The 56693-nt window shown below is 41.8% G+C and overlaps 1 protein-coding gene, 1 long non-coding RNA gene and 1 pseudogene across 6 annotated transcripts; 1 reads left to right on the top strand and 2 right to left on the bottom strand.

Annotated features, from left to right (window-relative positions):
* Positions 1-12788: 12788 nt before the first annotated feature.
* Positions 12789-15712, bottom strand: LOC133736337 (uncharacterized). The gene is made up of 4 exons (XR_009859511.1): positions 15581-15712; positions 15368-15481; positions 13185-13258; positions 12789-12927 (listed from the first exon to the last, which is right to left on the bottom strand). It is a non-coding gene; the product is annotated as an uncharacterized LOC133736337 (long non-coding RNA).
* Positions 15713-25006: 9294 nt separating this feature from the next.
* LOC133735589 (pre-mRNA-splicing factor ATP-dependent RNA helicase DEAH10-like) lies at positions 25007-31109 on the top strand (annotated as a pseudogene).
* A 3227-nt stretch (positions 31110-34336) lies between these two features.
* On the bottom strand, positions 34337-40435 carry LOC133739022 (mediator of RNA polymerase II transcription subunit 19a). 5 transcript variants are annotated; one of them, XM_062166732.1, is made up of 8 exons: positions 39691-40432; positions 38217-38283; positions 37528-37814; positions 37142-37369; positions 36558-36617; positions 36303-36444; positions 35547-35616; positions 34341-35343 (listed from the first exon to the last, which is right to left on the bottom strand). In XM_062166732.1, exons 2-6 carry the CDS (start codon positions 38245-38247, stop codon positions 36394-36396), a joined length of 657 nt encoding a protein of 218 aa, XP_062022716.1. In that variant the 5' UTR covers positions 38248-38283; positions 39691-40432; the 3' UTR covers positions 34341-35343; positions 35547-35616; positions 36303-36393. The 5 variants fall into 5 exon arrangements, with proteins under 5 accessions (XP_062022719.1, XP_062022716.1, XP_062022720.1 ...); XM_062166735.1 differs by lacking the exon at positions 36303-36444 and having other exon boundaries at positions 34337-35343; positions 39691-40435; XM_062166736.1 differs by lacking the exon at positions 34341-35343 and having other exon boundaries at positions 35359-35616; positions 36563-36617; positions 39691-40434.
* Positions 40436-56693: the final 16258 nt, after the last annotated feature.

The following is a 56693-nucleotide window of genomic DNA, read 5'->3' as shown; positions in this document are numbered from 1 at the left end:
AAATTTGATGCCCAGTAACTCAAGTCCCCCGATAAGCAAGACAGATCCACCATCACCACCATCAGATCGATGCAATCCCAGACAAACCAACCTGACCAAACATTGCCGCAAGCTACATGGCCTCCAGCTCCCGGCGTGACAGCGCCTGGCAATGGAGGATTCCCGATCCGGCCTGCACCCAAGAAGACGAGAAGGAGAAGGACACCCACACTGCCGCACGTCCTGAGTACGCGAGCACCAAAACTCGCCAGAGTCACAATTCCAGATCCCAAGATCCCTAAAACCAAAAACCTTCCACCGCAAAAAACAACCGCTAGCCATGGAGAAAAATTTCTTTCGAGCAACGCAGGAAACCCAAAAGCAACCAAGAAGGAGGCACGATGAAGAAGACCATCACCGGCCCTTAAAGAGCGACCAAAAAAGATGGAAGACCCATCCGTTCCGATCGTAGGTATAACGCCGCCGCTAGGGTGAACCAGCCGCGAACGAAAATCCTCTCGTGAGAGAGTCAGAGAGAAAGGCATATTCTTTAACTGCAAGAAGAGACTTAGCTAAGAGTATCTTTAGCGAGAAAAACAAGTCTTTGTACTCTTCAAAATTTTCAAAAGAATATTACTCTATTCATATTAATAAAATTGGTCATTTTACTAATTAAGTTTACTTGAAAAAGAAAAATGATTCTTGATCCAAAGCACCAAAATGAACAACAGTTATCCCACTTACACTACCAACAGATTTTTATTCTCACTAACCTAATTTAAAATAAAATGACAATTCTGTCCTCCACCTAATTAAACAACTACTTTATGCCACTCTCTTTTCCCTTCGATCTCTCTCTGTCTCTTTGTCTCTCTCTCTCTCTGTATATTGTTTCTGCAAAGGATGAGAAGCCGGAGCCGGAGCCGATTTCGCTCACCTCTCTCTCTCTCTCTCCAAAATCAAATCCCGATTTCGCAATCCTCCGATCTCTGCCAGACATACAAACGGTGGCAACTCTCAAACCAGCAGAGGCGGGTTAGGATTACGACGATCGGAGTTCCGCCGAGGTCGAGGAGGAAGGCGACGTACGGGACGAGCGCGGCAGCAACTCTTGCTCTTCCTCCCTCGAGATCGTCTTTGCCGACACTTTCGAATTTTCTCATCTACAAACCCAACGTCCATTAGCTCCAATGGTCCAAGCCAGCTCCAGAGACGACGACTCGGTTCCCTTCGAGATGTCGGTGGAGAACGCCCTCAGGCTCGTCATAGTCTTGGTAATATCCTCGGAGTATTTGCAATAGTGAAGCATAATTTGACTGTTGTGCTTGTTATCGGAATCCATGGTTATCCAGTTGAGCGGTTATGTACAAGTATTAAGGCTTTGTTTGGCCTAATAAATTATGGGGTTTTTATAGATCGAGAGAAGAAGATTGGGGAAGATTGAGGGGTGCCCAAATCAAATTCTTTCTTCTTCTTCTTCTTTTTCCTTTTTTTTTTTCGCTGTTTTTTTTAGGAAAATTGGTTCAGAAGCTCAAAATGGAAGAAAAATGAAATAAAAAAAAGGTTCTATTGGAGCAATAGAGGCCTGTTAAAGATCTATTGGGGCCAATAGACATCTATTGGGGGGCAATAGACGTTTTGAATTGATGTAATCTTTTTCTTTTTTTTATGTAATCAAAGTTTTATTTGTCTAAATTTAGGGAGATTAGTTTCCATTCTGGCGACTGAAAGTCCTATTAGAGGGCAATAGACGTCTATTGGGGAGCAATACATTACTGATAGATGTCTATTGGGGCAATAGACGTCTATTGCCCCCTCTATTAGGGGGTAATAGATGTCTATTGGGGGCAATAAACCTTTCCGGTGAGGTTTTCAGAAAAGTCCAGTGGGCGGCGGTCGGTGACCCCCGACAAAAGTTGACCGGAATCCAGCGGCCGGTGACCGGGCTCCGGCGAAGTCTCCTATGGTTTCTCTCTCTTCCATTTTCTCTCTCTAAGTAACAAAGGGGTGAGGGTAAAATAGTATTAAAAAAAAAAATCTTAATGGGGTATTTAGAAAGACCTCCTTAGAGTGTTTTGAGTAAGAGAGAATTAAAAAAACTTAATGGGGTAAGTGGGAAAAAAATCTCTAAAAAGGGGGTAAATGGACAAAAACCCAAAGAAAAAAAATAATTCGAGAGTTGAAACTTGGAATGTTCATATGCTAATCTCTTGGGTTTCAAGTTTGCTAAGCTCATAAACCGTCTTATCAATTCATGCCGAATAACACGACTACAAATCTACACAACAATTCATAAATCATGAATAGGATTGAGTTGCTTCATAAATGAACATTAGGCAAATACTTGTTCAATACCAACAACTTGGATTCCTAAGGTTTCAACTAATTCCTATACGTGGACTTCATTTCCAATGTAGAGTTTATAAGTACTGAGAATGGAAGGAAATCCTCAGCCTATCTTTGAGTTTGACGAATTTGAAGAGTTGGAGAACTTGGTGGCTCGTTTTGAAGGAGGAAACTTAGAAAAAAAATACGATCGATTGCATGGAATCTGGCGATCGATCTTTCCCTGATGCTGGAGAACACAGAAGCCAAATGATCGGTCTCATGGAATCTGGTGATCGATCACATGAAATCTAGTGATCGATCATTCCCTGATGCCGGAGAACCTAGAAGCCAAACGATCGATCGCATGAACCTGGTGATCGATTGTTTCTTGAAATTGCAAAAAATTTGGACAATCTGAATCAGAATCAAGAAGCATCTGAAGCTAGCACACAAGACGTTTCCCCTTCTACATCACCAACTAAAGAGTTCGCTCAGAACGATCCACCTCGGGTACCCCTAAACTTAAATGAGTCTTTTGGGTTAGAAAGTGTAGAACCTAGGAAATCACAAAAGGTTACCAAGGGCATTCCTAAGAAATAGTATGAACCAGATATTAAAGTCAAAGCTAAATATCCTATAACTAGTTTATGTCTAACCATAGGCTAATTGAGTCACATGCACTTGTTGTTGATCAATTATCAACTGTATCTATTCCTAGTAATGTACAAGATGCATTGGCAGATCCGAAGTGGACAAAGGCAATGAATGAAGAATTGGAAGCCCTACGGAAGAATTTAACGTGGGAGATTGTGCCCATGCCTGTTGGGACGAAGACTGTAGGATGTCGTTGGGTGTTCACAGTAAAGCTTAAGGTTGATGAGAGTATTGATAGATATAGAGCTAGATTGGTTGCCAAGGGATATACATAACGCTATGAGATTGATTATGAAGAAACTTTTGCACTTGTATGACGATCAACATTGTCCGAGTCTTAATTTCACTTACAGCAAATAAAGATTGACCCTTACACCAGTTTGATGTGAAGAATGCTTTTCTCAATGAGAATTTGGAGGAAGAGGTGTATATGGATGTGCCACCAAGAGTCAAGTGTAAACCTTGTGATGTTGGTAAAGTGTGTAAGTTGAAGAAGTCATTGTATGGATTGAAGTAATCTCCGAGAGCTTAGTTTGGGAGATCCTCCAAATTAATGAGAGTCTTTAGATACAGACAGAGCAATTCTAATCATATCTTGTTCATCAAGTGCAATCGTGGTAAGATTGCAGCTCTGATAGTATATGTTGATGATATGATTAATTGTCACAAGGGATGATCCAAAGGAGATGGAAGATTTACAAAGAAATCTTTCGAAAGAGTTTGAGATAAAGGATCTTTGACAGTTGGAGTACTTCTTAGGCATTGACGTTACAAGATCAAGGAAGGGAATTTCTTTAACACAGAGAAAGTATTTCCTTCACTTGTTAGCTGAAACTAGGATGCTAGATTGCAGACCGATTGAAACACCAATTGAGATGAACCCCAAGCTTGCCATTTACCCTGATCAAGTCCCCACTGACAAAAACGTATCAACATCTAGTAGGGAGACTAATTTATCTCTCTCATACTATACCTGACATTGCTTATGTTGTTAGTGTGGTCAGTCAATTCATGCATTGTCCTAGCGAAGAGCACATGGATGCAGTGTATCATATTCTGAAGTATCTAAAGATGGCACCAAGTAAGGGTTTATTGTTTGTAAAAAAGGATCAGCTGGCAGTTGTAGGATACACAGATGCAGACTGGGCTGGTGATAAGACTGACCGATGTTCTACGTCTGGGTACTTCACTTTTGTTGGAGGAAACCTTGTTACTTGGCACAGTGAGAAACAAAAAGTTATTGCTAGGTCAAGTGCAAAAGAAGAATTTCGAGCTATGGCGCATGGAGTATGTGAGATGTTGTGGATTCATAACATTTTGAAAGAATTAGGTTTTGAACTCAAAAAGCCTATGGTCTTACATTGTGATAATACAGCTGCCATTGAAATTGCTCATAATCTTGTTCAGCATGACCGAACTAAACATGTGGAAGTCGATCATCACTTCATTAAGAAGAATATGGATAGGAAGATCATTTGCTTGTCTTTTGTATCCTTAGAAGAACAGTTAGCAAATGTCCTTACTAAAGGAGTATCAAGAAGAGTGTTTGACATCTCAATTAAAAAGTTGGGCATGATTGACATCTATGCTCCAACTTGAGGGGGAGTGTAGATTCGCTGTATTATAGGAATCCTTATTTAATTAGAATATCCTGTAATCATAGGAAGATCGTTTCCTATTAGAATACCACTTGTGCCTATATATATACCTCCAATAGTGAGAAGAATCATCAAAAACATTCCTGAATATTGAATTCTCTTATTCTACTCCAGAAGACCAGCTACGATGACGAGGACAGGAACATTTCGTTTGACCGCAGCATCAGTAGCTCGCGCTCTTGTCGCCTTCTTTAACTGAAGGTCTTTCAATTATGTTAACCTTAATTGAGTTTCTGTTAATGTGTGAAATCTCAATGGATTCTTGTTAATATGTGCAAATCTTAACTGGGTTTGTGTTAATATGTGAAAATTTGAATTGTGTTTCTTTTAATTGTGTGAAACCTCGATCTTGTTAATTTTATGAAAGCTCAATTGGGATTCTGTTAATTATGTGAAATTCAACATGATTATTGGTCTTTAGTGTTCAACTTAGAGTAATTCAATTGTTAAACTGATAGGAGCATAAATGCGAGGATTATATTGTCCAATCCTTTACATTTTACTTAGCTATTTTCTTAAAAAGTCTATATTAACTTTGTTATTTTCTTAGGTATTTTGTGAAGCAATTCAAGAGAAAATGGAGTTTTAATGGAGCAATAAAGCAGAAAAAATGAAGTATAGATGTAAAGCACGAGGTTTGATTATTCCTTTGGCCAAAAATCACAAGAGAAGATCATGGAAATTACCGTGCAAAATAGTGGCTGCAAAGCTGAAAACTGGAAGTTCAAAATCAGCTTCTCAGATTGGGTTTTGGAGGGTTTGTCTCGCAACCTTTCGAGGGGACCTTTGTAGTAAGGGCTGACAATACTTGAAGATGCAGACAAGATGTTGTAGCACAATAGGACGTCAGGAACATTAACAAGGTAGCAAGAATTCATGCTCAAAGTAGGCTTCCCGAGAAGCCAGAATCCGGCAGCTTTTCAGGAAGTATTTTGGGAGATCTTTTCCGTGACCTTATTGAAAGATTTTCTCAAAGGTAATTGATCATTCTAGAAGACATGATGTCGTACTTTAGAAAATGGGCAAGAATCCCGAAGCTTTATCAAGTAAGGGCAACCCATTACGAATCTGTTTTAAGCTTACTATCGTAGCGAACTTATAATACAAAGAACAACCCCGTGTCTTCTAATTAAGGAAAAATAATTAACTAACCTCCCATTATCCTGCACGTAATTGTAGTACCAACAGAAAACCATTTCCTAGCAAATAAATAAGAGCAACTCCTTATCGATAAGCCGCTTGAATTGCGCCAATCATTTAGAATAGTTACCGACTCCAATAGAAGTAATGATTCGAATAAATAGGCACTTGGAGACCATATATCAACCTAATTAAAGTCCTAAGAAGGTCCAATTCTTAGGCCAGGCCATCCCTATCCTATAGGTGATAAATGAGAGTGGCAAGACACCCTCCTTGAAAATCCATAGATTAGGCCCAGGAAACCCATATCTGAGTCCAGGCTCAAAAGCCAAGCCCAAACATGAGCAACCCTAAGAGAAGCACATGCCATCTTATGCCACGCCGCGGCTGCTGTCAAATCTCCGGCTGGAATTTCGTCGGTTGTCCTCTGCACATTAGCTTCCACCAAATTTCAGTTCTACCCACAGCTAATTATGACCTCCAACCAGTCCAAGTCGGCAGAGAAAAAAAAAAAGATATGTTGCACGCCGTGCCTTTACGACAACCCAACATTGCTGCTCTACAACTTCGATAACTTGTACAGTGGCCGAAATCAGGGAGATGAAAGCCACCCTCGACCCACTGCCTCCAAACCTGTCACTAACACCACTCGATTTCCTCTAGGATCCGACCACTCAAAACCCTAGGAACCAGCCAAACTGAAACCGGCTCTCAATTCAACCACGACTTCGACATCCACAAGATGATCCTCGCTTGCTAGATCAGACGGAGATCAAGGGAAAACCATGGAGGATTCTGCCACCGCTACTCTCTACTCTCGTAGAGCCTCTTTTTGTTATACGTATGAGACAAATTTTTTGTTAAGTTCATCTCAAATTATGTGGTAAATTTACCTCATGTATGTGCTTAGTATGCACATTAGAATTATTTGATAATTTCATCGCTGTTCAAGTATATCAGGATTATGTGTCTGACCCAAACGCTAGTGACTTGTCCAAGTTGCAATAGGGTTAGTCTTATAGATATTTTCGAAGATATCTTATTCTATGTATGATTCAGTTTCCATGTAAGACTCATATTCTCTGGTTGTCATCCTCTATATAAAGAGGCCCCTATCATCAATGAAAGGCACAGCTTATTCTTTCCCAACTTCAGTTTTCCTAAAACACGTTATCAACACGAAGCCCTAACCCTGAAACCCTAAATTCGTAAACTCAAAACTCTAGCTGCCTCCACTGCACACCTTGAAGCCCTTGATTTCAGGAGCCCAGAACCGGCGGCGGAACCACCGGAAAAGCCCTAAACTGGCCACCTGAAGCTTCTAACCAGTCGGCTTAGCCTCGCATGGATAGTGTAACGCCCCAAACTACACCTCACCAGTTTGAGCACGTCACAGTGCCGCGAGGCTCTAAAACATAAACCGGAAACTCAGTTTACATCATAGAGGATCGCTAGGCAATCTATTTGAAAACGTTTTGTATAAACATAGAGGAAGCCACAAATATTTTTGAGGTGAAAATCCTTGAGTTGCGAAAAATCATTTCATTCGTCCAGAACTTGAATGAATGTTCACACAAAGGATACGAACTTTAAGGAATGAGAACTAAAATTGACACAAGCTAACTATCAACAAATTTTGGAACACGAAGTTCGAGAAAAAGAATGTAGAAGAAAGTCCAAACAATGGTTTACCTGACTTATTTCGCACACCCAGCTCTGTCCGCTTTTGTCCCGTCACCAGTGCACAGTACCTGCATCCACTCTATTGTAGGGGTGAGCTTTCGTCCTCGCTGCTCAACAGGAACTCTACCTCGACTAGGTTTGAAAATCGATAAATAAATTATTGAGGCCTCAGTATGAAAACATGCTTAAACCAAATATTTCAATCAATGACAAACTTTTTAATAATGCTTTCTGACTCGAAAATCGATGCAGGATACTTAAATAAACACGCGCGCTGAATCTTACCCGATGGCTGGTCCCATAGACCCACTACATGACCTTACCTCAAATGATTTATCAACCAGGTAAGCGTAGCGAGAGCGTCCGCTACCTAGCTACACACACGGAGTCAGGTCGTCATTGCGATCGCTCACTGTCCGACCGGTGTAGCTAACCCTCCAGAGGTTTAGGGGATCGAACCCAGGGAAGTCAGTTCCCCCTTCGCTCTCAAGCCATCACATTTCTCACACGGTTTGGTTAGTATGCATTGCATTTTAACTTAACCAAACCATACAAACTAACATGCATCATTTAATAACAATATATAAGAAAATCACTAACCGAGGAGAGTCTTGAATCCCTACCTGGATTCCAATGCTTTCTCTCACGTACTCCGAGAGTCGTGAACCTTCTGTTCCTTGAGTAACTGGAATCCTAAATTTCGACATTTCGATAGTCAATATCTTTTGAACAATTATACGAAATCTCGACGATTAATATATCGTCCAAACCAACTTTTCCTGGTTTGACCAGGAGTTAACCATTTGACTATGTTGACCGGCACTTTTTAGTTTGACCAACATTGGCCAGTTCGACCACATTTAACCAATCGATACTTGTTCGATAATTAACCCAAATTACCGAACATTTACTTGAAATTATGATATCGACCAATTACGACTATGTCGAAGTAAATCAAGCAACGACTTAATTTCAAACATATTAGACATACCCGAAATTTACTAAGGCCACCCAATATGCTATTTTCATTTCTTTACTTATTACCCTTTCACACAAGGTGTCTCCAAACTACTAAGGACACCCAGAACCAAAACTCGAGTTCTTTTCCATCAATCACAACCATTATCACAACAAAACTTCAAGTTTACGGAACCCGATTACATACCAACAACTTCATACGAGCAACCTAATCCAATCCAATTCACCATTCTCATAAACACAGATTCACCGTAAGCACACTCAACACATGCAACTATTTTCTGCACTCATAAGCAAAACAAGAAGCATCTAGTCTAGAACCCAAGTTTACCTTTGCTAGTACAACTCGTAGATGAAACTTCGAGCTTCGATTCAACCAGCTACGATCCGTGTTCCACCTCCTAATTTCTGAGATTGAACACAACTGAGGTTCAGTTCCAAGATTCAAGTCTAACTCAACACGACAGTCTCACAAGGAGTTCTAAAACGGTCGTCACGCACAGCAACACCGGCGGTAATCGACTGAACCCAGAATGCCAAAGCTTGAAACTTTAACCAGATTGGAGAAACCACTTGCCCAGACGCGTAGAGCTCGAAGACCTGATCGTCTTTCGGGTAGCAAGCACACCCAGAAGGGCCGGAAGAGTCGCCGACGTCGAGGAACTGTAACGGACCCGAGAGCACCCAGAAACCAAAACCATCAAAACTCGATCCAATTTGAAAACCAAGTATATAACCGTGTAGAGCATGACGAGGGAGTCGATTTTCATACCACTTGCAGCTCAGACGGTGGCTGGAGTCGCCGGAATTACAGAACTCGCCGGAGAAGTCTCGGAGCTTCCAGTCGTCGAGTCTCCTTCTCCGTTCAGTGCATGGACGATCAGAGGCTACAGTGGGGTAGGCGATGCAGAGACGAAGGGAATGGAGCTCGTGCGCCGTCGTGGGGTGGTCGGACGTGAGAGTTCCGATCGGGTTCCCTTGCTGGTCGTTTCCGGGTCGGAGGACTGTGGTCCTCTCTCGAGATTTCTGGTTCATTCCTCTGATCCCAGACCCATTTATAAACTCTAGTTAATTTTCGATGGCTGTGATCAAGCGGTGGCTAATGGACGGCCACGATTGCACCGTTAATTTTCCTTTTTACTTAAAATGAATTTCTATAACTTTCCAACTTTAGAAATTCATAACAAATAGTTTCCATATCCTAAAAAGTTCCCGAAAATACTCACGGATTCATGACATTGCGTACTTTAATATCAAGCCCTTAAATCGAAGATGTAACATTGTGAAAAATTTCGAAAAATAATCCCAAGCATCTTGCTTATCATCGGGATTATAAATTAAATATCAAATAACTCTACTTTACAACCTTAAATATTTTCGGGGCTCACAGATAGCCTAGCTTCGACCCTGTGCCAGCACCAGCATGCGCGCCCTTGCGCCTCGCATCCTGACACGTTAGCCTCGCTACCCCTCTGTTAGCCTCTCTACACGACCTGCTAGCCTTGCCTCGCCCAGCACACAGCCTCGCCGACCCTCTGTGCGCCCTCTCTTGCAACCCAGTGCCCCTGCGCTGCAGATTAGCCTGGCTCAGACTTCGTTAGCCTCGCCAAGCCTCTGTTAGCCTCACTTCGCTTTGACAGTTGTTAACCTCATCTTCAGCGGCTATTAGCCTCGCCAGCTCAGCAGTTAGCCTCTCTAGCACACCTGCGCAGCACACGCCCACGCACAGCCTACACAAGCCTCGAACAACGCCCGCACAGCCCTTGCATGTGGTTAGCCTCGTTACAAGCAAGTTCCAGCCACCGCCGGCCACCACCGATTTCCGGTGACTTTTTCGGGCCATTTTCCAGCGACCCTATTTCGAGGTATTTTTTATTAAAAATTGCCTCTTTCAAGAAATTTACTTTAATTTCTTTTCTCGAGGACTTTCAACCTCCCTTCTTCTACTCCCTTTCTTCTTTCGTGGGGAGGCCTAAACCGAACTATAGGGGGTCGTGCTATCTCCAAGCTTGGAGCTTTTTGATATCTCCAAACTTAGACTTTGTTGAGAATATACGATCGACCATATACACATCATTGTTTCTATCTAATCCCAATCCCTCTTCGAATCGAATTTCTTGGGAGTAATTATGCTAAGAAATTTCTAATTTCTTGGGAGCGATTACGCTCATAAATTTCTTTTGTTTTCATGGTAGCCTTTTTGCTCCGAAACTAACCCTTTTCCTTATTCCTTTTCAGGATGAATAACCTGAATAAATTGGACTTTGATCCATTAGGGACAACTGGCTCTGGATATCCCAAGTGGGTTCGTGATGTCCGCCAGCATCTCAAGGCCCAAGGAATCTTGGAAATGATTCTTGAGCCTAGCCAGGACGTGCCAACTGTTGAGCAAGCTCAAGCTTTGGAAGAAAATATAGCAGCCTTGGAGGCAAATAAGGAGAAAGCCGTCATCCTAATAGAGCAGCCTTGGAGGCAAATAAGGCAAATATGGATGATTCACTCCAGTACAAGTATCTGAATGAAGAAAACCCCAGAAGACTGTTGACTTGATGCATAAACTCTCGCAAGCGTACGAGTCGTGTCAAGTAAGGGAAGTATTATGCCCAAAATTATCATACCATGGGGATTAGTGGCTAACCCACAATCCTTGGGTAGTCGGAACTAAAGTCACTAAGCAAATAAAGGAAAATAAAATAAATAAAAATACTACTCTAAGGCACCAAGCCTTAGCAATGCTCGGCTTTGGTTTTCACCAAACCCTAATTAAAGCTATGAGCCTAGTGATGGATAATTACAATGAGATAGAAATTGTCATCGAAAATTGTAATTGAATTTCTAATAACTAAATTGCACAAATTTAAATGAAAGGTTTAACTAACAACTAAATTAAATGAAGAAAAGAAAAGTAAGAAATGGAAATTAGGTCACTAGGATATCCTCCTAGCCAAATTTAATGCACAAATATATTCTGACAGTGGTCATTCAATTCATAATAGCATCAAAACAGTTCCCAAGTCTTTTCATGGCTCATGGGTCATTAGATTTCTTATATGGTATTCCTACTCCGGATCAAGGGTCGTAGAAACTCAAATAGGACAATCTAGAGCCTTGTTAGGGCCTCTAGTTGCACCAAAAGGCAAAGTGTCCTAGAATCTTAAGGTTCCCAAGTTAGCCAATGTGGTAATCGAAATTGGTATTGTAACTAACCATGTTCTAAACAAATGTCCTAGCCATAAATTAGAGAAGTGATTAGGTCCCCTAATTTGTTCTAGACATGCTCATCTGCACATTCAAGAGTTAATCAAGCTCCTAATCATGCATCTAAACCATATATATTATAGAACAGAACATATGCCAAACACAAAATTGAAAACCATTAAATCAAAACATATTTATTACATTAAATCCATGCTATGGTTCAAACCCTAGCTAGTTTCCCAAAGAGACTACTCACTACTCATATATAGATACATCATCAAAAATATAGAAAAATATGAAAGAGATGATAAGGAAGAGAGGGGAGAGTTGACACTACAACACAGACGGTAATTTCCGACGACGAAAAATGGTCGGAAATAGGGCATTTTTGTCGGAAATACCTCTTTCCGACGAAAAGTCGTCGGAAATGCCATGGTCGGAAATAAATTTCTTCCGACCAACCGTCGGAAATGCTTGACCATTTCTGACGAATATCACCGTCGGATTTGAGTCTCGTTTTGGTCGGAATTAATGTTTGTTTCGTCTGAAAAAAGTCGACGGAATTAAGGTTTTTCGTCGGAAATAATGGTATTTCCGACGAATTATTTCCGACCACACTTTTGGTCGTAATATCTATTTCCGACGACATAGTTTTGACCACTCGTTTCGTCAGAATAAGTCTTTTCCCACAAATTTTTTCCGAGCACAATTGTTGTCGGAAAACTTTTTCCTATGGCATATTTTCGACCAAAAACTTCGTCGGAATAAATATTTCCGACTAAAGTAGTGAATTAGTATTTGAGTATTTCCGATTACATATTTGCTTTGTGGGAATTAATAATCATTACCGTCTATACAAATGACTTTTACCGATGAATAATTGTTGTCACAAACGGCTCACCTCTTGTGGAAATAAATATAGTAAATGAAATTACATTCGATTTTAATTATTAGAATTTTTTCAAAAATTGAATATTTATTTTCTGGAACTTGAAGAACTAAATAAATATAGTGAAGATTTGAATAATTGATTGAATGCAAACTACATAGTCTTAATACATAGATAAAAAAAAAACATCATTCATGACATTAGAATAGTACGAGAGAAAATACTAACCTAAAAACAAATAATAAAAGATTACATTTGTCAAACATGTCTAAGCAAAACTAATTGCAACCTAAAAGCCCAATACCTACTGAAGTGAGTAACTACAATCTCCACTTAAGCATGATTGAATAAACAAAGACAAACCTATTGTCTTCATTTCTTCCCCTTAAACTTTGCAACTGCATTCCTCAATGTCTCGTCCTATAGCCAATCCAACATGTTGCAAATTACTATAATATCTCACAGGAGGTATGAAAAAGAAAACAAATACAGCATGTTTAACAATACATATAAAATGGGTCAGTGCTATCATATCATAAGCTAAAGTCATTAACCATATATAATGCTCTAAGTGCACATTATTAATACCGCAAGTAATAAAACCATTAATTCTAAACTACTCGCACATTATTAATATTTTGTTGCCTCATATAGATAGATAAGGTTTGTTCGAATACCTTGTAACTAGTGGCTAGCAGCTAAGGATCAAGATGCATTTGCTTCGGAATCTCCATTAGTAGATTTACGTACCCTGTCAAAATAGCAAAACAGGAAATGGAACAAAGTATAATAAGTATGAGGACCTTATAAAAAAACTCCTAATTGCTGCAAAAACGCCTTGACAACAAGGATGTTTTTTTAACGATTTTAGAAGCCATATAAATAATAATAATAGTAGCATTAAAGAAAAATATTAAAGCTTTACTTAATAGGTATGTGTGTTTTGATGAGTTATGAGAACTACAATGCAGCCAAGCTTTTTGATTGTTCAGTTTTGTACATGGAATCCTATGCCTAAACCAAAACAGAGCTTTAGATAAACAGAGCTTTCTTTATAAGTTAGAGCTGCTTTTGTCTCTTTTTTTAGCTTTATGTTACTAATCTTGTCATTACCTTTTTAAGAATTAGGATAAAGTGCATTTTTCTGCAGCTTCACGCTCCTTGGCAGAGATCATTTACATTATTTACCACTCCAGGAGGCCTCTTATTTAGTATGATCGATCTGGTGAAATCATATAAATGTAGTGCATACTAACAGTAATGATCCTAATCGCAATAAATAAAAAGACTAATATCTTACTCTTTTTCAAGAGCTTTAAATCCATCTACATAAAAGAGTCGGAAGTGATGATCCAAATGGAAGCCTCAACTAAGTGAAATAGCCTAATCCTTTGTACATATATACACAAGAGAAAACATGAATTCCCACATCCTGTTTGCAAACAAATCACATGCCGACTAGCTGAGTGAACCAGTTCAGAGTAGGTAACAAAAAGATTCATTTCCCTACCTGAAACAAAAGTCCTAGGAAGCTAAGCTGCTAGAAGGTATAGATTCTGCATGGAGTGTATTGCAGACTTCTTTAAACTTTATCAATAGAGCAGAACCATGAGATGTATATCAGACCCCAATTGAGTCTAAATTGAAAGAGAAATCTAATTCTTGTTAGTTCAAGATCATATCTTGCACTTAAGTTGATCATCTACACTGATTGTTTGAAATCCCTTAATCAAATTAAAGTCATGTGCACACATTGGTTCAAAATTGAAATACCTTAATTTTCTGCATCATTTACGTTATTTCCTAAGATAAGTCATAGTCATGTGTGAAGTTGGAATGTATTCAGCTATATGTATCAAGTAGCTATGATAAGTCATTGTCATGTACATGCAAAAATTCATATCTTAAGAAGAAAATGAAACATTCAATTCATTTACATTTGAACTAAACAATCATTCAATTCATTCTTTGGTATCATTTTCTTGGTTGAGTCTTTGGACCAATCCAGTTGCATCCATCTAAGCTCATTAAGAAGAAAATGAAACATTCTTCTTATATAGAGACTTTATCATGATGGGGATGAAAGGGATGTTGCTGACCAAATCTGGCCATCAATCGCTTTTACTTTCCTTTTCTCACCTCATATTGATAAGTGAGGCTTTTTAATTTTACCATAAGATAATTTTACCATTACTAATCAAGCAAACTGAAACCCACACCCACCACAAAGCCAGATCCTAAATCCATAGCTACCTCATTTTCACTTGGCAATATTTTGATTCTCACAAGTCCTTTTTGTTTGCTTAGCAAAAATAGGGAACTGCTTACATCTGAAGCTATCTTTTGGTTCAACATTCCGACCCTAAAAGAATTCTCTCCTGTTGGATTCAAAATATGTATTATTCTCTTTTGAAACTGGTTCAAAGAATCAAACAAAAGGTTCAGTACTCCCAGTGAAATAAAAACAAAACTAAATACTGATTTTTAAAGTAAGGGGTTTCTCCTCCTTTATGCATTCTGCCATTAACAACTGGCTCACTTGCCAATGCAGATCTGTAATGGTGAGTCTGGCCAAGTACAGGAATCTATATGGGATGAAATTCTAGTAGGTGAAGCAATTCAATTATTATTACAATTTGACCCAGATCAGAAAATTAAAGATCTACTGTCATGGTACTGTAAAGCTAGCTATCATAATGAAAAATTCCCAGAAAAAGCAAAGAGCTCAAAATCAAAACCTGGTACAACCAGTCTGGGTTTCTCATTTCTGCTATGCAAACTGGGTTTTTCCGTTGAAGTCTAAGATACAATTGCTGGTAATTGTCAAATACGTGTTGCAAAGAAAAGAGAACTCACTCACCTCAAATCCTAAACAAGACCAATCATAGAATCGAAACAAGCCTCTAGTACTATTGCCCAACTGCCAAACTTCTTTCAATTTTTGTTTCCGAGCAGATCTAGAATGGAGGCACACCTGTAAAGAAAGATCAAGAGGATTAGAGCTTAGATTAACCAGAAGATATAGAAGAATAAGACGTGCTGAGACAGAATAAGAGGGAAAAAGGAGAATTACGGGAGAGAGAGAGTGATGGGTGATGGAAGAGAAGAGAAGCTGTGAAATTTTCGATCTTTTAGGTTTATTGGAGTTTCATCGCTAGAGGTAGTAGAAGAGTAGCATGTAGAGGCTTCACAATTTTAGGGATATGGGCAATTTTAGATTTTTAGGGATATGGGTAGGATGATCAAATATTTGAGGCAGTGGGAAGAATTTTAGTGGCGGCAAAACTTAAATTTTTTATTTTATTTTTTATTTTAATACAAATTTCAAATTGTTATTTTGTATTTTTTCTTTTGGGACAATTATTGTTCTTTTTTTTTATTCTTAGGTACGTGTAGTCCAGTTATATGACTACTTATATCAAACAAGTTCAATTGCATAGATATTCCACTTATTCAGGATATCTCGTCGGGAATAAGATTATGTTGTTCAGGAGTAGATGTTATGTCGAGGAAGAAATATCGTATCAAGGAGCAGATAAGCTGTCAAGGAAGAGTTGAGAAACATATATCTTGACAAGTTGGAATAGGAACCATATATCTTGTGTAGAAGTGAATATCTCGTCTAAGAGCATATATATAATTGAGGAGCAAATATCGTATGTAGGAGGGAATATCTCGTCGAAAAGCATATATCTTGTCTAGGGGGTATCCTCTCATCTAGAAGTATATATGTTGTCAAGGAGGGGTGTCGAGGAACATACATATTGTCTATGATGGAATATTCGTCTAGAACCATGTATCTTATTTAGGAGAAAATATCTCGCCAAAGAGCATATATTTCCTGTTGAGAAATAGATATCGTGTCTAGGGGGAAATATCTCGTCCAAAAGCATATACCTTGTCTAGGATAGTACCCTTTTCGTCTAGGAACAAATATCTTGTTAAGGAACAGATATCCTGTTGAGGAAGAAATATTGTGTCTAGGGGGAACTATCTCGTCCAAAAGCATATATCTTGTCTAGGAGGGTACTTTTCTTGTCTAGGAACAAATACGTGTTAAGGAACAGATATCCTGTTGAGGAAGAAATATCGTGGAAATATCTCATCCAAAAGCATAAATCTTGTCTAGGAGGGTACCCTTCTCGTCTAGGAACAAATATCTTGTTAAGGAACAGATATCCAGTTGAGGAAGAAATAGCATGTTATGACTTCGATCCACTCGGTCAACCAAGTAATGCTTCATAACCTTATTTTTTGGCACTACAAGATTCAAAGGGCAAGGGCGTCATTGATTCGTGAAATTGAGACACCGATCATTAGATGGAACCCTTACAGACGTCGTTGAGCTCTGGTATACAGATCACAATAAAGTTGTCTTGTTTCACTGTAATTGGTTTGACACAGCTACCAAAGGCAAAGGTTATAAGGAAGATCGTTATGGCATACTAAGTGTCAACAATAAGGGTAAGTTGAATACCCAAGAGCCATTTGTACTGGGATCCCAAGCAACCCAAGTTTATTATGTTGAAGGAATAAAAAACAGTGCTTGGAGTGTCGTGGTGGAAACCAAACCTAGAAACGTTTTTGAAATGCCTACTGATGAAGAGGAACCGTATCAAGAAGAAGAATCTCAGACGAGTCACACATATGCAAACCGTAACGAGGAAGAAGATAATGAAGAATGAGGTATTGTGCTTCAAGTCCCTACTGATGATTTGTATGTGTATATTCTCTTTTTTCACATATAAGTCAACAAAATAACGAATTGCTTTGTGATTGCAGTACTGTCCATTTGGCAAGGTTGAAGTCTAGACATCTGAAAACAGTTGGCAAAATTTAGGCCTATTAATGTGCATTGTAATGTATATGTTGGTGTTCACATAAATTTGAATTGTATCTCTTTTGTATCTCGTGGTTTTGGTCTAGTCCCCCTTCCCTTTTGTATTTTTTTTTTATAAATAAAATTTCTAATAAGGGCGAAGAGTTAGCTCTTATTTCGCTTCTTAAAAAAAAAAAAAAATTACTACTTACTGTTTACTTTTTTACTATTATATGACCTTTCTAATAGTGGCTATACTTTGTTGCATTGAATGATGATGAACCTATTTCTGGTTTTTCATTATATATGTTATGACCAAATTTGCAAGAATATGAAGACAAAAAATGCAGGAATCTATATATTGGCTACTTTTAACCTTTTTTTTTTTTTTTTTTGGTATTTCCAACGGTGAATATGTGGTCAGAAATAAACCCTATAATTTCCGACGACTTTCCGATGAAACAAAATCTTATCGGAAAATGACCATTTATTTTCCGACGACATCACACTTGGTCGGAAAAACAATTAGCGGGAACTTTTGCCGCCAAATTATAATTATTTCCGACCCCACTCTAAACTTTTTCCGAGAGGTTGTTTTCTGTCAGAAATAATGGTCATCCAAAAATTGTATTTCCGATGGGGAAAACTTTTTGGTCGGAAATAATGTCACTTCCGACCAAAAAAGGATTTGGTCGGAAAATGACATATTTTTTGTAGTGTGACTTGGTCACTCCTAGCTATAGACTAGTATGAACCAAACAATTTCTTCACTCAACTACCCAAAATAGAGGTGTGGTGCTCTTGATGATGATTTCTTGAAGCTTGAGTGAGTTCTTCTTGTATTTCCAAAAGAAAGATAAAGAAAATAATCAACAATTGATGAGAGGAAGATAGAAAGGGGAGAGAGCAGCAGCCCAAAGGCTGCCCCCAAATGTGTTGTGCGGCGCTGTGTGTTCTGACGTCTCTAAGAGCAAGTTCACCTGTTGGGTCACCGGGTCAGTTACTATTCATTACTTTTTAGTGTTTATTTCTACCCTCTGGGTCACGGGCACAGTTTTCAAACTAACTTGGGTTATCGGGTTAGTTTGTAGGTCAAGAAATTGACCCAGAAAATCATCCAAAGTGACCCAGATCAGTTTAGAAACTGTACCCACGACCCAGAGGGTGGAAATAAATATAAAAAGAAGTGAATAGTAGGTGACCTGGTGACCCAGTGAGTGGACTTGCTCTAAGGGTTAGGTATGTATCTAATATATATATGTTTTGGGTGGCTGTTATGTAGGAGAGAGAAGGCTGATAATGGGTGACTGGTTATTGGTCAGTGTGGAACCAAAGAGAGAGAAAAGAAAGTCTGGGTGTGTGATCTCACATGCGACAAGAGGAAAGAAAAGCAAGAGATGTTGCTATGTGTAATTAAGGATATGGTTCAGCAATTAGTTTGTTTAATTAAACAAATCATTGTTTAATTAAATAAACTCTTGGTTAATTAAAGGCTGCATACTTTTATTCCTTAAATTATTCTATATTTTTCTTCTTCTTCTTCTTTCGCACATGAGTAATTGGGTTTTGCTTTCTTGCAAGTTGCAATGGCTTTGATGGATCGACTACCTTTGACCACTTCATCATTCTATCGGAACTCCAAATTACTCCAACTTTGTTCTATTTATCGTGATTTTAACAACTCCACTTATTTCCTACAAAATAAATAAACATGGATTAATTACATAATAATTAATTTGGAGATTAGCTTAATTCTAGTGTTTAAAAAAATGCTTGTAATCAGCTCTGGGTCTCACTCGAAGAACGCTTTGGCAACATCCATGACTCCCTGCTTCCTGACCTAGAAGAGAGATGACACAATCTCCGGTTCTGTGATTTCAAGACAATTCTTGATTACAACTCGGAAGCACTTCACATTAAATCCTTCGCATTAAATCCTTAATGGAATTCTGTGGTAAAGAGATCACAGATGCGATGTTAATTGAGAAGACTCTCTCTATTTTCCCCGTCTGCTTTTATGGTTACTAAGAACTATCAAATCTATGTTATTGCATGACGGATCATAAAGTTTCATGAGCTCATTGGAGCCATGAATGCGCTGAAAAGCATGACAACATCCTTGTGAAGAACTATAATTCGAAATCCGTGGGAACAGAGACTATTCCGGAGTCCAATTATAGTCGCGCCCCAAAGGGAGAGCGCCAAGAGCAAAAACATAATCGTAGGGATACTTCTGGATGTTCTGGTCCATATAATCGCTCTACTTAAGAAGGTAACTGCCAAAATAGTCAGACACGGAACTAAAGAGGTCAACGTGGAAAGAGAGAGGGAAGCAACACTTCTGGCCATGTTGGTAGTGCCACCAACACTAAAAGCCATCCAAATGAAGTTTTCAAAGCTCCTCAATCAAGGGAGTTTGAGCACAGAGATGCATGTTCTCGATGTGGAGCATCCAGTCATTGAGCACACATTTGTAGAGCTCATGAGAGTATTGTCACCACCTACAAAGCATATTGTGAAGCAAGAGAAGCTCACTATGTGGCACAAGAAGATCAAGAATGTGATCTACAGTTAACGGTTGAAGACTTCAAATCTAGCCGGGATCAATAGATTGCCAATTTAGTCTTTATTTTTCCAAGAGATGTAATAGGCAATTGCCATATATTTTGTACTAACTGTCATTAGTTTAGTTTTTCTTCAACTAGGCTTATCCAAAGTGAGTATGATGTCTAGGAAGGTTTTTAGATAAGTGGTACTTATTGCTCTATCGACATCTCTCTACTCACCTGGCCATATTTATTTTGGAGTTACCGAAAGAAGTCAAACGACTACCATTGTTTTGCATTAACTAGTATTTGGATTAGATTCCCTTAATGGTTAAGAAACAATGATGTACTCCTTTGGCTTATAAATAAAATTTCGAGTTCTATTCATTATGACTCCATTTTAATTCTAAGCATATTCCTTTGTGACTACAATGACTGGGCCATCAGGATTAGTTCAAGGACATGGAATGGCCTAAATTCTGCTTGCTAAATGGCACCTTGATTACCATCACAGAAACTCTCTACGCTCCTAGGGAAAATCGAACCCTATAGAGCTATTCGAGCCAATAGATTCCATGCGAAAACGCATATAGAGAACGGAAAATAGTTCATTTGCTTTGCAATACCTCTAATAATTAGGAATAATTAAAGGTGCATCTTAGAGAAACTTATATGTCTCTTTAGTGGATTTTATGTCACCACTATTCGAGCTATTAAATCCAATAGAGTTATGAGAAAAGATCTCTTGGTGTACCTACATGTACATTTGCAAGCATAATTAGCTATAATGAGCTACGCTCATTGTACCGCCAGAAGTACCAACTCCCACCAAAGTAATGTCCTACGGATAGACAGCCAGGCGGGCTACGGCCTGAGCACAGGATCGTCCCCAGATCACCGCCGACGCGCGGCCACGCGCTGCGCCAAGACAGCGTCAGAAGCTACTGAAACTAAGAACTGAAGCATATCAGTCCCACATCGAAAACAAAGAGAAGATCAGACCTCTCCTCACCTATAAATAGGTCCTCTCTTCTCTCTTCATTATTACGCATTTACTACTCATTTATTATTATGCTGCCTATGTGTATTGACTAACTTAGGCATCGGAGAAGTGAAGACCGCCCAACGCGGTCTCCCTCTGATGCCCTGTCTTTCATTTGGCAGCCAGCGAAGATCACCGAGTATACAGAGTAGCGGTCCGCCCACCGGACCTGCGTTAAACGAAGGTTTGGCTACCGCCAGACTTTGAGCATTAACACTTGGATTTAGACACATATTGACTTTGTCACGATAGGAGGTCATCCTAGTCATGATATGATGATCCCTCTACTAAAGACTTCACAAGGACATCCATTCTTTCGAGCGAAACGAAGCAAGAATCAAAGGTTGATTTCTGGACTAAGTGTGGCTGCCGCTGCTGCCTCTGGCGCTGCCGCTGTCCACCGCCAGCCTAGGGCTAGTGCAGTCAATATCCATGATACCATGGATGGCGTCCATCATGGTGATGGAGCCCCAGGTGATGCTGTAATCACCAACTTTGCTTCCAACAGAAATTTCAGACGTTCAGGCCTAACCAAAATCCTCATTAGTTGCTTCTCAGGCCTCTTGCTCATTCTACAAAGCCTGTTCCTTAGGAAAATTAGGACTCAGACCATCCTATGCGAAGGATACAAAAATTTCATTATGTTCTTACATAGAATCCGAGGGGACTCTGTGGACCGATTCAGTCAACTTGCGGAGGTTTAAATATTTCATGATGTTGGTTGACATGCAAACACGCTGGTCACATGTTGTGCCATTATCCACTTGTAATGCTGCTTACGCTACACTCCTAGCATAGATCATATGGTGACGGGCTCACTCCTCAGATCATCCTATTAATTCAATTAGACTTGACAATGCTAGAGAGTTTACATCGAAAACTTTCGATGGTTATCGCATATCACTGGGACTGATGTTGGACATCATATTCCCATGTACACACCCAAATGGTCTCACAATAATGACTATGATGGTAGCCCAAACATTGGTAATATGCACCAATCTCTCTATATCTAATTGGGGTGATGCAATATCACATGTAGCTATGCTAATTCATCTATGGCCCACCTCCACTCAATCTATCTCTGCGTTATAGCTAGTGATTGGGTTCAAGTATCTTGTACTTATGCATATTTGAGTGCGCCATTTATGTGCCTATTGTGCCGCCACAGCTCACTATGATAGGTCCTCACAGACGAATGGGCAAATACGTTGGATATGAGACTCCAACAATCGTTCGCCACTTAATGCCCTTGCTAGGCAATCTCTTTACAGCTAGATTTGCGGATTGTCACTTTGATGAGACAGTCTTCCCGTTGTTAGGGGGAGATAAGAACACGAGTGTTCAAAAGGAACGACAGAAATTGTCGTGGTCTGTCCTCACTATGTCTCATCTCGATCCCCGGTAAAGTGACGAGATCACATACATCTGCTGCAAACATGCCTGCAAGGATGAAGGTCCATACGAAAGGATATAGTGTCACCCTACATGGAGGTAGGCATGGCACCAACGCCATAGAGAGTAGCACTCTGATGTTACAGGCCATGGCCCCAGCTAGGATACGTGGGAGGCCCGTTGGTTCGAAGGATACTTTGGCACAACCCAATCATTTGACCATCGATACTCAAAATTTGTCTCATGAGAATGTTCTGGATTAAGGTTATCATTAGGGGACGCCTTAACGTCAGAACCTATTCATGAGAATATAGAGCTATCTAAAAATTACACTAGTGTACATGAGACATGGGATAAAAACTCCATCAAGATTGATGATGTATTGGCGTATTTCATTACGCATGAGTTTGTTGAGTCCGATGAAAAACGAATCACACGCTCCGTTGATGAATGATGAATGCCAACGTAGAGAAAATTGGCCTAAATAGAAAGATGTGATCCAGGTTAAGTTGGATTCTCTAACGAAGAAGAAAGTTTTTAGAGCCAGTGATGCCAACACCTCCTAACATAAAACTTATTGACTAATTCTTCGTTAGAAAGCGTGATGAGAAAAAGATATGGTAATCTCGCCTTATGGAGCAAGGCTTCTCACAAAACGCCCTGGAATCGACTACGAGGAGACATATTCTCCCGTAATGGATGTGATTGCACTCCACTACCTTGTCAGTTTGGTAGTTTCCGAATAAATGAACATGCAGCTTATGAATGTGGTCACTAAATATATCTATGGGGATCTAGATACAGAATATACATGAAGGTTCATGGTGAACTTCATTTACCCAAGTCAAATGGCTCTAGACCACGGAGCGCGTTTGCAATGAGGTTGAAATGCTCACTAAAGTGACTACTTGATTGGGAAATGATATGCCCTCTCGTTTCCATGACAAGTTTCGGATTCATGTTGGTGACATGATCTTCATTGGAATCCCTTAAAGAGTTAAGGGAAACCGTTGAACACTTGAAATCCGATTTTGAGATGAAGAATCTTGGGAAAACACAGTTTTGTCTCCGTTTGGAACTTGAGCATCGTTTTGATGCTTAAGCGTTTTGACAAGGTCAAGCCTTCAAGCACGCCCATAATCATCAGTACTCTTGATCCTAAAAAGGATCCTTTTCGTCCGAAGGATGATGACGAAGATGTGTCCTACTTAAGTACAATAGGCGCATTATTGTATTTAGCTCAATGTACAAGACCGGACATCTCATTTGCAGTGAACATATTAGCTAGACATAGCTGTACGCCAACGCGACGCCATTGGACTGGTGATATGGGCTTGTTCTATCCCTATAGAGAGATGATGGATTCAGACCCATCACACAACAGGAACACCGCCACCACTAGCCTGCCTCCCCTATCCCCATTCGAAAACGACATTAGTGTCTTGGAAGGTTTTGCTGATTCTGGGTATCTCTCTGCACCACACAAAGGTCATTCCCAAACTGGTCATATGTTCACCATAAGTAAGACCGCGATATCTTCGAGGTCTACAGAACAGACTCAGTCGCTATATCTTATAAGAACCATGCATAGATTATTGCTCTTCATGAAGTGATTTGTGAATGTATATGGATTGGATCCATAATTACGCATGTTCGAAGCAATTGTGGTTTGAAGTCTACCACAGATGAGCCTACGAGTATTTATGAGGATAATGCTGCTTGCTTTGAACAAATGAAGTAAGGCTACATCAAACGAGACAACATGAAGCATAATCAGCAACAACAGACTCTCCTCAAGATCAAAGTGAACTATGTTCGATTTGAGGATAGTGTGGCAGACTTGTTCACTAAGTCATTGCCTAATTCCACTTTCGAGAAACTTGTTGGTAGCATCGTTTGCGAAAGTTATCCGAACTCTCATGACCGTAGTCATTAGGGAGAGATGCAAACATCAGAGGGAGATGTCTACATGTATGGTTTCGAAACGTGAAGGATGTGTTGTACTCTTTTTCTCCTTCAACCGAGGTTATTTTTGTCCCACTAGATTTTTGTTACTCGGCAAGGTTTTTAACGATGCATCGAGAGGAGCACCACGTTTGGGCGACACAAGGGGAAGTGTTCAACTATATCTAGATTATGTGTCTGGTCCAAACGCTAGTGACTTGTCCAAGTTGTCTATACATTGATAGTCTTACAGATATTCTCGAAGATATCTTATTCAATGTATGATTTAGTTTCCATGTAAGACTCATATTCTGTGGTTGTAATCCTCTATATAAAGAGGTCCTTATTATCAATGAAAGACACAGCTTATTCTCTCTCAATTTCAATTTTCCTAAACAATCGCAACACGATAATTTTATGGCTTCACATCATCGAGGAAATATTTATAGTTTTAGAATGAAAATCCCCGGATATGCCGGTATTTCTCTCGACATGCCTAGAATTAAGTTGAGTTCCACAAAAAATTTGGATAGAGTCACAGAAAAAATTATGGTGAATAGACAATTGCCCGAAATAGAAAATTTAAGGTGCAATTTATCAAAATTTAAAAGTCATGGGGTAAAAAATTAAGGGGGCAATTTGTCTATTTTGCCAAAAAAGGGTCCACACTGACCTACCCTTCTCCTATTTTTCACTCTCCGCCGTTGGCAACCCCAGCCCTCCCTTCTATTGCTCTTTACTCTGACAATCAGAGACATCGTCAATTTGTCTCAGCTTCAATGGCTTCAGTAGGGTCCAATAACTCTAGCGAAAGTCTTAAACGCAACTTCTCTGAAGACAATCTCGAATCAGATGCCTTGTTTGCCAAGTAAGCACCTTTATCTTTTTACTCTCCGTTTGGCTGCTCAGAAACTAAAAAGATCATTGCGACTTAAACGTGTGATGTTTGTTTTAGGAAGCAAAAGCTTGCTTTGCACAGAAAGTCTCTCCCAATCGCTACAGGTATTAACTGGGACTTTAGGGACATAAGTCACATTCTGTTCATCTTTATTTCAAAGAAGTGATTTTTATGCTCTTTGATTATTAGTTGAAAACCGGCTCGTCCAGGAGGTTTGGAAACATGATACCCTGATTATTGTTGGCGAAACTGGAAGCGGAAAAACAACGCGTATGTTTCTTTTATATCTATTTAATTAACATCCTAATTTACAGTATTATGTCTTTGTATCTATTTATATGCAAGGTTTATTTCTTTAGTGAAGAGCTTTCAATTTAAGGGTGTTTTCCTGTGATGTTTTTCAGAACTACCACAGTATTTGTACAATGCTGGATTTTGTGGAAATGGGAGAGTCATTGGGGTAACTCAACCTAGCTGTGTGGCGGCTGTGAATGTGGCGAAGCGGGTTGCTGAGGAATGTGGTGTTAGATTGGGTGACACGGTTGGTTATTCCATCAGATTTCAGAATGTGACCTCTAGTTCAACAAGGATTAAGTACATCACAGATGGATCTCTACTGAGGTAATATCTAAGTAGGAATATGTATACTCTCTAATACCTCCCTCTAAGAGCTCCGTAAACACTTCATAATCAATGGTGGGTATATTTGTAGACAGAGTTTTTAATTGACAAGTGATGTATCCATTTTGGAGTCTGTCTAGATTTTTTCAAATTCATATACTATTTGTTACATGGTTGTAGGAAGCTGAATATGATAGTCTTTATCATAATTCACTAGTGTTCTTTGAGTGTTTTCGGGGGATCTGAATTGATATAATGTTGGGTTTCACTTTCAGGGAAGCGGTATCAGATCCATCTCTCTCTAGGTATTCAGCTATCATTGTGGATGAAGCTCATGAGAGAACTCTTGACACTGATGTATTGCTGGGTGTGCTGAAAAATGTACAAAATGCTAGGTCTGAATCTGTTGAATTGAAGTTAATTATTATGTCCGCCAGCTTAGATGCTCGAATTTTCTCCGAATACTTTGGTGGTGCAAGAGCTGTTCACATCCAAGGGAGACAGTTTCCTGTTGCTATATTTTATACTTATCATCTTCCACCATCTTATTTACATGCTTCGTTCATTACCATATTTCAGGTATTCAGTTCTCAAAGTAATTGTTGGCAAATAGCTTTTCTCTATAACTTAAATTGACTTTGGAAGTATAAAACCATTTTTAACTTCAGACTAATCAATAGATCATCTGCTTAAAGGCTTAAATAGTGTTCGTACTCTTATATATGATCTGTATCATTAGATTCACCTGGAGGAAGAAGCTGGTGACATACTTGTCTTCTTGACGGGTAAAGACGAAATTGAATTCGTAGAAAGACTTATTGAAGGAAAACTTAAACAGTTACTGGAGAATAGTCAAAAACTAGTAGCGGTTCCTTTATTTTCATCTCTCCCGTCAGAACAGCAAATGCGAGCTTTTGCACCAGCCTGTCCTGGGTTTCGTAAGGTAATTTAGCAATAGGGTAACATTCACATGTATTCTGATTGTTAGCATAATAAATTGTCAAGAGTGGGGATATTGCTATTCCCAATAAGGTCACTTGGCCCTAAATGTTTGAGTTGTTTTTGATTGTTTGCAAACCATAAGCATAATAATTTTCATTGCTTCAGTTAAGATTCTACTAGTTCTCTACATTTTTGGTTTGTATATCTCACAGTGCGTTTCTAATGGTTCTTTTTATCAACTTCTCCATTTTCGTCTTCATACTGTCTGAGTTCTGTTACATTTTTCTGTTAGCTAGTTTTGGCAACCAATATTGCTGAGACGTCAGTGACAATACCTGGAATCAAGTATGTTATAGACACTGGGGTTGTAAAAGCACACTTCTATAATCCAAACAAAGGGCTGGAACCTTTGATTGTTGTTCCAATTTCTAAAGCACAGGCTCTACAAAGGAGGTAGGCATAGCTGGTCATATTTCAGCACATTTTATGAACTTGATCGAACTGATGCTTAAGAGCAAATAGTTTCTGTATGATAATAGTTCCATTCTGCAGTTGGCGTGCAGGGAGAGAAAGACCAGGGAAATGCTTCTGTCTCTACCCAGAGAATGAATTTTGGAAACTTGAGGATTTGACAAAGCCAGATATCAAGTGATGCGACCTCTCTAATGCCATTTTGCAACTCAAGGCTTTGGGTGTTCATGATATCACTGGTTTCGACTTCATAGAAAAACCTTCAGGGTAAGATATTGGAACGGTTTTGTTTCGTGGAAAGCAATTTAGTTCAAAGAAGTTTATCACACAACTATCTTTTACACCTCTGAACAGGGAATCTATTATAAAATCACTGGAGCAATTGACCCTGCTAGGTGCTTTGGCCGATGACCGTAAACTGTCAGATCCAGTTGGATGGCAAATGGCTGCCCTTCCCCTACCCCCTATCTATTCAAAAGCTCTAATTAAAGCAAGTGAACTCAACTGCCTGGAAGAGATGTTGATAACTGTTGCAATGCTCTCAGTAGAATCTACGTTTTTTGCTCCCCGTGAGAAGTTAGAAGAGGTCATTTCTGCATGATGTTTACCTATACCTCTCCTGTTAGTTTGTCATAGATTGTATAGATGGAAAATGAAATGGAAGCAACTCGGTAAGATATTTGTCAAAATATTAATTCAGTGCGTGCTATCTATATTATCTTGTTGCAGGCGAGAACTGCAAGGAAACGCTTTGAAAGTCCAGAGGGAGATCATCTCACTTTGATTAATCTATATCGAGCATCTGATCAGTTTCTCAAGAGTAGATCAGGTCTTAGCACAGGGAACCATGAACAAAATTTCCAGAAATGGTGCAAGGAATATTTCATTGATAGTTGCTCCCTGAGGCGTGCTCGTGAGATTCATAGGTTGGCTATTATCTTCCTTGGGTCATAGACATGTTTCTGCTAATCTCACATAAGATTTGTTGCTGCCGACCTTAGGAAGGTCTTTATGTCCATACAGAATTAGCTCAGTTACATTCAATGAATTAAAAAACGCGCCTTGAGGCGCGCCTAAGGCCTAAAAAGCGAAAATCAGCACCTAAATTGAGTCAGCTTCGATGAGAAGGCGACGAGGCTCCTGAGGCGACGAGCAAGGCGCAAAAGGCGTAAAAAACGACGCCTGAGGCGTCCTAGGCGCACGCGCAGCGTTTTTTTCTTTTTGGGGTCTTTTCTGAAACGACGTCGTTTTGGTTAGATAGGTTTAAAGACCTCTAGGTCGCGACATTGAGCAGCCCAAATCATTCGCCTCCCCTTTTCAGCTTTCGCACCTGATGCAAATCTCATTTCACCCATTATCTTTCTCAACGATTTGGCTGTAAAGGAGACCAAGGAGTTCGAGTTGCAGACTTGGAGTTCGATTATTGGAGTTTGAAGAGGTGCCTTCGAGTTCGATTTGGATTTTGGAGTTCGATTGGCAGACTTGGAGTTCGATTTGTAGACTTGGAGTTCGATTTGCAGACTTGGAGTTCGATTTGGAGTTCGATTTGCAGACTTGAAGAGGTGCTTGCAGATTTGGAGTTCAACTTGCAGACAAGATTTGGATTTTGGATTCGATTTGCAGCCTAGTCGTTCGAACTGCAGACTTGAAGAGGTGCTTGCAGAGACACTATTAGCATTTTAAGGTAAGATATTTCCGAGTTAAATTCTTTACTTGGCTCATTAATGTGATCCTCTAGTTTGATTGCATGTTTGGAGTTTATATTTTCTGATACATTATGTGCACAGTTGCAGTAGCTTGACATCGTGATCTATACGGGTCAGTAGATTAATAGATTTAGTTGAAGTTAGCAGTTTGAGTGGGTTAGGTTAGGTTGAGATGATCAAGAAAAAGTAGTCTGATGTGGATGAGCCTCACTCTTGATCAACATCCCATTTTTTTCTGAAAGGCTTAATGAAAATCCCAGACGTAATGTCACAAGTTTCTCTATATTATCTTAACCTCTTTATGTATGAGATTTTCCACTTTTATATGTATTGCTTATGTACAAGAATAGTTGCAGTTTAATATTAATCGAGCAGCTGCATAACTGTTGCTTATGTGACTGTGGAGGACTGGATAGTTTTTGTTTTTGTAAGTTTGACTATGGGTCGGCACGATCTGGTTTGCCTGGTTGCCCTTTTTCTTTCTTCTTGGTGACTGCATAACTGTTGCTTATGTGACTGTGGAGGACTGGTTGAATTTACTTTCTTGCATTATTCAAACAAATTTCATTCTTTTCATGTAATCAACTACCCAGATTGTTATTTTATATGTAATTGATAAGATGTTATGTACTGCAGCAACAATGAGTTCTAGTACTACTACTAGTGGGACAACAAAGAAAGATCATGCTTGGAAATGGACTAAACCAATTCCGGGGGAGTTGAAGTACTTTTTGTGTGTGTTTTGTGATCAAAAAAATACTGGTGGCATTTTCAGATTCAAGCAGCATCTAGTTGGCACCCATAAAGGAATCAAAGCTTGTCCAAAAGTCCCACCAAATGTGAAGGATTGGTGCATTTTAGCACTTAAAAGAAATGAGGAAGAGAAACAATCAAGGATTGCAGTGCGTAGGGAGATAGGGGGTTTGGAGCCACTAGAAGAAGAAGATGCACAGGTTCAAGAGGTGGAAAATGTGGCTGCAAGTGAGAGTGGTAGTGCTCAAACTCCACTTGGTGGTGGTTCTACGAGTCAACCGAAGTCAAGAGGGCCGATGGACAAGTTTGTATCCTCAAAAGCTCGGCAAACTACCTTGAATTCTTCATTCAAGAAAGAAGAAAGACGTAATGTGTGTAGGGCGATTGGGCGGTTATTCTATACTTACATTTGATATCTGTTCTTTTTCTTTTTCTTCTTTCTTTTTCAGCCAAATTCGAGAAAGTGTTGAACAAATGGGCCTTTGTGTTGCATCTTGTGGGGAAAACATGCTTCAGTTTCGTAGATGTCTTGCTGCTTCTTTCTTCCTCAAAGTAGCTTTAAAGCAATCTGATGGAGAATACAGGTCTTGAACTTACCTTTACTTTTTGCTTAGATTCTGGACTATTGCTTATGAGGTTCCACAGTTGCTCAGTTTTCTCCTTTTGTAACGCAAGTCCTCTCACAGTTACCCACCAAAATGACAGGGTTTTAACATCTGATCTGGCGAATGAACTGGTTGTTCGGATTCACCCATCTTCTGTGCTGTCTGAGAAAAAACCAGTGTGCATAGTTTTCAATGAACTAGTTGAAACTAATGACAAAAGGTTTATCTGCAACACGACTAGAATCAACTATCCATGGTTAAGTGAGCTTGCTCCTCCACGACTAAAAAAGGTACCGTGTGTTGATTTGACCATTTGGGAATCTTATTGTTGGCCACATAACAGGAATGAAATTATAGGATTTTTTTTTTCTGTTAACTTAGGTAATTGATGTAAATTACATCATGTAATCATCTAGTTCTATCTAGTCTTGTTATCTCCTATGGCTATATGGATATTGGCTTGGTAATTAATATGGTAGGTATAATTCATTGACATTAAGTTCTTACGATTCCAATGTTACATGCAGGTATGGGAAAGACACAAGCTACCTTGGATCTCTAATTGCAGATAAGTAGGTAGAAGCTCTACTGCGCGCAATTCTCCAGGGTTTGATGTCCAATTACTGACCATGTAAGAGTTTACCGGAATGGTGACTTGGATGTTTTTCCTTTTTCCTAATGGTTAGAGATGCAACTTTTTGACGAATACAAATTTTTCTGCAAAGAGTTGTAATTAATGGGTGCATTAGGAAAAGTTGAGGTGCTTTGTCATCAATATGGTTAGACGTGATTTCTTCGCCCTTTCCATTGGGAAGTTTAATTACTATGAGATTAGAAGAGTGTGGAGGTAGTTTTTCTTATTTGTAGCATAATTCTAATTTCTAAAGCATAAAAACACATCACCCTTCTGTAATCAACAACAGGATATACTCACCATGATAACTCAGTTGTTTGGAATGGTATGTAGTGATATCGAATTAAAATGACGATGAAATTTATGGGGCGGCGTTGTGTTGCCATGAAATTTCTGTTTCTGCCGTACCTTTCCTACACTTGCGTAAGACAGAAGAAGAGCACAATGTTGACAAAGTCAACATTCCCATCTCAGCTTGAAAGCTGTTGGAAAACTTCACAGGAACCTGTTAGAGCTTAGCCAATTGTAAGCTGGATTAGCTAATTAGGAGAGGCGCCACTGCGGCACTGCCTATATAATCTGGAATTAAAGCAAGGTAAGCACCGCTATTCATTGATTCAATAATCAATACAGAAACCCTTTCTCTTCGTTTTGCTACTCTTCTCATTTCTCAACTTCTTCTTCAGACCTATACAATCTGATCGCAACTTGCAAGTAACATGCATATAGATATCTTATCTTTTTGTTTCCCTTTCTAGTTATATATACGAATAAACTCATCTTTTGCTTTGAGTCATAGAACCAACTTTTGGTGGTTTTGGAGTGACACTTGGTACGTGCCTCCTAAAGAAAAACTTTAAATTACAATAACACTGCACGATATTTTACAACAAAACCGCATGCAGTTGAAGTACTCTACATAGCAAAAGCACACTACTACAAAAATCTAATCACACGATACTGAATATAAGATAGAAGTGAGATTTCTGTTGTATGATTGGTTTTGCCTAATTGGGACAACGTTTTACTGTATAAATGTTGTTGGATGTGCATTTCAACCAATGTTATTTTCAACAAGGGGGGACTTTTCCTCCAGACTTCCAGCTTTCTTCAATTTGCTCACAGCTTCCCAAATTCAGATCTAGGATCCCACATCCAGATTGGATCCTCCGAGTAGTAGAAAGAATGTCAGAAGGACTCAATCGCCAACACAAGAAGGTCTTGGTACAACAACCAAAAGTTCGAACAAGAAGACGGCTTATCCTCAAGGGATCCACAAACCCTAGCGAGCGCCCCAAAAGTTTGACAAGGAATAGGACTATTGTCACCAAAGGACTCAACCAGGGAGCCCTAGGGTTTGCTACCGCAAGACGAGAGAGAGGAGGAGAGCACTTCCATTCATTTTTAATTGACACGGATGCAGAGAGAGTACTGGAAGAGCAATAAGATATTTTGATTAATTCCTTTTTTACTCATTCTACTTATTACTACGCTGCCCTTGACAAAAAGGGTATATAATAAGAACTTCTGATAGAAGATAGAAGCAGGATGCTTTGTTTTTAGAAATGCTGATGGTAACCCGGTGCTAGCAGCTTCTACTTCCCTTCCCTCCGTAGACATAGGGTCTATCCCTGCTTTCATTCTTTGGATATTGAAGGTGATTCTAAAATCCTTGTCGATGCGTTGACTGGCCGAATTTCTCCTCCCTGGCGTATTAGAGCTGTTATTCGTGATATCAAGTTCAATTCCTTGCCCGTCATCTTCACATCCGGTCTATTCGTCATATTCACCGAGAAGCTAACTTCTTAGCAGATTCACTAGCCAAAATGGGAGATCATTCTCACCTCAAGCTTGGTCTAATTCTCTTCCTCTTACGGCTGGACATGCCTTTCTTTTTTGTTGTTTAGCTATAGGTTGCCTTAGAGGTTCTAGGTTGTAATTGTACTTTCAACTTTCGACAAAAAAAAAACTTCTGATAGAAACTATTCACTTAGGCCCCATTTGGATACTGAATTTGAATTTGGATTTAGATTTAAAACTTTCAGCTTTAAAATATCTAAGATTTTGAATTTACTGATTTCTAATGTTGTTGTTTGGATTATAATTTTTAGTTTAAGGATTTCAAGAAAGTACCTAGATCATAGAGTTGTGAGAAAACAACAGTGTTTTTTTTTCTTAGCTACTCCCAGAATCACCGCGGGAGGTAGGTTTTGAGGATCTCCATGACCGAAACGAAGCATTTCATCTCCTCAAGGCGGCGGTTGAGCTCGGCCTCACAAGCCTCACGCACCTCCTCCGTTCACGATCAACTTAACCTCGAGTTTGACACCGGAGAACAGCTGAACAGCCCACAAGGCAGCTTCAACTTCGGCTCCAAGTCGGGGTCGTCGAGGCTTGGGTCCGACTTTGGGTTGATTCCTCAGTTGCTGCAGAGAGGGTTTGTGATGTCGTCGGAAAGGGTAGCAAACCGAACGTGGGAGGTTCGAGTGAAGCACAGAGGACGCGGCATTGGCAATGGATCTGAGCATGGATGCTTGCCAGTGAGGAGGACGTAGGCATAGACGGTCACCGGAGACGATGGAGTGTGTTTTTTTTTTTGTTTTTTTTTCATATAAGATGCAGTCGGAAGTGATTTCAAATAACTACCCTGTAGGACTGTACTAGTAATTTGAAATTTTTAAATTAGGGTGTAGATCTCAGCAAAATGATTTGAAATCCAAATATAGGAGTCCAAATCCAAATCCACACTCCCAAATCCTCAGGCCCTTAGAGTGACATGATGATTCCCATTCTTAAAATAGACCTGATCGAGAAACTTTAATTAACAACATTTGCAGTACATCACAGGTTCTTGGCCTATCATCTGTAGGCGATTCACTGGGATTAGCCAATAATACTCTCCATGAAGAAATTTGGATACTTGGTTAACAAAACATAAACTGACAGGGACACCAGGACCAAGTTATTTGCAACGAATCTTTGGGGTCAAAATATAAACTGTTGTCCCTTTGGCCCTGCAGCCAGAACTTGATTTCTTTTAGCTTATCATGCTAAAATGACAGAAACTTTTAGCTTATCGTGCTAAAAAGAAAGAAAGGAGACTCGAACATGTTGCTGAATAGAGGTAGAATATCTGACTGAAAAAGCCAACCAAAAGGGCTGTGTTTAGAATATAGTAAGGGGAAAGGATTCTAAAAGCTAGCCTCACTCCAACATATTACCAGTAATTTAGGCGAGGATACTGAAATTAAAATATAATTACTGCAGACATTATCATTGAAAAAATAAGCAGCAAATTGAGCTCAGTATCCATGATGAGGCATAGGGTTCAAAACATCAGCCAAAAATACCAAAAAGGAAGGGAAATGAATAGCCTTAATTTCAATTTGAAGCATTTCAGGGTCATAGAATACTACACAACCTCCATGGCTCCATCCCTAGCCAATAGGCTACAAAAATTACATTAGTCGCACTACTATTTTGTACAGACCAAATATTATTACTGCTTCAACTACCAACCCTACAGTCATATCCATGTTTGGAATGAGCAGGCAATGTTCCAAGGTACAATATGGGAAACTCCAATTGAAGATTGAAGCCGCCATCAAAGAAATGGCCACAGATGGGTAGGACTTGAAACCACTGGATACAATAAATGCCTCATATACCAAAATGCTCTAATCCACTTGACATAAATATGTGAGATGGAATGCATAGGGAAAGGCTACAATCCTCAGAACGGTGTATTACCCATGATCTAATCACTACAAGATGACATAACACGTGGTGTCCAAAAGATCTGGAAGGATTTAAGCTTAGGTGACAGCTCTATCTGGACGAATTGTCAGGTCCAGATTAGCTAAATCACTGAAAATGAATTACAGAGCGAGTAAAAAGTCACATACCTAAGCTTCATAGTCTGCCTTAGTCCACCAATTCTAATTTTTTTCAGGCTGATCACATTTTCCTTCTTCACAAGATCAAATAGTTTCTCTTCCTTTCTTTCTGACACATCTAGGGAGGCTTCTCTCTATAATGGAGGGGTCTAGTAAAACTGGACAATGACCAAAATGGTTTTGCTAATTACAGACTCAGCACTAGTTTTAACAAACCTCACTTCTAAAGTTGACATATTGGTGTATGGGGCAGGAATGATTGAACTGACAAACTTCCATTTATTATAACCTAAAACTCAGAAGAAAGAACACCAAGAGAAGTTGACAGATGAACATGAAAAACACCAGTCATGCCAAAAATATAACCAGCAGGAATAATGACCGTGCCATATACCTACCATTACTTCCTCTGTATGCACAAGTATTGACTGCTATCCATACAAATTCCTCTGAAAACAGACATAAACCTAGCCCTACATTATCAGTGGTGCTAGCCATTGTACAACAAATAGGACCATAGCGATCAATATGCACAATCTCTTCCTAACATCATTTTCCCAGCATCTGGAAACCACAACGTCTACGTCAAAAATCATAAACTCTGTACTTGTAGAAAATCCAAAAGGATCATAATACTGTGGACATGCAATGATATCCAATGTCACTTGAAAACAGAACAGAGTTTTTTCTTTTTCCTTTCTCACATTACTGGTGGCCATATTAGATCATTGTTAACTACAAAGGAGTTCATTTTCAGTACATTTTACCTTCAATCCACATATTTCTCAGCAGGTGAATTCACCTTCTTCACAATCTTTAGTCAGTTCCTAGGTTATTCTGCACATAAACCAAAAGAATCATGTATCCAAACCTCATGCCAAGCGATCACGGCAATCCAACTACTAGGCTATAAAAGGAGAAATTTGTCAAAAAAGAGAACTGAGGTTTTTGGCATTGTAATGTATTATTTATGGGAAATTTTTTGAAATATAAGCAGAAAAAGTGCTTGAAAGAAACCAGAGAGCCTAATGAAATTCATCAGCATGCCAGTCCCCAGATTAGAAGAGCCTACATAGGACTTTATAAACCTAATCACATACCAGTCCCCAGCTTGATGCAAAAAGGAATGTATTTTTTCCCGCAACATGAACAATATATATAATCATACCAAATTTCTCTAACGGAATACACTTTACACTCTTCTGTTTTCACCCTGCCAACGAGCAGGATACCAATAGGGTAATAAAATATATTTCATAAGTCGTACAAGAAGTTAGAATCACAACCCAACATGATCCTAATGGCCACTCAAAATCAATTCTTTTCCCTACACTAAATTTGACCAACCCATCTCAGCATACTAAAGACACATGGATGGTGAAGGAAAATGGGAATAGATTGAATTTGTAGAAGGGTCAGAATAATGGATGGCCTCAGTGTCAAATATAATCTTTTCCTTTCTTAAGAACATAAAAGTACAGGAATTCCTAATTTCAATATTACAGGAAAGGTAAAGTGTGTACCTCAAGAAAAACAATATCAGATGAAAGGCCCCTCCAAACTATGAACGACATAACCATTTGAAGAAAACACAATAACTAAATATTCCAACACTCAGCCAGCTACTTTGATCACACCAACTTCATCTAGTTTTGAGCTCTTATGCTGAAAACATTAGTAAGAAACAGAGACCTTGTTTAAGGAGGGGACCATAATCATGCATGCCAACTGAACATACAAATGTGTAATTCGGAGAGGAAATTTCATGTTTACATTACCTTACTTTTTTTGTGTCTCTGAACATCATTAAGATCTTCATCTCCATCATGTTTCCTTTTCTGGAATTAAACGAAAGTAGCATAAATCACTTCAAATAATTTTGACCAAAAAAACCAATGATAATTTTAGTCTCTATTTAAGAGAACAGAAAGAGCTACGAAGAGTCAGAGAGGCAATACAGCCACAAAGTTTAAACATTAAATAGGTTTAATACCCACGGACCAGGGTTATAAGGGTAAACTATAAAAAGTAAAAAGAAATTGAAAAATCCACCCATCCCATGTTCAAAATAAAAAAAAATTAATAAAAAACCACTCTCTTTTAACTACACAAACACCAGTATTACTTCAATTTGTTACCGAGCACCAGAAAGCAGCAACTATAAACAGCAGTTGAAAGTTGGAACTAGAAGAATATATCAGTGTCCAAGAGTGGCATCACAGATCACTATACATCATAATAAGCTACTTGGAGAATTTCATGTTCAATTAATCTCCTTTTTCTTGTCTTTTTTTTTTCCTAAAGGATTACCAAACTAGCTCAAAAAAAGCAATGTAGCTGTATGAGTGAACAATTTTCCAACCTTTTCATGTTTCTTTGAGGGATCACCCGCCGAATCATGTTTCTCCTTTTTCTTCTCCTTGTCTTTATCTTTACTTCGATCTCTATGCCGGTGTTTGTGCTTCTTATGTTCTTTCTCCTTCTCCTTATCTTTGTCTCTGTCTTTGTCTCTGTGCTTTTTGTGTTTCCTCTCCTTGTCTTTAGACCCACTCTTTGATTTCCCTGCTATAGTTGGAGTCCCCTTATCTGCCTATAGAAGACAAAAAAATATATCAAATATGATGAGACCCTGAAAACGAAAATGATTTTCCAGGACCATATATGTTTGAACAAAAAAAGATGTACATAACTATTGTCTAATACAAGTACAAAAGCCTGAAACTATAACACAAGAAGCAAAAAACTCACAGATGGCAAATCAATAGGAGCAGTCTCTTTAAGTTGGAAGGCCTCTCTGAGAATATCTAGGTCAAAAGGCTGTATTCGAGGTTTAGTATCCCTGGAATATGTACTCTGAATAAGTTGATCCAATTGCATTCCGTCTCCTTTTCTGATTTCTGTGTCTCCCACCACATTGTGGGTATAGTGTGTGTCTGAAATTGATACAGGAAGCGAACGCTTGCAGAAAAACTCATGGTGTGCTTGCAATTTGTAGTGACTTATGAGATCTACGGCACCAGTCAGCTCTCTTGGTCCTAAATCCAACAGCATTTTGTCACATAATATAAAATAATCTTCACAATATGAAGATAAGCATTCACAGAGATATATAGTTGTTTTCTCAATTAGATAAGTAAGCAAATTTTTCAGAGCTTTTCTGAAATAAAAAATCTAAAAATATATGGAATCATTTTGTGTTGTGGGAGGGGGGAAGCTGGGAGAGATCTTTTTTGTCATTGGGTGCCCGATGACACTGTTGAAAAGCTCAATCAGTGTCATACATGAACAAACGATGTTTCAAAGAGTACTTCAGCTAATTGTTCTATAATGACAAAAATAAAAGATTCAACTGGTAAATATAAATTCGAGAAAAAGAGATATGAGGAGAACTATAATGAGACACCACCATATTTAGAGAATAAAAAAGCATTTTTTACCTCTTCCAAACTTTGCTCCTTCAGGATCCATGGGTCAATGTCTCATAAAATGGTCGCCAGTTATCAACTGCGATATCACAAATAACTAAAACAATAAATGGGAGTAATGACAAACATAGAAACAGCAAACCGATAAAAGGATTTTAAATATTTATCCACTAACTATACATGCAAATTAATCTAAAATGTGGAATTCAACTAGCTTTGTGATAAGACAGACAAATTCCAGACCTATTACTTCAAGTTCTTGGAGACTACCACATATGTTACCTCACCTTGGCAGGGAATAAACTTTACATACCCAAATTTTTAAACAATAACACCACATAGAATATATCATACAGTTAAGAAGCAAGCCAATGACATAAAACTGAGCTTCCCATGCTAGCAACAGAATCAGGCAATTAAAGGGGTTGTTTTCACAGCCTCAATTAGTGTTGACTTTTGTTGTGAATGGGATATCGAAAATAACGAATTAGGCAAGAAATCACAGAGAGAGGAATATAACGTGGTTCAGAGAATTTGCCTACTTCCATGGGGCAGATAACAGTCTTCTACTACAATTATAATGGGTAGAGAAGCTTACCAAGCCTCTAACAGTCTATGACCAACCAGAAAGAACAAGAAACCAAGGACTATCTCTCTCTTCTCTTCCTTTTCTCTCCCTTTGTTTGCCCTTACTCACTCTCTTTCTCCACGAATGGAATCCACTTTGCTCTCCGTCTCTATGTACAAATCAAGAGCAGAAACCCTCCTTAAATAGACAAAAGGATATCAGATTTCTCCACCAATTAGGAAACTAATTCCTACTATGTCTTCTCCTTCTCTGTAACAAACCAAACTTTCAGGTAATCTTTACACCAACAAGGACTAGGAATAATCTGTTCCTTCCTTATTGGCATCTCCATCCATCAGTAGGACTCCAAACCTACTGGTAAAACACTTCTTGTCTTCTAAGGCAACAGTACTAATTGCTTCATGAGGTCTTCATGGGTCAGAACCTTAGTCCGCACAATGACTTGAGCAAGGCTGGTAGGTTTTAACGAAGGAACTTCATTTATTCCATTAACTTATATAAGAAAGCTTTTGATTCATTCTAGCAGTAATAACTCCAGGCCACCTTTCTAATCAAAATAGGTCAAGCAACTGAATATCTTACGAGGTTACAATTTCATACCCTATGACAATGATTTCTTTCAAGATAGTTAATTCTTCGAAGTACTTGCTTTCCCTATCCCTAAATCTCTACTTCCACCAAAGCTAGGTTATGACTCTTGCACCTTTTGAATAAACCAAGAAGCAAATATTTGCAAAAAAAAAAAAATAGTAAGCATTCTTGAACTTTGGAAGAAGAAGAACATACAAGCCAAAATTTCAAAAATTTCAATGGCAAAAATAAACAGAAATTTCAATGATTTCAAAAAACCGTTAAGAACTTAAAGAATAGGGAGAGCGGCAAAAACGAAGCACAAACCTCTGACATGAATCCCGAATTGTTCTTCTACTGGTAGTACACCAGATCACGAGGACAAATTAGTAATTCCAACTCTTTCTTCCTCTTCTTCTTGCCCACTGTTCCAGACTCCGGTGAGCCCCAAACTCAAACCAACTTCTAATTCAGAAATCCGAAACCCAAAATTGACTGATTGACGAGCAGAACTTCACGAATCAATGCTCAATAACACAATAGACCGAGCGAATTTGACCTCCCAATTGAAGCAATTTACGAAACTGCCCCCTCCCGTCCAGTTTGGGGGTTCCGGTCAGCGAAGCTCAAATTTGCCGAATTAGGGAAGAGATGGGGCCAGAGGAGTTGGAAAGTAAGGAGCTTTATGCTTTTGACGGATCGAGAAGGTTCGAGAAAAAGAGAGAGAGAGAAACAATTCAAGGTGGTGAAGAACAACCAAAACTGGCCGCGGGAGGAGTGTATATATCTATAATGTAAAACAAAATTCTACATCTAAACTAGGGTTTCGACTTCGGAGAGGCTTCTCTTTCAAACTCTCTCTCTATATCTGGTTTTGGGAATTAGGGTTTTATTTTATTTGGGTTTTCGTCTCTCTCTCCCTTATTATTTGGGGGGACTGTGAGTGAGGATGGGTTGTATTTATATATGGGGGAGAGAGAGAGAGTCCAGACTATGAGAGTGCCGCTATTGCCACAATGAAACAAGTCGCCTGGATCAAAAGTTGTGAGTGGTGTGCCGTTTTTGTGCTCTGACCTCTCCCAATCACAGATATGGATTTTCTTCCCTCTTTTATAAGGTTTGGCTTTTATTGTTAAATTGGGAATAGGGGAAAAGAGAGCAAAAAGGGTAAGAAGAACATCATGCATTAAGTGTGTGGGATGGGTTGTGCTTGTATAAAGACCACATGATTGTTCTCACATTTGAAGTGGATTTTTGTTCCTATGATTCAAACATGAAGTAATTGTGATATTTCTGTACATGGGAAAATCTAGCTAATTTTATTTCATAATAGGGATAATATAATAGTCATAATCTACTAGACATTATGAAATTTTGAATCTTTTTTTTTTTTTTTAAGAAACATGTCAACTTTTTGCATTGAGCAACGAAATTAAACATAACGACCCATCGTGGTGGGACTGTCAAAAGAGTCATTACATAAGCAATTCAACGTTTTTAAAGATCATGAAGCTCAGCAAAAAACTACCCTTAAATCTGCTATCTCTGACTACTTGGAAGCTCACACACCTGAGCTATTGGTAATCTGCGAACCTAGAGTACCTTTCTCTAGGGTTAAATCTTTTTTTGTAAAATTAAATTATCCCAATTCTGCCATCACTGAAGCTGTTGGTTTCTCAGGTGGCATTTGGATTTTGTGGAAAGATAATAATTATAATATTGATGTTGTGGATCTTCATCACCAGGTTATTAGCATTGCTATCTCCTCTTCTAGTGTGAATAAATGGCTTCTCTCGGCTATCTATGCTAGCCCTTGTCCTACTATGCGGAGTAGACTATGGAACCATCTTGACTACATTGAGGATCGCTACAATCTCCCTTGGCTCATTATTGGCGACTTCAATGAATTAGTTTCTCCTGATGATAAAAGAGGTGGTGCTAGTGCTAGAAGAATTGGGGGGCTTCGAAATTGGATCAACAAGACTGCAATGATTGATCTTGGTTATCAAGGCCAAGATTTCACTTGGACTAATAACCATGTCTACGAGAGACTTGATAGAGGATTCTGCAATGGTGATTGGAGAAGCTCTTTCCCTGAAGCCTTTATCACCCACCTTCCAAGAATTAAATCTGATCACTGCCCTATATTCGTCCAGTTGGTGTTTGGCTCCAAAACCAGTTGGCTTGCAAACTGTCTCTTTTGAGCGAGTGATTGCGCAGGCGTGCCAGCACCGCGGGGTGCAGTCGTTGGGGTAGTCCCTTGACCTGACTTCTTCTTCAAGCGCTGTGGACGAGGAGAGCACCAACCTCGTCACATGGTTCTTCTCTAGCCTTTCGGAAAAGGACTTTTGCCTTACGGATAAGGACTTTGGTTGTGGTCTCTTGCGTTCACCGAATCGATACTTAGTGTTGTAGACTAAGCAGAGCAATCACTGGGAAGTTGGGAGAAGCACGGGTTTTTTGTTAAAGCGTGACTTTAGCTTCGCTGGGTTGCGAGGGCGTTACCCTTGCTTCGCTGGTAGTAACGGTGGCGGTTGCGCTCGCAGTCGGCTCGCTGGGAGACTGGGACTGGAAGTGCGGTCGCCGGGTTGGTCTGGTGATGCTGACAGTCGGCTCTTGGAGAGACTAGGACTGGCTCACGGTCACCGGGTTTCAACAAGGTTGAAGGTTTGCTCCGGGGAGGCTTTGTAATCGCTAGGATTGATTGATATGAGAGAGGTCCTTCATCTGTCCTCGAAACCTGGTATATATACCTAGGGTTTCGACCGCTCCTTGTCGTAGAAGGATTATTGACTGGAGTTTCCTAGTCAATCTCTATTACTTGATTCCAATAGGATTTCGCTCTCCTCATGGATTCCGGAATAGGCGGAATCGTAACCCAAAACCAAGTATGTTTATTTTTGGGCCGCAGGTATCGGCCCGCTGTGCTAGATCCACTGAAGGATATTGCCAAAATTACTTTTGGGCTCAAACATTGCCCCTCAGGCCTCGAAGGCCCATGAAAGTGTAACTGATTGAAGGGGACTAAAACGACGCGTTCGATGCTCGAAACGATGTCATTAATGAGGGTTGCGTCTTTTTACTCGCGAAACGCCTTTTTGTCGCATCGTTTCCCTCACAAAATCTCTTATTTAAATCCGCAGCCACTTCAGACCTGTCACATCAGAAACTCTTTTAGTCTCCTAAACCCAGAAACCCTCCTTGGCACACATCTTCCTTTTCGAAACCCAGAAATGGCTCCCCCGAAAAAGATGGTTATCAACCAAGAAGAAGAACTGAATGAACAGGCTGCACGCTCTTGGGGAACTGGGATTGGCGCCAGCCTGATTCTCCAGACCACCATCCAAAGACCTCTGCTCCTCCGACTTTCGAACCACCATGCGGGGCTGGGCCCAACGCCGCGAGATGCTTTCCCGGACGACGCCGTCGCCTTTTATGGTCTACCTGTTCGTCGCCCCATCCCCGTCCTCCGAAGGACTCCTGGGGATTTTACCAGTTGGAGTGCCCCTAATCATCGATCAAAAATAGGGCATTGGCCATCCTCCATCAGTGCGGAAGAGCTTTCTTGGTACCGGGAAGCACGCGCTCGAGATCTAGCCCGCTGGAACGCAGCAGGTATCACCCATACTATCGATCTTTGTTTTCGTCTTCCGCGCGGTGGCAATCGTTCGCCACTCGCTGCCTTTCTTTGTTTCTGGAACACTGCTACCAACACCTTTGATTTTCGATTTGGCCAAATGAGTGTCACTTTATTGGACATTCTCACCATTACTGGCCTACCCATTGATGGTGAACCCTATCTACATGGCCAATTCGACTCTGATACTTTCACCTCCACCATGGCCCAACATGGTCGCGGCGCCCATAGCAGCTCCTACCCGCGGTGGCTGGCCTATTACCGCCAGGAGCACAATGCGACTGGCGGGATTGCATTCTTGGAGTACTGGCTCTGTAAATTTATTTTCTGCACTTCCTCCTGTAAGCCCACTGGTGCCTGGACTTCTCTGGCGACGGCCCTCTACAACGGCCACCGTGTGGGACTAGGACAACCAGTATTAGGTGCCCTCTACCGTACTTTGTATCAAGCCACAATGCATCCCTTTGAGACTAGCATTTCTGGCCCCTTTTGGATCCTTGACTTCTGGATTCAAATTTACTTTCCATACTTTCGTCGCGACGACATCCCATTACTTCCGCCCACTGACCAACTCTTGGGTCGATGGCTCAGTTGCGGCGAAAGGTACACATCCCCTCCTTATTTTGAGTGCTTCACATACTTGTACTTTCTGCACGAGATGCCGTACTGCGACTTAGTGCTGAGTAGAAGATTCCCAGCTCCGCTTGAACATGGATTCCTCCCTGGCGCCTCTCGCTACAGTGATCGCGCGCGCTTGGCTTTTCGCCGCGCGATCTCCTGTTCCGACATCAGGATTGCCGCTGACGAACTCAGTTATGAGCTCTACGCTCCCAACCACTTCGCTCGTCAACTTGGTCTTGTCCAATTAGTGCCATTCCCTCTACATGATGCTTGGAACTACAACACTTCTTGGCGTAGAATTGGGCCCCTTTCTGGGCCTCCGCCAGCACAAAGCACGCTCGCGCTGGTTGATCTTCCTGACTGGGCCAAAGAGATCGACTCTGTGGACGCGACTGAGGAAGGATATGATGCATGGTGGGCAGAAGTCTCTGTTAACTGCTGGCGGCAACAGCACGATGAGGTATTCGCTGCCATCTTCGGGGAACTGCGATATCCCTACGCCGCCGACGTTGATCAACTTGCTCGCATCCCTGAAGACGCTGCACAAGCTTCTCCTCCTGCTGCTGAACCGGCTCCGCGACCCGCGCAAGCCCCACGTCAGGCCCAAGCTGGTATCGTAATCCGCGAACCCCTTCAAGAGGTAACTAATCTTGACTCATGTTTTGTCCCTTTTGTTCTTTTATCCCTCCCCCTTTAAATTCAAACTTTGCTTTTCCAGGGGAGCGCGCCACTTTCTGGCAGTCGCGCAGCCAATGCTTCCCAAGCCGCTGGCCAGTCTGGGAAGCAAAAGGCAGTAATGATAGAGCCTGAGGACAAAGAATCCTCCTCTGACGATGATGACATGCAAACGGTAAGAGCCTTCTGTTTGTACAAATCATGCTTCCTTTACGAGTCATACCTAATCCCCTGCCTCTAACAGATCGCTGCTCTCTCGGCTCGGAAGCGCGCTCGTTCTGATCCTCGAACTGACCTGTGGGCAGAGGATGAACCAATCGCTGACCGACTGGTAAGACACAAGCACACTAAGCATTTGTTAGAAATTTCTTTTCATTCTGTGCGACTCTGTAACAATCCTCATTTGCAGGTTCGCCACAGGTCCTCGAGACATGCTGAAGAAGGATCTTCAACTGTTGGTGAAGGCACATCTGCTTCCCAAGCTCCAGCGCCAACTGTTGTGAACCACTCTCCACTTCCTGCGGGCGCTGTAGATAATGCACAATTGGCCTCGATGCCAGTGCAGATCATAGATGACAGCTCGCCGGAGGCTGAAAATAGAGTACTGCTACTGGATGCACCTCGCGAGGGACTAAGCGACGTTCCTGTCCTGGAACAGATAGCGCCTGACTCAATTCCTGTTCCCAGCGAAGCTAGCCCAGAGACAATGCTAGCGATCATTGTGTATGAGCCCCCAATCGAAGAGGTATTCCCCCTAACCAACTATTTCATCATTATTTCCTGGTTCAAGTATTCTGATAATGTCTTCTTTCAGGTTCCAAACGTCGTTGGAACTAGGGACGATGTAACCGGAGCAGTAGAAGCAGAAGCTACTGAGCCTGTTCCTAACGTGGTTGATCAGGAACTTCCTCCCCCTGCCCCCCAAGTCGCTGAAGCTGAAGAATTGGAAGACCTTCCTGAACCAGTGCCGGAAGTACCTATCGCTGAACCTCCTGAGGCCCCTGTCGCTGAGCCTCCTACTCCCTCTACTTTGGAAAGGTTAGCTCGTGTACTTGAAGTGACCCCCCCGGGGTCGTAGATGAAGTCAGAGAAGGCCTTCGCCGCTTCCTGGGCCCTGATATCTTGATTCCTGGTGCGCCTGTGAGGGTCTTAGAATACTTGAGGGTGCTCCTCCGCGAGGGAGCCATCACTGAGGAACAATTCCAGGAAATCGACCAACTGTTGCAGGATCTTCCTCAAGGGCTCAACGAGCGGGCAGTCGCGAATGCGCAAGCCAGGCAGACCGAAATGCATTATCAGAACCTTACTCAGCAAACGGAGACCGCGCGTGACTTCTTGGGTGACCAAGCTAACCTCATCAGGGACCTGACGCTTGAGAGGAACCACTTGAGGTCCCAAATTCAGGCCTTTCAAGCCCGGTTAACCGATGTTACTGCTATGCTCGTTCATGCAGAGCCTCAGTTGGAACAACCCCTCGCTGCTCTCGAGACGCTATCCCAGGAACTGGCTCAGGCACGCGTGGCAGCCCAACAAGCCGCACAAGCTGCTGCGGACGCCAGTTTTCGTTTGGACGAACTCTTCCTTCGCCTGACCCATGCAGGCCGAAGACTTTTGGGCCCCTAGAATTGGGCCCATATTTTGTATGAACAATATTATTATTATTAATAACTTACTATTTAGCCCACTTTGCTTGGCCCAAATAATAACTTATTCTCTCAAACGGTTCAACGCTTTAAGTTGCCTTTATTGCTTTAAAACCGTTTGAAAAGATTGAAAAGATAATCTCGAAACGGAGCGGTTACCTCCTTGGAGACTGCCCCCACTTTCCACGCGCTTTCAATTACCTTCATTTCCGAGATCTTCGCATTTAACCTTGTTGATACGCTCATTGATGACAGTGAGAATGTCACAACTGCCCATCGTACGGTTGAGGCCACTGAGATTGGCGCTATAAATACCTGCACTCTAGAGAGATGATAGACATAAACGCAATATGGCTTTCCCAGAAATAGTATCGCAATCTCTACTTCTCTTTCTCCAGTTTCTAAAATCTTCTCCTCACGATATCAGCCTTAGCCTCAAACCCCTAGGTCTTATGGCTTAACCTCAATACCTAGGTAGGTCTTATGGTCTAACCTCAGGTCCAACCTCATGTCTTTGGTCTCTGGAAGTCGCGGTGAAACCCACCGGTTTCATTTAGACCAAAGAACATGTGATGCTCCCGTAGCGGCGGAACCAGATTCTGAGGGGTCTCCTCTCTCAGATTGCCCGCGTGGAGCAGGAGGAAGAAGGGCGGAAGACCAATATGGGTCGCCTGTTCTTGCTCCGTCGCCTGCCTCCAGGGTCTGACTGCGTGACTTATGTTTTTCCCCTGGAGGTAGATGTGGTTGTGAGTCGCGCTTCTCTGTGAAGACCATCTCCATCCCGGAGGATAATCCTTCCCAAAAGGGTTGCGATGGATTATTTCCTTCATTTTTGGTCCGGTACAGACGGTAGCGGCTTGCAACTCAAAGCAGAGGAGGCATGTGGGTGAAGAGAGGGACAGTAGGAATGCCCGAGCACAGCCCCTTCGCTGCCACAAGATCCAGAAACTCTCAGTAGATCTGTAACTTTATGGTTTTTACTCTAAGCCACTTCTGGCCTTGTAAATCGCAAATGTAATTATTTTGATCTGCACTTTGTACTGCTTTTGGCCGCAAAGCCACTTTATGAATGAAAGTTTTTAACACTTTTTGCAAACCAAAGTATAAAATAAGGCCTCAGGTATAGGCCATTACATGCATTCTTAACACCATAATGTCAAAGAAAAGAAACATTGAAATTGGAATTTTATTGAACAAAAAGCCTCAAATAAGGCCTGAATGTACAGAGTGTTGCCCCCCTAGGATGCGTAGGTGAAGCAAGTACAGGATACTAAGGCCACAGGAAAGGCCTGAATATGGATGAAGCGAACCTGGGGAGACTAAGGTTGCCCCCCTGTCGGAGAAGAAGGTTGATCCGGTGGATCGTCAAACTCCCAAACGCTAGGGTAGTATTTCTTCAGGAAACGCCCGTTAATGGGATTGCGGTGGAGGTCGCCATCCAAATTTTTGAGGTGAAAGGCCCCGCGCTCCAGAATGCGATGAACAACGAAGGGCCCTTCCCAGCGCGGAGTCCATTTACCGCGACCGGTCAACTTCTCGCCAAAAGGCAAAACAGCCTTCCACACCAAGTCACCCTCCTTGTAACTACGGCCACGTGTCCTCTTATCGTAGGCGCGAGCAATCCTCTGCTTTTCCAAGACCAAGTTGTCCAAAGCTGCCAAGCGTTGCTCGCTGAGATCTTCGTGTTCTTGCCACATCGCCTGAACATAATCTTCCCCGATCAAATGGTGCTGATCTTGGACGCGCAGAGACTGGACGTTGATCTCCAACGGTAAGATGGCATCATGACCGAACATCAGTGCATAGGGGGTCGTAGCAGTGGGATTTCTCTTGGAGGTACAATAAGCCCATAAGGTCTCATACAACGTCTCGTGCCACTGTCTAGGGTTTTCAACAAGCATCTTCTTGAGCAAGGTGATAATGACCTTGTTACTGGCCTCTGCTTGACCATTGGATTGGGCATAATAAGGTGTGCTGTGGACGAACTGGATGCCCAAGTCCGTGACCAGTTTCTCTACCTCGCCGCCCATAAATGCTGCCCCCCTGTCTGAGACCAACACTTCTGGAATACCGAACCTGCAAATAATATTCTGAAAAATAAACTGGCGAATGGTAGCACCGGAAGCTTCCTTCAAAGGTTCAGCCTCAACCCACTTCGTGAAGAAATCAGTGGCTACAATAATGAACTTATGCTGGAGCGAGGAATGAGGGTGAATCATCCCAATCAAGTCCAAAGCCCAGCCTCTGGCAGGCCAAGGTTTAATAATAGGTTGCATGGGAATATTGGGAATGTGCTGCACTGGACCATGCGCCTGACAGTCTTGGCAACCTTTCGCGAACGCGATACAGTCCTTCAAAATGCTGGGCCAATAATACCCATGTCTTCTGATAAGCCAACGCATCTTGGGGCCTGCCTGATGGGCTCCACACACTCCTGTGTGTGCTTCGCGCATCAACCTCTTGGCTTCGCGGCCATAGACACAGCGAAAGTCTACGCCATCTTCCCCACGTCGTCGCAGCTCGTCACCTCTGAGGAAATAATTCAAGGAGAGAAAACGAGTCTTCCTGTCTGCTGTAGGGTCTGGGTTCTTGAGGTAGTCAATCAGCGGAATGCGCCAATCGACGTCAATAGGCTCGAGAACCGCGACAACGGGATCATCTGGTGGGTCAGGCCGCGCGAGCCACGAAGGCAACGTGCGGCGCTCACCTTTAGGATGCGCTCGCGAACGCCATACTTCAATGTAATGCCTGTAGCCAATTGAGCGAGCTCATTGGCCGCAAAGTTGCGTTCACGGGGTATGTGCTCCAAATCTGCCTCCTCGAATTGATCCAGAAGCTCAATGGCGCGATGCAAATAGGGTATAAGCAAAAGGCTTTCACACTTGTACTTTCCTTGGAGTTGATTGATGATAAGCAAAGAGTCGCCGTGTACCTGAACGTCCCTGATTCCCAACTCTAGCAAAACTTCTAGGCCAATGATCAGGGCCTCATACTCTGCTTGATTGTTTGTACATTTGAACTCCAACTGGAAAGAATAAGAAAAACGATCGCCCGCTGGATTCTCCAGAACAATCCCTGCCCCTGCTAACGTCTCCGTTCTTGAACCATCAAAGTACAGTATCCAGGGCTGCAAGGAGATTGTGGCTTGATACCGAATAGCGTATTCTGGGATGCGCGCTAAATCTGGCCGAGTTATGGTTACAGTTGCTATCTCTAGCTCCTTCACTACGGGGATGTCCAAGGTAGGGTGGTGTGCCAGGAAATCTGCGATAGCCTGTCCCTTTACTGCCTTTTGTGGCACGTACTGAAGCGAGAATTCAGATAAAGCCAATACCCATTTGCCAATGCGGCCTCTCAAAATAGGCCGCGACAGCATGTACTTGACCAAGTCAGTCTGAGCGATGATGCAAGTGGTAAAGGACAACATGTAGTGGCGCAGCTTGCATGCTGAGAAGTACAATGTGAGACACAACTTTTCCATTGGAGTGTACCTTGTCTCGCAGTCTGTGAGTGTCCTACTAAGATAGAATATGGCATGTTCGACACCATCCTCATCGTCTTGGGCGAGCAGGCTGCCAATGGAAGCCTCAGCTGCTGATATATATAGCTTTAATGAAAATCCAGCCCTAGGAGGAACGAGCACTGGCGGGCTCGCCAGGTAGGCCTTGATTCTGTCAAAAGCCTCTTGGTGCTTATGTTCCCAGACAAACTCGCTTTGGCCCTGCAGCTTCAGCAGAGGAGAGAAAGGCTGGATCTTACCTGCAGAGTTAGAGATGAAGCGTCTCAGGAAGTTGATTTTACCAAGCAAGCGCTGTAGCTCTTTCTTCGTGCGTGGCGGAGATGCGTTGATAACTGCGCTCGCTTTGTCTTCAGGGACCTCAATTCCCCTCTGATGGACAATGAACCCCAGAAAGTCTCCTGCTTGAACTCCAAAAACGCACTTAGCAGGATTCATTTTAAGCTTGTGCTGTCGCATGCGCTCGAATACTTTCCTGAGGTCTGTGATATGATCCCCTCTTTTCTGAGACTTGACAACCACGTCATCAATGTAAACCTCCAAAATCTTTCCAAGTATGTCATGGAAGATTAGGTTCATGGCTCTTTGGTAAGTCGCTCCAGCGTTCTTCAGTCCAAAAGGCATGACCACATATTCAAAAACGCCCGTGAACCCAGGGCAGCGGAACGCGGTTTTGTGTCTGTCTTCTTCTGCAACCGGAATTGGTGATATCCCGCAGTGCCGTCCATGAAGGACAGTAATTCATGCCGCGCAACGGCATCTACCAACATATCCGCGACCGGCATGGGGTAGACATCTTTAGGTGTAGCAGTATTAAGGTCTCTGTAATCTACGCAGACCCTCATCTTACCATTCTTCTTTCGGACAGGCACTATGTTAGATAGCCACTGATTGTACTTGGCCACCCTGATAATGCCTGATTTGTGCATTTTTTCGACCTCCTCTTTAACGAGGATTTGAGTCTCTGAATTCATTCTTCGCGGCTCCTGTTTCACAGGCCTCTTGTCAGGGAGTGTTGGTAGCTGATGGCAGACCAAGTCCGGTGACAGGCCAGGCATATCCTCATACTTTTCTGCAAAGCAGTCCTTGAATTCTAGTAATAAGTCGATAAGCCTCTGTTTCTCGCTAGGCTCTAGGTAAGCGCTGATAGCCACTTCCATGGGCTCATCTGCTGTCCCGAGATTGACTTTCTCGGTAGGGTCTATGACTTTGGGAGGGGTGTCGTCCAACGCTGCCGGAGCGAGCTGAATCTCCACCTCATCCTCTTGTTCCTGATCAGAGAGTTCTTCGTCAATGATTTCCAAAGTTGCGATTCGCTCATAGGCCTCTTTTTCCACTAGATATGATGATAATCTTTCGTGCAGCGAGTGGAGGGCCTCTATCCCTTCCTCGGGAAGGTCGTAATCCATTAATCGTTTAAGGGTTTAGGCACAGCGTGGCCAGGCCTTTCCAAGCCTTCTTTTGCGAGCGTAAGCCCCCACTGTGCCAGTTCAGAGGCCGTCACCCCTGTGGGGCGGCCTTTGTCATCGAGGCCACTGACTTGCAATGGAGCGATAGGCTCCAAATAGTACCTGGCATCTACATAGTTTGCGGAAACTGGGAATGGGCGAGGATCCGCTTTGATTACCTCAGCTTTATCTGTCTCCCTGTTCCACATAATAAGTTCCTGATGGAGGGTTGACGGAACGCAGTAGCTCCGATGAATCCAGTCCCTTCCCAGGATAGCGCTGTAGGCCGCATAGCAGTCTGTCACAAAGAAAGCATAAACTCCCTCTGCTGGACCTACCTTGATACGCAAGAAAAGTAATCCCAAGGTCTTTGTTACGGTCCCCGCGAAGTTCTTGAGAGTGAGGGACGTGGACTGGATTTTCTCCTTTTTGATTCCAAGCAAGTGCATGGTCCGGGTAGTAATGACATTAACAGCAGCTCCAGTATCAACCATGATCTTGCTAACTTTGGTACCACCAACGTCCGCCGTGATGTATAAAGGTCTCATGTACTGGACCATAGCAGGAGTTGGCCTAGTGAAGCTCATGAAGAATTCTTTACCGTTAGCGTCCTCTGTTTCCAGACAAACAAACTCTTCTACCGGTGTTGGGACTGCTGACGTGATCTGCAGGGGTTGTGTATTACTTTCCTCAGCTTCTACGCATTCCTGAGCAGCGACCGGCATTGCATATCGCGCTGGAAGCACATAAACCATATTGCAGGACGTTTCGAATTCATCTATATCGTCCTCCAGGTTAAGCTTGGGTTCGTGGACAGGGATATCCGTGTTGAATTGTTTGACCAACCTGTCCACTAAGGATTCCTCGGTGAGGCCGTTTACTTCACATTGTTCGAGCTCTTGAACCATTGAAGCTTGTTCAAGGGAATCTGGCTTTAGTTCCCTAGCAATATCCGCCTTTGGGGGAGCAACCACCAAACTCTGGACTTTCTTAGGTCTCCACTGTAACGTGTCGGTAGTCTTGTCTTTGCCCCCCAGTCTCTCGAAAGCCGAGGGTTTGGCTTCTGGTTCCTCGCGAGACAACCTGCGCCTGACGTGTGGTCGCCTGGATGGCGAGCTCTCCTTTCTGGCCAGCGGAGGTGTTCTCTCCTTGGTAATCCTACAAAAAACATTGGGCTTAGATGCCCCAGATTCTGAGCTCGCTGGCTTTCGCAGACTGCGAGGAGCCACTAATGGCTTGGCAGCGAGCGCTTCCATCTCCTTCTGATACTGCTCAGGAGATTTGACCAACTGTGAAGGTTTGATCAGGCCCTGGTCTAAAGCCTCTAGCGCGCGCTTGGCTTCACCAAATCTGCGCTGCAGTTTTCGCTTCTTGGAAGGACTTATCTCCACTGCCTTCCCCTTCTCCCTGGTGTACCACTTTCCTTCTTTGATGGTAGCGGTTGAAGCAGGTGGTATGTAGGGCTTGGTCAGAATGTCTTTGTGCTTGTTCGCGACCTTTTCCTCCATCTTCTGATCAGCCGTAGTTGCCTTCAGCTTCTTGAACAGATTGGAGTCCTTTGGCGATGTAGGCGACCCCAATCTCTCCTTTTCTCTTGGGCTGGAAGGCTGGTAGTTTCGTGATAGCGAAGCCCACTTAATGGGCGGGAGAGAGCCAAAACGAAATGTCTGCTCGACCTCTTCGTGCGACACTTGGATGCCACACTCTTCTTTGCACCGCGAGCATAACACTACTGGCGAGGCTTGACCAAATGGTTTAGCCTTCTTCTGGGCAGGAGCCTCTTTAGGCTCTGTTTCTTGTCCTTTCGTGGACAAATCCAGAGTTGGTTTCCTCTGGTTCTGCTTGGTCCAGTTCACATCGACCATGTTAATCCCAGTATCAGGAAAAGGGTTTAGGTCAACAAGCGCTGCTGCAGTTACTGGAGCTTCCACCTGAAGACTACCGTTGTTGAGCCATACCTGAATCTGGTCCTTGAGCTTCACACAATCAGCTGTATTGTGGTTCCACAGGTTATGGAATTTGCAGTACTTCTTTCCTTTCAGCTGATCTGGTCGAGGAAAAGGTCCAAAGTCGGTCTTCACCATCTTCGCGGCGATCATCTCATCTAGAATCTCGTGTGCCTTGTTGGCATCATATGTATACGTCGCGAATTCAGGTTTAGTGAAGGCCATCGATTTGAGCTTGACAGGTTCCTTGGAGATTTTCAATTGCTTTAAGGCTGGGTTCTTTCTCCCTGTCAGCTCATAAGCGACGATGTCGCTTTCATCTTCCTCCTCGTCCTCCTGAGCCACGTCCTCACTGTGATAGTGGTAGTAAGGATCATACGTAGCCGGCTGGTAGCTCAGGGCCGCTACAGTGCGGTGTTTCCCTGGTACGTATGTTCCTCTGGACGCATTCTTCCTGGCGTCAGTTTCTCTGAGGAGGTGTTCGAAGCTTCCCACCTCTGTGATGAGCTCTCCCATTGACTGGATCATGCTGCCATGCTGCTTCTTTCGCTGGCGAGGCTCTAAGCCCTTGATTGCCAACTTGATCAATTCTTTCTCTGGCAGGATCACATTCAGCTTGGCCTTCTGAATCTGGAAGCGCTGAAGATAGGCCACAGCGGACTCTGTGGGCTGTTGGGCCATCTGGGTGAGAGAGGCCAAGTCTACCTCAGGTTCTGTGGCCCCGAAAGTCTCCCAGAAAAGCTTTTCCATTGCAGGCCAATCTGCTACAGTTCCTGGCCGCAATTTGGAGAACCACCTGAAGGCAGCTCCTGAGAGAGAAGTGCCAAAAATCCTGCACTTGAGGATGTCATCATTCTGGTACTGGCCGCATTGTACCCTGAACCTAGCCAGATGGGTTGCCGCATTCTCGGAGTCTTCCCCTGAGAAAGTAGCAAATATAATGTTCTTATAGCCCCTGGGGAAAGGCGCGAGCATTATATGCGGCGGGAAAGGTCCCTCATAGATCCCATCCATCTGGGCCCTAGGGTTAGCCTGTCTAATCATCTCCTCTACCTCATCTCGTCTCACATATTCTGGACCCGGAGGAGGAGGAGGTGGTATGGCCGCTGCATGGCGAACAGGCTGCACAGGTATCGCTTGGTTTACAGTCGCTGTCCCTTCTCCTATGTGCACAACGCGGGTTGTAGCGGGTTGTTGAAGAGTCACTGCTGGTATGGGCATCTCCTTTGCCAGCGCTGTTATCCTAACCGGATTACCAGCCTGGTCAATCCCATAGTAGCTTCCCGGCAGCTCTTGATATACGTTCTCTGCCCCGTCACTGTCGTATTGAACGAACGTAGAATCGGACGAGGTTCCAGCGCCCTTTGAGGCCTGGTGCTTCTGCCTGGTAGTCTGCCCACTTGAGGCAGTACCTTTATCTTTGCTGCCGCCGATAATTAGCGCTTGTTCTTTGTTTTTCAGCGGCGTGGCAGCAACAGTTGCGGCAGGTATAGCAGTATGGCTGCTAACCTTCTCGCGCTGGTTCGGTGGCACGTATTTGCCCGAACCGGATGGCTGGCCAAGAGAACCAAGGATAGCATTGGGATCACCCAAGGTCTGGTTTAATACCTCCTTAGCCTGGTTCAGCTCGGCCCTCTGCATGGCAACCTCGGTTGCGAGGATCTCTCCATCTTTACGGAGACCAGCCATGTCAGCCGTTGTTTGCTTCGTATGGTTCGCAATGGCCTCTATTATTCCTTTCTGGCGCTGGTTCTGCTCCTCTGCGATACCTGAAGCATGGGCCATCAAAGCATTCTCAGTCTGTGAGATTTGCTGCTTAGTTTCCTCCGCTTCTTGGGAAATACGCTGGTTTATCTCGCGTATGACCTGGTCGGCTCTCGCATTATCCCTCGCAAGGTCAGCAGCTATCTTCTTGCTGTGGTTTTCGATGTTCTCCAGGATAATTGCGAACGCGACCTTGGAGGAGGCCCCTTCTGGGATAGGCTTCGGAACGAAAGCCTCTCTTTGCACACTCGTCGCTGTGTTGGAGCTAGCGAAAGTGTCAACCGGCTCGTTGGCCTGGTTGTTAGTGACAGTTTGACCCTCAGCGGCGGTCGGACGATTCTCTCCTTTTTCCGTCGACATCTCGGTTGGATGGGGATGAAGAGCGAATCTTTGAGTCACTTGTTGCTCAGAAAGACCACGACAATCCGCACGAGAATGCGGCTTGTAACTGGAGGTCTTATGCTTTGGGCAGTTAGCGTAAACCTTTTGGTAAGGGTTTTCGCTTGACTTCCCAATGGCTACCGTTCACAAAGAGACACTAGTTTGGTCCCACTGGTGATAGGAGCATTTTAATGCGACGTTTTAACTATTATTTCCCTATATTTTCTGCGTTATTTCCTTAATAAAACTCTGTTTAGGAAAGTTTCCATTCTTCGAGTGGGAAAGTTCCTTATTGTAGAAAGGTTCCATTTTTGTAGTTTCTATTTTCCATTTCTAGCAAGTTTCCATTTTAGTGAGGAAAGTTTCCATTTCTTGTTTTCAGAAAGTTTCTACTTGTATTAATAGTTCCTATTTTCAGGTTCTTGAAAATAAATGAGCTGAAATAAGCTCATAAATGGAAAGAAGGAGATGGCGTGAAAAATTAAAGAGGAAATCAAGCAGGAGGGAATCAAGGAAGAGTTTTTTAAAAAGGAAAATATATTTTCCTTGGGGATTAAATTTGCCGTGTAATACTTAAGGAGAAAAACAAGGTGACAACATGGGAATTAAAGATGATTGATTGAGGATTTCAAGGAGAGATTTTCTTGGGAGACTTTTATGGAAGGAAATATTGTTGGAGGAATAATTTGGTGTGATTGCCAACGTGAAAATCAGAAATAATCAAGGAGATGACGCCAAGAGAGATTCAAGGGAGAAATAAAAGGAAAGAGAAAAAGGTGGAGACCAAGAAAAGCTGAAAACGTGTCTAGGTGCATCCCTAAATTCCCTAAAGGAATATTAGCCGAAATTCACGAAGAAAATCAGAATAATTCCAAGGAAATTCGGCAATTAAATATTAGGGAGGTATTTTAGAGAATTTTGATTGGTTGGAACACATCACACGGATTACTTGGCATTCTATGATTGGGTGGACTACATCACAAAGCTTACTTGGCGAATTCTCATTGGTGGAAGCTATGTGGAAATTTCTGATTGCTTTGTGAACCCTAGCCGTGCTCCTATATATACCCACCTCTTTGACGTTGAAAAGGGTTCCACATCCCTTAGAAAAATTCAGAAAAATTATATTGTTGCCGTGAGCTTCTCTCATTTTCTCTCCATCCTCTAAAGCAAGCCACGGAGTTCAAGCAAGGCCGAAGGGAGAAGAAGGAGCCGTGACTATTCCTCCACCATCCACCATTGAAGACTTGCTTTCAAGCTTCAAGGATCACAACGAAAATCATCCATCCTCATCTTCCATCCACGGTGTAATTCGACCTCTACTTTGTAACCTTTGTTTGAATTTCGTTGGTTTGCTTTAGTTGACATTCATGATTGAACAAAGTTATTATTTCTGGAATTTTTATGATTAAATGAGAATTTTCAGATTCTATTATTGTAATTCGAGAGTTGCTTATGTGGGTTTGTTTAATTAAATTTGCGTTATAGATAACTTTTGTATTTTAATCTTATGTGGTTCGAAACACTTAGGGTTTTGATATGAATGGTGCTAGGTTTAAGAACATGAAATCGACTTTTCGTTTTGTGTAAACTTGAATCAAAGTAGTAAAGGTTTTGGACAAAGATCGAATTTAATTAACGAGGATTGCAATTAGGTGGACTTTTCCATACTAAGTTGTACACTTGAGTTGATAGCCT

The sequence above is a fragment of the Rosa rugosa genome, chromosome 3, assembly GCF_958449725.1.
Source record: "Rosa rugosa chromosome 3, drRosRugo1.1, whole genome shotgun sequence".
Classification (NCBI taxonomy): domain Eukaryota; kingdom Viridiplantae; phylum Streptophyta; class Magnoliopsida; order Rosales; family Rosaceae; genus Rosa; species Rosa rugosa.
The sequence above is the reverse complement of the archived record's forward strand: the minus strand, read 5'-3'. Positions and strand labels throughout refer to the sequence as shown.

What these genes read in the sequence shown, in the direction of transcription:
- LOC133739022 (XM_062166732.1), bottom strand. Translation starts at nt 38,247, where the DNA reads ATGGATCCTGAAGGAGCAAAGTTTGGAAGAG. An exon ending in CTCCTATTGATTTGCCATCT is followed by an intron (nt 37,370 to 37,527) that starts GTGAGTTTTTTG and finishes TGTCTTCTATAG; the next exon opens with GCAGATAAGGGGACTCCAAC. An exon ending in CCTCAAAGAAACATGAAAAG is followed by an intron (nt 36,618 to 37,141) that starts GTTGGAAAATTG and finishes GTTTAATTCCAG; the next exon opens with AAAAGGAAACATGATGGAGA.